General features: G+C 39.6%; 6 protein-coding genes across 6 annotated transcripts; all 6 read left to right on the top strand.

Moving 5' to 3' along the window:
- Positions 1-20,689: 20,689 nt before the first annotated feature.
- LOC136825829 (uncharacterized) lies at positions 20,690-21,472 on the top strand. Its single transcript, XM_067082784.1, has one exon. It carries the CDS (start codon positions 20,690-20,692, stop codon positions 21,470-21,472), a length of 783 nt encoding a protein of 260 aa, XP_066938885.1.
- Positions 21,473-24,095: 2,623 nt separating this feature from the next.
- Positions 24,096-24,683, top strand: LOC136825830 (uncharacterized). Its single transcript, XM_067082785.1, has one exon. The coding sequence runs from the start codon at positions 24,096-24,098 to the stop codon at positions 24,681-24,683; it is 588 nt and encodes a 195-aa protein (XP_066938886.1).
- Positions 24,684-32,633: 7,950 nt separating this feature from the next.
- Positions 32,634-33,518, top strand: LOC136825831 (uncharacterized). Its single transcript, XM_067082786.1, has one exon. The coding sequence runs from the start codon at positions 32,634-32,636 to the stop codon at positions 33,516-33,518; it is 885 nt and encodes a 294-aa protein (XP_066938887.1).
- A 4,314-nt stretch (positions 33,519-37,832) lies between these two features.
- LOC136825832 (uncharacterized) lies at positions 37,833-38,738 on the top strand. The gene has a single exon (XM_067082788.1). It carries the CDS (start codon positions 37,833-37,835, stop codon positions 38,736-38,738), a length of 906 nt encoding a protein of 301 aa, XP_066938889.1.
- Positions 38,739-39,157: 419 nt separating this feature from the next.
- Positions 39,158-39,655, top strand: LOC136825833 (uncharacterized). The gene has a single exon (XM_067082789.1). The coding sequence runs from the start codon at positions 39,158-39,160 to the stop codon at positions 39,653-39,655; it is 498 nt and encodes a 165-aa protein (XP_066938890.1).
- An 859-nt stretch (positions 39,656-40,514) lies between these two features.
- LOC136825834 (uncharacterized) lies at positions 40,515-41,513 on the top strand. Its single transcript, XM_067082790.1, has one exon. It carries the CDS (start codon positions 40,515-40,517, stop codon positions 41,511-41,513), a length of 999 nt encoding a protein of 332 aa, XP_066938891.1.
- Positions 41,514-52,500: the final 10,987 nt, after the last annotated feature.

Here is a 52,500-nt window from a genome sequence, read left to right on the forward strand (position 1 = left end):
TTTGGAACTAAATTTCATTATTTTAATCCCAAGAAAGTGAATACATCCGCCATCTTTTGGCAAAATTTGGAACAAAATGAATTAATTTGGGTAATTTGTCAAAATAGTGAACGCATACGGCAAAATTTGGAACTAAATAATTCGATCAATTTAAGCCGCATTTGGAACTAGAAATTTCATCGATTAATTTCGATCAAAAGTGAAAAAAATAACTAATATCACCTTCACGATGAAATGAAATTATTTTCGCTTTATTTAAAGTGTGCTTTATTCAGCTTTAATCGTTATAGAGTTGTTCCCTAATAGTTTATGCAGGTTCTGGAAGCATATTTCCCTTAATTTGACGTATTTTTTGTTCAAAATACGGCGAAAATTTTGAAAGTCGTAAATCAAAAACAAGTTTACACTATTTTTACTTTATTTAACCTTATAACGGGCTTATTTCAGCTTTAACCACTATATATTTGTTTTATAATGGTTTAATTTGATATCGGAAGCATTTTTTCCTAATTATATGGCCTTTTTAGTTCGAAATACGGCGAAAATACACCTTCAAATACGTAAAGAAAATTATTAAAATTGTTTGCCCTAAATTTTATATAGCATTTATGTCCGTTTTCTTTGATATCTATCCTCTTAAAAACATATACTATACTCAGCCTGTCTGATTAGTACAGTTGGTAACAAGCTGGCCTCAAAATCTTGAAGATCCCAGTTCGATCATTGTTAAGATGACTCCTCTTTCTTAGCTTTATCAAACGTTTTTTCAGGCTTATTCCCGCTTTTAATTGACATAGAATTGTTCCTAATCAACGTACTTTTTAGCTCGAAATAAGGAGAAAATGCGCCGTCATTGGACATAGAAATAATAAGTATACGCTGTTTTCGTTTTATTTAACCTTATATAACGCAATTATTTCGTTACTTGCTATAGAATTGTTCCTTAATAATCTATGCAAATTCTGGAAGCATATTTTCCTTCTTATAATGCATTTCTAGACCGAAATGCTGCGATAATACACCCTGTAAGACGTAAATTGAAATAGTACGTTTACGCTTTTTTTTCGCTTTATCAAACATTATTTCAGACTCGTTTCAGCTTTTAATTGACATAGAATTGTTCCTAATCGATCTACGCTTATTCTGGAAGCGTATTTCCCTTAATTTAGCGTATTTTTTTTTTTAGCTCGAAATAAGGAGAAAATACTCCGTCAAAGACGTAAATGGAAATGGTAAGTTTACGCTATTTTCGCTTTATTTAACATTATAACGTACTTTTATCAGCTTTTAATTGCTATAGAGTTGTTCCTTAATAATTTATGTAGATTCTGGAAGCATATTTTCCTTCATATAATGCTTTTTTAGTCCGAAATACTGCGAAAATGCGCCTTCAAAGACGTAAATTGAAATAATAAGCTAACGCTGTTTTCGCTTTATTTAACCTTATAACGTGCTTTTTTCAGCTTTAATCGTTAAAAATTTGTTATTTAACATTTAATTTTATATTGGAAGCATATTTTCCTAATTATATGACCTTTTTAGTTCGAAATACGGCGAAAATACACCTTCAAATACATAAAGAAAATTATTAAAATGGTTTGCCCTGAATTTTTTACCTTTTATATCCGTTTTCTTTGATATCTATCCTCTTGAAAACGTATACTACTATACCCAACCTGTCTGATTAGTACAGTTGGTAACAAGCTGGACTCAAAATCTGCGTTCGATCATTGTTAAGATAACGCTTTTTTCTTAGCTTTATCAAAACTTTTTTCGGGCTTATTTCCGCTTTTAGTTGACATAGAATTGTTTCTAATTAATCTAAGAAGATTCTGGAAAAGTATTATCCTTAATTTAACGTATTTTTTAGCTCAATATAAGGAGAAAATACTCCGTCAAAGACGTAAACTGAAATAATAAGTTTACGCTATTTTCGCTTTATTTAACCTTATATAACACGCTTATTTCAGCGTTTACTGGCTATAGAGTTGTTACTTAATAATCTACGCAAATTCTGGAAGCATATTATTTTTCCTTCTTATAATGCGTTTCTAGACCGAAATGCTGCGATAATACGCCTTGTAAGACGTAAATTGAAATAGTACATTTACACTATTTTTCTCTTTATCAAACATTATTTCAGGCTTGTTTCAGCTCCTAATTGACATAGAATTGTTCCTAATCATCGATCTGCGCTCATTCTGGAAGCATATTTCCCTTAATTTAACGTATTTTTTTAGCTAGAAATAAGGAGAAAATACGCCGTCAAAGACCTAAATGGAAATTGTAAGTTTACGCTATTTTCACTTTATTTAACATTATAACGTACTTTTATCAGCTTTTAATTGCTATAGAGTTGTTCCTTAATATATTATGCAGATTCTGGAAGAATATTTTCCTTCGTGTAATGCTTTTTTCGTCCGAAATACTGCGAAAATACGCATTCAAATATTATTTTAGACGTTTTTCGGTCATATTTCGAGCAAAAATGATGATCAAACTGAAGAATAATCATATATATGAGAACGTAAGTTAATAGGGAATACTTTCACGCCGATTTGAGACGAATACAGTAGGTAATAAGACGAAATCAAGCGTAAATAAGGTACGGAATTCGTTGGTTTTTAGACCACATTTGAATTTGCAATAAAACGAAGACTGCCTTTTTAAATGCGTAAACTTTAAAATGGCATTTTTTCCTTAAATATTAACGTAATTTAGTCGCAATCTCTTTCAAAATACGTCAAATATGATACAAAATCATACGCAATAGCAGTAAATGATATAAATATCGTAATAAGCGTATTTTAGGCACATTTGGATAACCGGCCTCGAGAAAAATTTAGTTTCTTTTTTCGATAATAGGTGGTTATAACGTTCCCGACCCCGTAAAGTGAATAAAATAATTTATCTTTTTTTTTCATTTGAGAGGCGCGAAATATGAGTTACGTGGGCGTTGAATGCGACGTTTTTAGACGTTGGTTGATATGTAACCTTTAAGAAAAAGTTAGTTAGGTGTAATATAAGTTTTTGAAAAGTTAGTTGGTTGTATAAGTGTTTGATAAGTTAGCCAGGAGCTATAATAAGTGTTTGAGGATTCTAAGTGATCATTAAATTGTTCGTAGAATTTGGTTATGATTGCTGATTTTGTGTCAGGATGAGAAGAGAGAGAGAGAGAGAGAGAGAGAGAGAGAGAAAGAGAGAGAGAGAGAGAGACAGACAGACTGATTGATGACTGCTAAAACTGGCGTCACAACGAAAGAGAGAAGGGAGGGGGATTAGGAGTTATATATGTGTTTGATAAAGGTTTGAAGTTTCTATATAATCTTAAAATTGTTTGTAGAATGTGGTTACGATTGCTCATTTATGTCAGGATGAGAAAGAGAGAGAGACTGGTTGATGGCTACCAAAACTGGCGTCAAACGAGAGAGAGAGAGAGAGAGAGAGAGAGAGAGAGAGAGAGAGAGAGAGAGAGAGAGAGAGAGAGAGGTTGCTGACAGTTCACATGAGTTAAGGTTTTAATGCGTCGGATACGACGTGTTTAGATGTTTGTTGATGCGAAGTATGTAAGAAAAAAGTTAGTTAGGAGTGGTATAATGGTTTGATAAGTGTTTGATAGGACTAGGAGCTTTACGTAGAGTCGAAATTATTGTAAAATTGTTCGTAAAATGTGGTTTTGATTACTGATTTGTATTAGGAAGAGAAAGAGAGCGATTGATTGATTAAGGCTATTAAAACTGGCGTCATCATAACAATATGTGGAAAGGAGAGAGAGAGAGATTGAGAGATTGACACATTTCACATAAGAGATAAGGTTTTAATGCTTCGATTAAGACTTAATTCGATGTTGGTTGATGAAAAGGCCGTAAGAAAAAGTTAGTTACGAGTGATGTGAGGGTTTGATAAGTGTTTGACAAGGCCGGTAGCTTTACATAGGGTCGAAGTAATCGTAGAATTGTTCGTAAAATGTGGTTATGATTACTGATTTGTCGAGATGAGAAAGAGACTACAACGTTCAATAACTACCGAGTTTCATCCTGGACCTGTTAATTGTTATGTTTATCTTCAGCACTTGGAAAAGCACAAGTCCAAGGAGGAATGATGGCTGCTTAACTACCCTCACCCGTAACAGTATTTACATTTTATCACAAAATATCTGGCGAATCCTTTTCCAGAGACGTATTATTGATTATTTTCCTCCTTGTATGCAATGTCAACTTCTTTATCAGTTTGTTTTGGCATCCATATTAACACACAGTTTTAGGGTACCGTCATTTTTATGCAGAACAAAATTCGAGGTCTTTCACTCTCCAGAGTTACTCTAACACTGGATTTTACTATTTAGACTTTTAGAGTTGTATGACGGAGAGAGAGAGAGAGAGAGAGAGAGAGAGAGATGAGAGAGAGAGAGAGAGAGAGAGAGAGGAGGTCTTGTGACAGCGTAAGCACTTGCTCCTTTGAATAACCAACCCAGAGAGAGAGAGAGAGAGAGAGAGAGAGAGAGTGGTTTTGCTCAGCAAGCAAAATTGCACTTTTTATAGCAGAGAGAGAGAAGAGAGAGAGAGAGAGAGAGGTCTTGTGACAGAGTAAGCACTTGCTCCTTCGAATAACCAACGGGGGGAGAGAGAGAGAGAGATTTTGAGAGAGAGAGAATGGTCTTGCACAGCGCAAGCAATAATTGTTCCTTTTATAGCACAAAGAGAGAGAGAGAGAGAGAGAGAGAGAGAGAGACCCTGTACCACTAGTTTCAGAACTGAATTTCCCTCATCTAAAATGATTTTCCATCTACTTACCAAATTAAAATAAAACTGTCCTTTACATTCCAAAATATCGGTGTCCATTATGAGTACTGGTTAGTACAGATTTTCACTTCCTAAATTCGGCCAGTCTAAGCCAGCAGCTAACTACATTACTGTAACCATTTTATGACCGAGACAATCAATTAACCTCTCTAAAATGTCTGTAACAAATAAGGGTTTCAGATTGGGTATAACATTTCTACTGTTTTTGCAAAAGAATTCGTTACACTGTTATTTCAAATGACCACAAAATCATTCGATTACAAAACACAGATAATTCTTCAGTGGAGTTTTTATTTGATATGTGTTGTTCTTGGACACAAAGGGAACCGAAAATTCTCACTAACCTGGTTTCATCAACAAATATTAAAAAAGTTAAAGCTGGCAGGAATAAGATGTATTGATATCCTGATGTTCATGAACATTGCCGAGTTTTTTAGCCTGAGACTGAGATGTTTCATAACACATCCACACATATGGTCTGTTCTGTTTGGTTATCATACTCACTATCACAAAATAATTCACGGGTCCTTTTCCAAATAAGTTTTATCACTTATTTAGTTGCTTGCATCCTCTTTTAAAACATTTTCAAGTTGCTTGTGCAATCACTTGGATGTATTTAAACTTTGCCTTCAATTTCACTTTTTATGGGACACAAAATCTTCACGTTTTTCTTCCCCGGGACCTAAGCTAGCTCTATGGCATGACAGAGAGAGAGAGAGAGAGAGAGAGAGAGAGAGAGAGAGAGAGAGAGAGAGAGAAGAGAGAGAGAGAGAGAGAGAGAGAGAGAGAAAGACCAGAACTATCGCTCCTTGGTGTAACAGAGAGAGAGAGAGAGAGAGAGAGAGAGAGAGAGAGAGAGAGAGAGAGAGAGAGGCCTTGTGCCAATAAAGAAAAATCTATCAAAAAATGGTCGTCCCAATTCTTTCAGTTTGCGAATAGAATTTACTTTTTATCGTAGTAAAATATTGCATTCACTTTCCTCACTCCCAGTAGCGTATATAATTCTGAAAGACATTCAAATATCATTTAGAGATTTCATTTTCCCCAAGTTTTTCTCTTGCAACATAAGATTTCTTTAAGTGGATTGTTGCCATAAGCTGACGAAAGTCCATTATGTTTATTCATTTACAAATTGAAAAAGTGTCTGCAGCAACATTTCCAAGTATCGGTGGTCAAAGTTTTAGATGAGGTTCAGTGTAGAATTCCATTTCCCAAAAACTGTCAATCTTAACGAAAGCTCACCATATTCATTTAGAAATTGATATTTTTTATATTAATTATTTCAAGTATTACCGATGGTTAATATTACTTGATATTGTCAAATAGATAACAGAAAAATAATCTAATTAAGGTATTTATGAAAAGGCTAGACTGTATACACTACGCCTGCGTAATAATTCAAAAATAGAGTACTTGGTAACTTTTTAGTTAATATATATGTTATTAAACTTTTATTAAAGAATAGTCGAACTTTGAATGGTTCTAATGATACTCTATTTTGGTTATTCAATTAATTGGATAATGAAATTGAAACGAAATAGGATAAAATGATTTGGAAGTAAATTGATTGATTTACTACAATTTTCCAGTCAAAGATTTATTTCCAATATGACAAGAAAAAAAAAAACACTCCAATATGCCAAAAAAAAACCCATTAAGCTTTTATTATTATTAAAGGACTATGAAATATGTTCCAACTTTAAACAATAAAAATATGCTCACATTACAACACTAGTTAGGGTAACAAATTAACACTAATGAGCGTAACATGTGGTAACACTGTTATCATAACATATGCCAACATAACGCTGATCTTGGTTATCAGATTCTTGTTAACAACATATGATAAACTTTGTTGGCATAACCAATGCAAATCTAGGCTATTGTAGCCGAGCTTAAACTTGGATAACATGTGTTAACATAGTTTATGATAACTTATGTTATCATAACATCTGATACTAAAACGTATGCCAAGACACTTGCGATGGTTATCATGACCTAGACAACACACAGGTTAGCTGTTAGATATCTTAGGCAAGCCTGGATTAGCACAGGCTATGCTGACCTACATACCTAACGTTTGTTAGCATAACCGAGTCTAATCGAACACTCACTCATTGGTGGATGGGGGCGAAATCTCTCTCTCTTCACCTTCCCTATCTGTCTTTATCGCCTTTCCATATCTGTCTTTACCTCCTCTCTCTTTCTCTTCACCTTCCCTATCTGTCTTTATCGCCTTTCCATATCTGTCTTTACCTCCTCTCTCTCTCTCTTCACCTTCCCTATCTGTCTTTATTGCCTTTCCATATCTGTCTTTACCTCCTCTCTCTTTCTCTTCACCTTCCCTATCTGTCTTTATCGCCTTTCCATATCTGTCGTTACCTCCTCTCTCTTTCTCTTCACCTTTCCCTATCTGTCTTTATCGCCTTTCCATATCTGTCGTTACCTCATCTCTCTTTCTCTTCACCTTCCCTATCTGTCTTTATCGTCTTTCCATATCTGTCGTTACCTCATCTCTCTTTCTCTTCACCTTCCCTATCTGTCTTTATCGCCTTTCCATATCTGTCGTTACCTCCTCTCTCTTTCTCTTCACCTTTCCCTATCTGTCTTTATCGCCTTTCCATATCTGTCGTAACCTCATCTCTCTTTCTCTTCACCTTCCCTATCTGTCTTTATCGTCTTTCCATATCTTCGTTACCTCATCTCTCTTTCTCTTCACCTTCCCTATCTGTCTTTATCGCCTTTCCATATCTGTATTTACCTTTCTCTCTTTCTCTTCACCTTTCCTATCTGTCTTTATAAGCCTTTCCATATCTGTCGTTACCTCATCTCTCTTTCTCACACCTTCCCTATCTGTCTTTATCGTCTTTCCATATCTGTCGTTACCTCAAAGTGTTTTCTCTTCACCTTCCCTATCTGTCTTTATCGCCTTTCCATATCTGTCGTTACCTCATCTCTCTTTCTCTTCACCTTCCCTATCTGTCTTTATCGCCTTTCCATATCTGTCTTTACCTCCTCTCTCTTTCTCTTCACCTTCCTATCTGTGGCCTTTCCATATCTGTCGTTACCTCATCTCTCTTTCTCTTCACCTTTCCCTATCTGCTTTCCAAACCTCCTCTCTCTTTCTCTTCACCTTCCTATCTGTCTTTATCGCCTTTCCATATCTGTCTTTACCTCCTCTCTCTCTCTCTTCACCTTTCCCTATCTGTCTTTATCGCCTTTCCATATCTGTCTTTACCTCCTCTCTCTCTCTTCACCTTTCCCTATCTGTCTTTATCGCCTTTCCATATCTGTCTTTACCTCCTCTCTCTTTCTCTTCACCTTTCCCTATCTGTCTTTATCGCCTTTCCATATCTGTCGTTACCTCCTCTCTCTTTCTCTTCACCTTCCCTATCTGTCTTTATCGCCTTTCCATATCTGTCTTTACCTCCTCTCTCTTTCTCTTCACCTTTCCCTATCTGTCTTTTTTTCCTTTCCATATCTGTCTTTACCTCCTCTCTCTTTCTCTTCACCTTCCCTATCTGTCTTTATCGCCTTTCCATATCTGTCGTTACCTCCTCTCTCTTTCTCTTCACCTTCCCTATCTGTCTTTTTTTCCTTTCCATATCTGTCTTTACCTCCTCTCTCTCTTCACCTTTCCCTATGTCTTTATCTCTGTGTCTGTCTGCCTGTCTCTTCGCCTTTCCATATCTGTCTGTCTCCTCTCTCTCTCTCTCTCTCTGTCCGAGGGAAAGGGGGTTATGGTAGTCAATAAGGTATTCTGTGGGGGGGAAGGTTTATGGGAGGGGGGAATAGCCCCCGGCCTTCTTCTTGGCTGTATGGTGTGTGTGTGCGTGTGCTTGTTTACAAATATCTGAAACATTAAGTGAAATTCCTTTTTTTATGCATAACTCCAATTCAAGCGATATTCACCATTCATTAGCGAGATGCTATCGACACTGGGCGAATAAAAATACAGTTTAACAGATATTTGAACATTAAAAAAGTCAAACCAATTTTTTAAAAATAAAATTTACAGCCAAGTTTCCGCCCCATTCTTTTGCTGAAATTCAATGCCATATTGATTTTATTATTCAATATTTTAAGTTTTGGTTATCTGCCGTAGCTTAAGGAATAACAAGCTATTATAGACTGGAGCACATAAAGTGTTTAAAGTGTTGTGGAGGAAAGTTACAAAGGTCCTACGCACACACACAAGTGTACAATCACTGACCCCCATCAGAAGATTTTAATTTGTCATATCATTCGCCAAACGGCCTTGGTATTCACAAACATAAAAACACGCCTTCCGTCTCGTTGAAATGAGAACAAACAAACAAAATGAGGCACAAACTCTTATTGAAAACAATCGAAACCACTCGGTACATCTCCAGCTGTCATCTGGTGGCCTTGAAATCTCGGAAGTTGGTTGGTCTGTAAGTAAAGTGGGTGGGGGTTCCCCCCCAACCCAGCCCGGAATCCCTTCTTACCACTCCCACCCCGTTCACAGACAGGGAAACCGTAGTCATTGCTGTTATATAGGCACGTAATGCAGTGCTATAATGAAGCTGAATATAATGACATAATACTCTCGACTGTATTGCAGGGTTTTACCTGAACATCCGCCTACCCCAACCCCCTCCCCCCGAAACCTCAGCTCCCCCATGAAAAAGCGATAATGATAATAAAAATTCAAGTAAGGATTACAAATAAACTGTAATAATAATTTTAAAAAGTTCAGGCAAGTTGCTTCGGGAGTGTGTGGGGTAGTATCTCCGGGAAGGCGGAAGGTACCCACACGAGAGGAGGAAGAGAGGGTTGAGGTAGTACTTTAACTCTCCCTCCTCCTCCTGAATCTTCGTAGTGTAAAAGCTACATTTAACTTCATATTTTACCACAAGATACGTTTTATATAATAAAAATGACCTCTACGAAGTAATTCTCAAACAGGACAACCTCATCGAGGTCATCCTCGTTCGCAAGTGCATCAACGAGGTCGTCCTCGACTGGGAAGCCCAGAGAGAGGTAAACCTCGCCGGGGGATGGCCTCTAGGAGGTAATCTTCAACAAGGAAGACCTCCTCGAGGTTATTATTTGAAAGAAGTAACAGAATAAGAAAGTTAAGAAATTTTTAATTTCTTTTCCATTTTTTCTTGACAAGAAAAAAATACTTTCTAAATCATCAAAATCACAGATGTCTACTTTCCCCCTAAAGTAAAAACAATGTTGCGTAAACCTGTCCTCTTAAATTTTGTAAGTGGTCAAACTGAATTGATAGAATTTTGGCCAAAGGCGAAGCACTGGGACCTACGAGGTCATTCAGTGCTGAAACGGAAACTTGCAGTAAAACGTTTGAGTGGTGTAACAGAAGGAAACCCTTTTGCAGATGCACTATGCATCAGTTGCTGGGAGAGGGTGGAAAGTAAGATGGAAGAAAGATAAGAAATAAAGTACTGTAAAAGGAACGAAAGGGGTTGCAGCTAGGGGCTCAAGGCATGCTGCAAATAACCTTAAGTAGGCTACTGCCTACAATGCACTGACGGAACTAACCCCCTACGGGAAAGAGGATTGAGAGAACTCACCAATTTTCCACCACAAACAATCTAATTGATAAATGATTATCAAGTATTTGTTAGTCTCCACACGGGAGTTCTTGAGGTTCTACAGACGAGGCAGTCAAAGCTGTTACTAGACACCCAGTCAGAAAGATACAGGCAGTACCAAAGTGGTTAACTTTCCATGAATCATCCCTCCTATTCGTATAATTGGTCAACAGTTTTACAGCCATGCTCAGACAGGGCTGTTACCAGAAACAGTCCTGATTTTCTGATCGGTGTCAACAGCTTCCTTACCCAGTCATCATCTCAAGTATGCTATGCAATAAAAAGACACTCTACCTTCTGTCTGGCCACAGTCGAGACTGAAGGTGCTTTAATGCATAATATCCACCTGCACTTTGTTCTCAACAATGTAATACATAGAATGACTCATATCAGACGTCAAAACTGATACAGACTCCATAAAGGTTCCCTATGGTTATAGGCCCCTGGCCCGCCAAAAAGCAAGGATGAACGCCTTGACTTACGCAAACGGCATCAAACAAGCCTTCTGGTTGCATTATAATAAAATCGTTCATACTTGGAGTTACAGACCGGATAATTAGGCTTTCTTTAAAAGTTGTCATGTTCTAGATTACCACACACAAGAACGGCCTTCTGCCTGCATAATACACAGACCGTAATGGGGTATTAAAACCTGAACGGGGGGACTTTATAAGATCACTCATTTCCGAATCACAAAATTCATTGCACAGCTGAACGAGGGTTTTAGAAACTACTGTTCCATACCGTGTATCTAAATCTAAGCTACTAACTGATGAGTGGAAAAACTTCTCTTAAACTCGACAGAACACACAAAGTAATTTCAAGAGCTTCATAGTTTGACACAAAGGTAAGAAAATTAGCTCCACTCATACTTGAGAACCTAATCAACCACGGCGTCTAAATTGGACAAAAGGGAAGACGTTAAATGAAAGGTTGTAGGACTGACCAAAGAAAAACATTATCTACGATGAAGGGTAGTGAGAAAAAAACTCGTAAACCTAAAGCTTTGGAAAATTCAGGGTTGCATCTAGGGCTAGATTTATAGATTATAGACATACATGCCAAGCACTTGGGCAACCAAGGCCGTTCAAGCGTTGAAAAGGAACGTGACAGCAAATTAAGCAGCAAGATTCTTCTTGGCAACAATAAATGGAAGTATCACAGCTATAGTTTCAGTCTCAGTAGAGGAAGGGGGTTGGGTTTAATAAAAGTTCACATCTTGGTTATAACACAAAAATGCAGTTACTACAAAGGTTCTTTGTATTCATGCGATATCTAGAAATATAAAAAAGTCTTGATTTTGATCAGGAACAACAGATTTACCTCGAGTCCTTATATCAATTTAGCGAGGTCGTTTTGCTAATTCGTAGACCCACAATACGTTCTTCCAGCGAATTTCCAGAATGTTCCACAAATCAGGACTTTAGACAGAGCACGAGAGCACTTTCCACAACACTGGCATTACCAAAACTGAACAAATATTGATGTTAGCTTTCTAATTCCGTTCTGACCTACTGTAACCTAACTTGAGCCTCTTTACGCAAAGGTGAGGATAGACACCCCACCTCCGTACCAGTTATTACCCAGCAAAGTGTATTCAATTTATGGCGTAGGCCTAATGAATGCTTAGGTAACACAGTAATTTCAACAGGCTACTCAGAATGCTGCCCAAGACAGCAGGGGCTTTGTAGATATTAAGACTACTAGAAGGGATTGTCATTCTTCTTGACTGCCCGCAATCACCTTATCTGTAAGTTCTGTCTGCCCTTATTATATTACCACAGACATCAATGCTCTGCTCTTGACAATGATTTTGATTAACTTCAGATTCTGTCTGACCTTTTTGTTACCAGCCATCAATGCACTACTCTTGACAATGAACGACTGATTATCTTTACGTTCTGTCTGCCATTTTTATATTACCACAACCATTAGTGCTCCACTCTCGGCAAGCTCAAACATAACATGACCAACTAAACACGGCATTTCCAAATAGGGCAAGATTCACCTGTTGCTTCCTGACCACTGTGCTTACTTTCTTTATTTTGGCTCTATTCCAGAGAGCTAGATGAATAGGGACATTAGCAAAACACAACCAAAGTATATTTTTAAAAAATCTAGTAGCTCTCCATTTCAGCAAGAGCTACTTTGACAGTGTACCTGTTATATTCCCCGTCAGATTAGCCCCCTCAATGCATATCTGAGAGAGTCTGCAGGATGTGCAAACGACAGGTGAGACGGGACTGGTACCTGTAGTCTCACCAATAGCTGTTTCTAGCTGGTGGCTTTAATAAGGGATACCAGGCCACAACAACTGAAATTTTTATATTACCACAGCCATTAGTGCTCCACTCTTGACAAGCTCAAACATACCATGACCAACAAAACACGGCATTTCCAAATAGGGCAGGGTTCATCTATTGCTTCCTGACCTCTGTGCTTACCTTCTTTATTTTGGCTCTATTTCAGAGAGCTAGATGAATAGGGACATTAGCAAAACACAACCAAAGTATATTTTTTTAAAATACCTAGTAGCTCTCTATTTCAGCAAGAGCTACTTTACAGTATACCAGTTATATACCCCGTCAGAGTAGCCCCTCAATGCTAAAAAGACAGGGGGCTGGTGGTCCCAAAGTACAGTAGCTGTTTTCTAGCTGGTGGCTTAGTAAGGGATACCAGGGCACACCAATTGAAAGTCCCTTCCAGCCCACAAGAAGACATCTCTTCCTTTTACTCTGCTGACAAGGTCATCTTCATATCTACCTGGAAAACAAAAATCATACTTTAGTATTCCATGCATGTTTGTCCGGTCAATAGTTTGCATAATTTTCTTTCTTACATTTAACTCAGGATATGTCCTCATTTCAAGGTACTGCTAGACCCCTGTCTGTTGAGATGTCAAAATATGTAAATCTCTGGGCCCAATGCTTCTTCAAGATTTGCATGCTGACATTACCTTAGGAATACTGAGAGGAGAGAGACAAGTAACAAAGAAAAATATGTACAAAAATGAACAGTATCTTAATTATCATCGTTGGCAAAAATGGCACAGCCTTTCTGGTTGCAGTGATATTAAAAACCCTGTATTAATGAAACAAACTACTTTTTTTATATATTATTTTTGATTTGTTACTATTTAATGAGTCTTGAATTGTTGTTCTTTGGATCATTGTCTCCCACACTGCACGCATTAATGGTGGACCTTTCTCCTTCCAGTAGGGAGGAACTACTTTCATTCAGCTTGTAGGAGGAATGCGAAGTGCATGCCTCCAGCCACTTAGATGTTACATGACAGATGTTGACTGTCAAGATAATTTGCACAAGGTTTGAAGGGAAAGACTGGTGCATTTGCTGTGTTCATTCTGTGTGGTATATGAATACACATGTAGTGTCTTATTTGAGATCCAAGGCATAAGAACGTTCATGTACACTACACTCATTTATAATTACTGTATACTGATTGTGCCCTACACTGTGGGAAGTTGGCTTTACACCTGCAAAATTGGAAGTGGAAATTCCTGAACCCACACAGATAAAGATGCCCGTTCATTATAAAATGTGACCAGTGGGTCTGTGCTAGATTATTATTTGATACAATGAAAGTTCTCAAGGATTGGAAGAACTATCTGAATTTGACGCAAAAACCTTAAACTTACTGATGTTTGCATTTTGTGTATAAGAGTGCAAAGGACATTTGCTCTCTTGCAGAAGGAGAAAAATCATTTTTGGTCCATTATTCATTAGGAGTGAGTTTAAGCACTTAAGATTCAAGGACTTTTTCTATATATTTTTCTGTGGTTTATGTAAATAAGCACGCTAAGATAAATATTGTTAAAAAAACCAAAACCATATTTAAAATAATACTGCTTATCATTATGATACTTGGGCTGCTTTTCCTCATGATAATTAGGTTAAGGGATTCAGGTTAGGGTGGATCTTTTGGCCAACAAAATTCAAATAAGAAGAGGAGATTGGATTAACATTTTCTATGTACTTGTGTACTCAGATTCAAGTTAACAGACTAGATAGGGAGGGTTGTGCTGTCACACAGAGAATTGAATTAAAATATTAGGATAAGGCTTGAGTTCTTTTTATACACTATTCTCCTACTGCAGACTTCTGATCGCTGTAGCAGCAGCTATCTTGTTACTTACTGGAGCATCATTAGCAGTGTCCCACAAATCTACATCATGGAGATACTGGTGAACACACCTGAGGGATCCTTTCTCAATTATGGAGGGAGCATGTCCTCTTTCTCTGCGTCTTTTGCCACTTCTGTGTGGGGTCGATGTTTCTGACAGCTTTCCTCCTCCACTTGGCTCGGTCAAACCATGACCACCGGTGGCCATGGTCAAACACATCGTCCTCTGACAATTGTTTGTCCCTCAGGTATTCTCTAAACTGCAGTCTTCTTTCCTGGGTCTTCTTTGATAGTTCTACGATTTTAGTAGTTCCTCTTATTATTTTTGATCTCTGGAAGGAAAATACATTGTCAAAATGAAGTTCACCAAACATATGTTAGCAAAGCAGAACAAGTAATGACACCCCTAAAACATATAGTGAAAGGCTATAAGGCTGCCAGAACCAATTCTCGATTTCTGCCTAATGTCCAGTTAGGAAAGTCAGCCCCCAGGCTGTGGGGTAAAGGGACACTGAAGGGAACCTTAAATTGGGCCATCTTAGCCAGGTAAAAATAAAAAAAAATAAAAAAAAAGGGGTGGATCATATATCCCCAGGGGGAAGTTCTTCCCGAGACCAAGAGTGAGAAAGAAAAGATCTTATGGAAATCAAGAGAGGGAGAGAGAAAAGAATATCCATATGGACAGCAAAAGTGAGAGAGAGAGAGAGAGAGAGAGAGAGAGAGAGAGAGAGAGAGAGAGAGAGAGAGAGAGAACAGAACGTACTCTTGTGGAAAGCAAGAGAGAAAAAAGAAAATATTCTTATGGAAAGCAAGAGAGGGAGAGTAAAAAGAAAATATTCTTATGGAAAGCATGAGAGGGAAAGAAAATATTCTTATGGAAAGCAAGAGACTAAAAATTCCTTTAGTGTTGATGCTGGTCGCTACAATCAATTGTTCTTAAAACTTCCTATTTGTAGAAATGGGAACTGGGCTGAGAGGGGTTCAGCTAATAATTTCCATGGGTTTGCCATTATTATTATTAAATATTATTAATTATTATTATTATTATATTCCGAAGATAAACCCCTATTCATATGGAACCAGCACACATGAACCTCTGACTTGAAATTCAAGCTCCCAGAGAATATGGTGTTCATTTGAAAGAAGTTACAGAAGATACGAAATACTGAAAGAAGAGACCAGTTATCAGAACTGATAAAAACATAAAAAAAATATTAAAGTACAAGGAGAATTGTTTCAGGGTAGTGCTGTAATGCATTGCACAACATCCTCAGGGGGACTGTTCCACAGTACAACGGTGTGAGGAATAAAAGACCCCTGGAATATGTCACATTATGAAAAGAAAGATTCAAAAATACTTCGTCTCTAATCATAACTGACACTGGTTGGCATGCTTTACACACAGTGTTGATCTATACTTAAATCTTTCCATTTAGAAATGATACGATTACCAACAAATCCAAAACGTACTTACTTAAAATCTATACTTCCTGAAAAACCACCAGACATCCACACAGTAGGTTTCAATTCCTCAGTAGACTGACGATCAAACAATCAACGTTTCTCCTCCAAAGGACTGGCCATTGAAGATTCTTTCTGAAGTAAACTATAAAAAAAAGAGAAAGTTGACAGACAAGCTGAAAAGTAGTTCTACTGAATATTCTTCTTCTAAATCAGTTATAAGAATGTCTGCACAGCAGAACAAGGAAAGGTATGATAAACAATGACCGTGACTTCTGATATAGAGAGAGATTTATTCAATATTTACTGAAAAGTACATAATTGAAAATCAAACCTAGCAGTGATCACCAGAAAGGATAATAGTCACTTATGAAGGTCCACAAAAAGCTGACATCAGAATGTGGATTTATGGAGACAATAATAATGGTAAACAATAAAGAAAAATATGTATGCAATTGTGGCACATTTTCTCATTTCTGAAAGGAAAATATTACGTCAAAATGAAGTTCAAACACATATGTTAGCATAGTACTAAAACCAATGACACCTAATACATATAAATGGCCCTAAAAAGCTACAAGTACAAGCTCTCTCTTTCTGCCTGAATGTCCAGTTAGGGAACAGTGACCAAGTGTGAACAGATATGGAACTGGCCAAAAGGTTCTTTACAGGTAAAAATTGCATACCTGGAAAAAGAATTAAGCACTTCACAACCATATTGGAAGGAATGAAACTCGAAAATAAAAAAAAGGGACAAAAAGTGATACAGAAAATACTCCTAAAATCGTTAATATGAATGGGCAGCTATTACTACCCACACTGCACAACAAGGAAAGGTATGACATTCAGTGACCTTCACTCTTCTGATGAATGGAAAATTATTTTAATGTTTACTGAAAAGCTTATGAATCAAAATTAAACTTAGCACAAACCGCAAAAAGGCTAATGGTCACGTAAGAAGGTCCACAAAAAGCGAACATCACAATGTGGAACCATGCAGTTGATAACAAGGGTGAACACACCAAAATATGTGCAAAAATAAAATTTTTTAATCAAAATCACCATTGTTAGCAGAAAGGTCATCACTGCCTTATTTAAGGGCCGAGTCACCCTCTGGAAAGCCATTATATCTCAAAAAAATCAAATTCGATTTTTTCATGGATTTGTATTCTATAACTATCCAAAAACAGTGTGCGAACTTCATTGGAACATTTCGCGCTCATTTACCGAGTCTCACGTGGGTTTAAAGGGATACGGGTGTGACCGGGGCGTAACCAGTTAAAGGGCCGAGGGTGATAACAAACCTTATGCGGCTCGAAATACGGTTCATTTCTGCATGTATTTTTCGGTATTTTATTCCTGAACGTCTAGTGATGTCTGGTATCTGTTCTCTAAGTCAAGGCTGATTCACCACCACCAACGACCATTCGAAACAAATCAACAAATGAAAGTCTTCATAGTGTGCTGTGGAATGAACTGCCAAAAACAAAATTCTTTCAACTAAGCAGGATGACATACAGTATTTACAGAGCAGTGGTCAGATTCAACTTAGGGACAGAAGCACTTGAGAGAGCATTAGGTGAAAAAGGGGTCAAAAACATACAAATAAGGAAGAAGATTGATTACAAGAGAAAATATTCATCGATGATGACACAGCAGAAAAAATCAGAAGTGAAATATAGGAAGATAAGAAAAGTGCATGAGGAAGAGGCCAGGGTAGCAGCAGCAGAAGGCACAACTTATGGCCCTGGTGTGGCACCACTTATCTAGTGGCAGTGCCGCACTTTGATGAGCAATGTCAATGAGGATAGGGAAGACGCCCACTGCTGGTAAAACAAAACTCCTTTTCTATGATTTGATAGTGTGATGACATCCCAGCAGTGAGGCTATAAAAGCCGATTAAGGCGCAGAAGAAAAAGAAAAAGAAGAGAGAAGGAGAGAAACACGCTGACGCTATCGACATTCAGCACGATACCAAAGTAAGTAAAGTAAATATTAATAGTTTCTGTTAGATATTTCGATACAAAAATACTATTTCAGTATGATATAGATATGCAGGTGTTTAGAATGTTTGTATGTGAAAATAGTACAATTCATAACGTCAGTAACCAAGGTATGGTGTATGAAAACATTCAAACATCTTCCGAAAACTTTGAAGTGCGATTACTCAAAACAATACTTTTTTGGTTTCAAATACTTGCTGAAGTTCGAAATATTATTGGATTTTCTTGAAACCTCTCATGTTAATGCATATATGTTGTGTCTTTTTCATGTAATTTAGCTTTTTTAAATAAAATGATAAATAATACCGCTAGAAAATTATATTGAAAAATAGGGCGTTATCGGCGTGACGTCACGGTTGTGCATTTTTACCTATATATATCTTGAACTATTTGAAATTTTAGGAAAAACTAATTTACACGCTGTTTGTATGATATTTGAGTATGTACATACAAGAGCAGGCGAGGCTAGGATAAATAATAATACCGCAGTTTTATTTCAAAAGGCGGACAAACGGACGGACTGACGGACGGACAACGGATATACATATTACGTTCTTATGCTAATATAACATTGGCAATGATAATATGATTGTACCTTGAAAGTTTCAACTTGCTACGTAAAGTACTTTTTTTTTTATTAATATTTTTGTGTTTGGCCCGACCCTTAAACTTGGCTGGAGATAGGCTGGACTAGTCCCCTTCTTCTCTCATTTCTGGAAGGAAAATACAGTCAAAATCAAGTTCAACAAACAACTGTCAGCAAACAGATGATTAAGTTAGATTTGTACAGGTCTACTGATATAGGGGGATGGAGTCTATTTCACAGCCTTAAACCTAATTAAGTAAAGTATTTGCAATCTAAATATTGACATTCACACCCAACTGCTACAAAATTACTGCCTCACAGGGATGTGGGTCATCACGAATAAGGTTTGCTGGTAATGATTCAAGAGATCCAACCCTTACCAGCAAAGTTGATGTTATCGGACAGCATAACGACTCAGGCACACCACAGCACGAACTTGCATGAGTCTCCTCCTTGTACTCACTTGCCAATCCCCCATTCACACAACTGGATTTGAAAATCTAAGTGCAGTGCCTCCTCAATAATGGGACTGGCCAGAAGATTCTTTACAGGTAAAAATTGCATACCTGGAAAAAGAATTAAGCACTTCACAACCATGTTGGAAGGAATGAAACTGTCGAAAATAAAAAAAAGGACAAAAAGTGATACAGAAAATACTCCTAATATCATTAATATGAATGGGCAGCTATTACTACCCACACTGCACAACAAGGAAAGGTATGACATTCAGTGACCTTCACTCTTCTGATGAATGGAAAATTATTTTAATGTTTACTGAAAAGCTAATGAATCAAAATTAAACTTAGCAAAATTTGCCAGAAAGGCCAATGGTCACGTAAGAAGGTCCACAAAAAGCAAACATCAGAATGTGGAACCATGCAATTCATAACGAGGGTGAACACACCAAAATATGTGCAAAAATAAAAATTTTTAATCATAATTACCATTGTTAGCAGAAAGGCCATCACTGCCTTATTTAAACTTGGCTGGAGATAGGCTGGAAAGGCCCCGTTTTTCTTCTCTCATTTCTGGAAGGAAAATACACAGTCAAAATCAAGTTCACCAAACAACAGTCAGCAAACAGATGATGATGTTAGATTTGTACAGGTCTACTGATATACCAAAACTGGGATGGAGTCTATTTCACAGCATTAAACCTAACTAAGTAAAGTATTTGCAATCTAAATACTGACATTCACACCCAATTGCTACAAAATTACAGCCTCACAGGGATGTGGGTCATCACGAATACGGTTTGCTGGTAATGATTCAACAGATTCAACCCTTACCATCAAAGTTGATGTCATCGGACAGCATAACGACTCGGGCACACCACAGCCCATCATCAAGGCACTGCAAGCTGCAGGTCACATGACAAAAGACCTGCTGTCCTTGAACAAATGAGCCAAGAACTTGCATTCTAAGTGCAATTTCTCCTCAATAATGGGACTGGCCAGAAGATTCTTCACAGGCAAAAACTGCACACCTGGAAAAATAATTAAGCAGTTCACAACCATGTTGAAAGGAATGAATCTGTCGAAGAAAAAAAAAAAGATAAACAGTGATACAGAAAATACTCTTCAAATCATTAATATTGTAACAATATGTGAATGTTGTGATCTAGATTTTATAAGTAATCAGTGTATGAATATTATTGGGTTCGCTGTCTAAGTTTGAGTTATATCTGTTGTTCATGTTTTGGCAAGTCACGTGACCAGAACAGCATTCGCATCTCGCCCGCTCTCCAAAATGTTGGCTCGTCAACACTTGTATCACAAATTGGTAACTTGTTTAATAAACTAATGTTAACTACCCTCAGCGGTTCTTAGCCACGTAAAATAAGTCTAATCCTTCGGGCCAGCCCTAGGAGAGCTGTTAATCAGCTCGGTGGTCTGGTAAGACTAAGGTATATTTAACTTTTATCATTAAGAACCCGTAACATGGTGTCAGGAGTGGTTCTTATCTACATATAAGCTGGATTAAGGAAGAAGTGAGGGTAAGTGACGACTTACAAGTTACCGGACCAGTTTGTTGACGTACTAGGCTAAGCCGTTAGCCGACATGGGTTAATGTTTTTCTTTTCATCAAAGTTAAGGTAGTTTTGTACCATAAAGATGAATATACAGTTAACCCCACCAAGTCCTATGGACTTTAGTGCAAGTACTGATGTAGCCCTCAAATGGGAGAAATTTAAAGAAGCTTTTGCTAACTATGAAATTGCCATAGGCTTAGACAAGGAAGCTGACAGACGAAGGGTAGCAACTTTCTTGCATGTCATAGGAGAGTTAGGGGTTGAGAAATATAATATATTGTCTTGGGATCAAGATGGAGATAAATATAAGATAGATAAGGTTTTGAAGAAATTTGATGTAGAATGCAGTCCCAGATCAAATATAATTATGGAAAGATATAAATTTCTCAAGCGAAAACAAGAATCTAATGAAAGTTGTGACCAATTCATAACTCAGTTAAGAATTTTATGCAAAACTTGTAATTATGATAATGAAGAAGAAATGATCAGGGATCAATTCATCCTTAATTTACATGATGATAAGGCCAGGGAGAAATTATTGGATCATGTGCAGATGGATACAAAACCAATGACCTTAGAAAGGGCTGTGAATTTTGTAAAAAATTATGAAATGCGAGTTCAGCAAAAGCAACAAATGACTAGTAGCAATACTGAAGAAGAAGAAGTTAATGTCGTTGGGAAGAAGAAAAATAAGTACACAAATCCTCGAAATAAGCCTAAGTCCAGTAATGCCAAAGAAATAAAAGATTGCAGATATTGTGGCAGAACCCATAAAATTAGGATGTGTCCAGCATATGGCCAAGTGTGTGCCAAATGTAAGAGAAGAAATCATTATGCGAAACAGTGTAAAACTAATTGGAACTGAAAAAGTGAAAGCTTGTGAAGAGAATGAAGACAGTGATAGTGATTTTCAGCAAATTAGCACAATAAATGAATCGATAGGAAACATTTCTATGTCTCATGAGAGAAAACAGTATGTAACCATGATGGTAAATCAGAAAGAAATAAATTTTCAAATTGATTCGGGTGCTACATGCAATGTTTTGAGTGTTAAAGAATTGAAGCATTTGATTGGTAGTGATAAGGTAGATACTTATGATAGCATCAAACTGAAAGTGTTTAATAATAAAATGATCAAATCTATTGGAATTAAAACTCTAATGTGTGAAAGAAAAGGAAAACCGTATAAAGTTAAATTTTATGTAGTGAAGGAGAATGTTTCTTCTGTAATAGGTTATGAGGATGGACAGAGACTGAAATTGATAAGAATTCTCGTGAATGATAACCCTAGTGCTAAGCAAGAAATAAATGATGTTTCTTCAAAAGTGTTAGATAAAAAGAAGATTATTTCTGATTTTCCTGATTTATTTGAAGGTTTGGGAGAATTAGGACCTCCATGTAAGATAAATATTGATAATACAGTGTCACCAGTGATCCACGCTCCAAGAAAAGTTCCTTTTGCCTTTAAGAAAAAATTGAAGAAGCAGTTAAGTAGTATGGAAGGTACCATTATTGAAAAGGTCTCGGAACCTACAAATTGGGTTTCTAGCATGGTTTTAGTAACAAAACCTAATTCAGATTTAAGGATTTGTTTAGATCCAACAGATCTGAACAAAGCTGTCAGGAGACCCCATTATCCACTTCCAACAATTGAAGAAATTTTACCGAGATTGGGTAAAGCTAAAATATTTTCAGTTCTTGATGCAAAGAATGGGTTTTGGCAAGTGCAGCTTGACAAAGAGTCAAGTTATTTGACTACATTTAATACGCCTTTCGCTAGATATAAATGGAAGAGAATGCCTTTTGGCATATCATCGGCACCAGAAGAGTACCAGAGACGAATGCATGATGCCTTACGTAATTTAGATGGCATAGAAGTAATTGCAGACGATATCCTAGTTTATGGCCAAGGTGATACTGATCAGGAAGCTTTGGAAAACCATGATAAGAACCTATTAGCTTTATTGCAAAGATGCCGACAAGAAAACATCAAGTTAAATCAAGAGAAGATGAAACTGCATGTGACAGAAGTTAAGTACATCGTACATTTGCTGACAAAGGATGGTGTTCGTCCAGATCCAAAGAAAATTGAAGCTACTATTTGTCTAAAAGCGCCAAGTGATGTTAAATCATTGAAAAGATTTTTAGGGATGGTTAATTATCTTTCAAAGTTTTTACCAAGGTTGTCAGAAATAACTCAGTCATTAAGAAATCTGGAAAAGAAAAATGTTGAATGGCAGTGGAACTCTTCTCATGATGAAGCATTCTCCAAGATTAAGAAACTGATTGTTGAAGCGCCTTGTTTGAAATATTTTGACAGTAATTGTAATGTGTCTTTACAGTGTGATGCTTCAATGTCAGGATTAGGTGCTGTCCTAATGCAAAATGGTCACCCAGTGGCCTATGCTTCTAAATCGTTAACTGAAACAGAACAGCGATATGCACAAATAGAAAAAGAGATGTTAGCCATTGTTTTTGCAGCGTTACATTTTGATCAATATCTTCATGGCAAAGACGTTATTGTAGAAACTGACCACAAATCTTTGGAAAGTATTTTTAAGAAACCATTACTGAAATGTCCTAAGAGGTTACAGAGCATGTTATTGCAGTTGCAGAAGTTTAATTTGAATGTTAAGTATAAACCAAATAGTAAAATGTATATAGCAGATACATTGAGTAGAGATTTTTTGTCGAATACATTTTCGGGTACTGATAAATCTGATGTAATTGCATTATTTGAAGAGGTTAGTAATGTAAATATGACAGAACATGTTGCTGTGACAAATGAAAGACTTGAGGACATTAGACAAAAGACCATAAGTGATGTTGCATTGCAAACGTTAAAAGAAACAATTCTAAAAGGTTGGCCCACTCATTGCAAAGAGGTTCCTGAAATCATAAGATCTTTTTTTAAATTTAGGGATGAACTTACTGTTGATAATGATATCATTTTTAGAGGTAATTGCATTGTTGTCCCATCATGTTTAAGGTCTTACATGCTGAAACAAATTCATTATGCTCACAATGGGATTGATGCTACTGTTAGGTATGGTAGAGATGTGTTGTTCTGGCCTGGCATGGGTGTAGATATTAAGAATTATGTTTCGTCTTGTGTGGTGTGTAATAAGTAATGGTAGTAGACAAACCAAGGAATCCTTAAATTCACATGATTTTCCTTCTAGGCCGTGGTCTAAAATTGGAATGGATATTTTTAGTGTTGGTAATTGTAACTATTTGATTTTGGTAGATTATTATTCATCATATTTTGAAATAAATTCATTGGAAAACATGTTAGCATCAAATGTTGTAAGCAAGGTCAGGAGTCATTTTTCACGTTATGGTATACCAGACATTGTAGTAAGTGACTGTGGCTCACATTTACATTAATCGAATTTCAAAATTTTGTAAAGAAATGGTCATTTAAACATGTAAAATCTTCTCCTTACCACCACCAGTCAAATGGCAAAGCTAAAAATGCAGTAAAAATCATGAAACATTTGTTCAAAAAATCAAAGGAGGATGGCCATGATCCAATATTAGCACTTCTTGAATGGAGAAATACTCCAACTGAAGGGTTTAACTCTTCACCTGCTCAAAGATTTTTTGGTAGAAGAACTCGAAGTCAGTTGTCTATAACAGAAATTTTACTCAAACCCAAGATTGTTGATAGGGTACCAGAAATTCAAACTAAGAAATTGATTAGGCAAGCTAAATATTATAATAGATCATGTAAGAATTTAGTTTCATTAAAACCAGGTGATGTCATCCGTGTACAGCCAGTTCCAGAAAAAAAGAAATGGAAGAAAGGCAAGGTAATAAAAGAGGTTCCAAAAAGGAAATACAAAATAGAAGTAGAAGGCAAAGTATATTTTAGAAATCGCAAATTTCTGAGGAAGACATCAGAGACAGTAACTGATAATTATGTTGATCCTGATATTGAAATTGAAACTGATGTAAATACAAATGAAGTTGCAAATGAATCTTGTGTACATCCTCAGGCTGATAACTTAGAATCACAAAGAACCAGAAGTGGTCGTGTTGTAAGGAAACCTCAATATCTTCAGGGTTATTTGTAATAAGTTTAGAAAGCCAACTAGGTAAGTAGGCTTAGATGTATTTTGCAGGGACCATTTATGTAGAAGAAAAGTTCTTCCAAATTTTGTTGAGATAATGTAAAAGAAGGGAGATATAACAATATGTGAATGTTGTGATCTAGATTTTATAAGTAATCAGTGTATGAATATTATTGGGTACGCTGTCTAAGTTTGAGTCATATCTGTTATTTATGTTTTGGCAAGTCACGTGACCAGAAAAGCAATTGCATTTGCCCGCTCTTCAAAATGTTGGCTCGTCAACACTGTATCACAAATTGGTAACCTGTTTAATAAACTAATGTTAACTACCCTCAGCTTATCATTAAGAACCCATAACAGGTTCATCGGGCCAAGACTTAGTTGCCGTTCGGGTCCGTTAATGGCTTCCAGGAACCACTCCGGGAGTCACCACTGCGAGAGAGGTGCGAAATAATGAGCTGGAAGACAAGTACTGCTAGTTTATTGTTGTTGTTGTTTTAGATTTAGCTGGCCTTGTGCCAGCACGGGCTCTTGCTCCTAGAGCAGCCTGTAAAAGTTTATTGATGAAGCGATCCGCTTATAAAGCGGCCTGCGGACATCTGCGTATAATGCAGAGACCGCGGGTACAAAGATTTACAGGTGACCTGAGGTCAAACTATTTCTCTACAAAAACAGGACAGGTACTGTACATACAGAAAACATAATGATTAACAATGTCTGGTCTCTTACAAAAGTACTCTGTTACATATACATAATGCATGGTCACTTGAACAGACAATAAAATATACTTCTTCATTTTAACATGCTTTTTCCCATTTTTTATATGGGGTAAGCATGATGCCTTCTTTTTGAAGGAATTTGATTTGGCGCTGCGGTAGGCCGTAGCCTTGATCGGCTGCCCTGCCTGACATCGCTTAGACCCCGGTAACGATGTGTACGTGTATCGTACCAATCCTCAGCTCCCTTTCTCCCAGCAGCGAGGAGAGCTGGGCGGTTAGGTCGACAGTTCGAGACGAGTGAGGTGTCTGTTATGTTTTTAGAAGATGTTGGAGTGGCTTTGTTTGTGTGTGTATTAGTCTGTAACACCCATTTGCTTTCAGCAAACCTATCCGTTGATTACATACGTAATCCTGGGGTGTCTACACGGATAGCAAAGTGTCCGCCTTCTCTGACCAGTCGGCTGCGGATATGAACCCGCGCCACGGACCTCTATGAAGAACAGACAATAAAATATACAATTCACAAAAATAATAATAATATGTGTTCGGCCGACCCAGGTCGAATGTGAAGGCACCACAGAAAATGGGATGTTAATTACAGAGAACGCGTTGAGCGGGGACTTTACAAGCCAATCTCACAAACTCTATTTTTTGGACAAGAGATTCCTCACTAAAAGGTCTTTTCTTATATTTCTATCTCTCCCATCATCTCGTCACTTTTTTGTCCGTCACAGTGGTCACCTTCAATAAAATTTCGTAAAAATGGCCACACAGCGTTTTACATAATTCTGCTGACAGAGACAAACAACAAGTCCACCGGAATTGAACTCGCGGTCTCGTTTACACAGACATCACTGTCACCCAACCCAGGCTTTCCTGAGTTCAGCTATTTTTAGGGAATGAATGTCATCAGCTGTATGACTACACTTTGAAACAACAACGGGTTCGTGGCGTGAGCCGCGTGATATGCGTCATTCTGTTTCACGGAGGCCAAAAGCACACGTGGACAGGATATTGTGATGACAATGAAACAAGACCAGGAGCCAGTGTCGCCAGATAATTAAAAAAGAAATCTGAAATCTTTAAAGAATCTTCAGAAATCTGTAGCTATGAAATAAAATCTTTAAAAAATCTACAGGGTGCGCTGTTTAGGGTATTCATAAACAGGGGTTTCGCGTATTTGTACATAATTAGGGTGAAATTTGGACAAATTAAATACCATTCATTCAATACTATTATTATATTCCGAACACAACCAAAATAATATCGGGAAGTTCCCCAAGTCGCTACAAATAGCAAAAATTAAGGCAGTATACGAGTCGTTTTACTCTATTAAACATGTTAAAAACAAAACTGATTACCGGTAATTCCTATGGACTACAAAATATGAGAATTAAAGAGGTTACTTTGCTTACATAAGTATGTCCAACTCAAATCAATGTTTCCCACAAGACAACAAACTTATAATTCCTACATTTCTTGGTTGCCATATTCACTGCTTTTTGGCTTCCTTACATTTTATCGCAAATCGTATGTTACCGGTAACTTAAAACATCATATATTTCTTATCATTTGTTTTGTAATGAACAAACTAGTAAGTGCTTTAGTAGGATAACATATTTCTTTATTTATTTTTCATTCTGTTTAATAGTAGGAAAAATTCTTTCAACTGTAGATTTTTAGTGGGGTAAACTTAAAGTTCGATAAACTTGGAACATTAATGTATTGTCCATTTGCCTGACTGATGCTACTTGACTCCAGAACAGTTATGGTGTCATATCAGGGTTAACATCAAGTTTTAGAAGGAAATTACTAAACAACCCCAACTCTGTGCCAATAACCTGAACATCAGACTTACTTCGTAGCCAAAAGAGGACACCCGATGCATTAAGGGAAGTAATTCTTTTTCCAATTATGTCTGAACCAAAAGGAAGGCTTTTGTAAATCTGAGAGACAGCTTTCATAAAACAATTCCAAACTGTTTAGCTAAAATGTTTTAATTCTTATGTATCATATAGAGCCCATTTCTTAGGCCAATCCTTACTTTGAGTACAAAGTACATTTCCTCCAACGGTTTGAAGTTTTCAGGCTCCATAATCTTTATTTTCTTTAGTGGTGTCTAATCAACAAAAGCCTTACTGAGATGGTATTTTAAAATTGTTTCACGTGCTGAAACAACAGACATTTGTAAAATGTTTACCTGAGGTGATTCTGATTGCATTTGTTTGTTTACGTTACTGAAAGCTGGCGAAACAAAGTCTATAAATAACAGATGTAATTTGGTTATATGGTTGCTTAGTCTCTGCCAAATAGACTCCAGAATTGTAAGCTTGTCAACCAGAACAGCATTCGTAATATAAAGTGTTAATGCACTGCGGCCATAAACAGCGCCGAAGCATAAGCAGTAAAATTGCTTGCTACACCTGACATGTCAACTGTCCTCCAAAGACATTTACGTTTAAGTCTGGAATTATGTACACATAAGGCCCAATACTTTAAAATGTTTTACAATTTCGCAGGTCAGTTTCAGGAATTAGAGAGGAGAGAGGTAAAAAGCTGCAGATTTCACCTATTTTAGGTGAAACCTGCTAAATATTCTGTAGATTTCAGATTTATCTACAGATCTGGCAACAATGCAGGAGCCAGCCTGATTTTCTGCCATCTGCCACGGTTTAATGTAATTGTTTTAGTGTAATTGTTGGAAAACCACAAAATTGCAAAGCATTTCATGTGCAGTTATGCTATTTGAAAAATTGAATTATACTGTTCAAAATGTTGAACAATGTTTTTTATTTTGTAAAGATTTATAGATGTAAATTCATTTCACTTAACATTTTCATCCCCATTTTTTCTCCCTGTTTTATATTCTCATTTATGACTATTACTTTAAATAGATATAAGACAAATTTTGTTGTTGAAGAAACTGAAGAAAGCACTGGTGTTTTTTGTTATTTATTATCAGCACATACAAGCAGACACAAGAGGTCACCTTCCTTCAAATATGTATTTTCTGCTTCACATGGGTTCTCTTTTTGTGCAGCTTTTTCATTTTTTTTTTAAATTTCTTCTCCCTTAGATAACTAGTGGCCTCTCTTCACATTACTGAATCAGTTTTCCCAAAATTTTCACAAATCAGCAACCCCTTCCTTTCCGCACACCTTTCCTTTACCTAAACCTCAGTAAAAACCAATTCACCGGCGTCACCCGGACAGGCAGTGTTGCTTCTTTTAGCTGAATTAATGTCTAGATTTTTTTAGACAACTAAGCTTCTACATCGATCCTCATCTTTTTCTATATCCAAAGAAACGCATCATAAGATACTTGTGGTGAAATATTATGCATTTCACAACCTTGTTGGGCCTCTGGGCTCCAAAAACCACGTTGTCTTTCCCGATTGCACATAAAGCCGGACGAATGTGTAAAGTCACCTACAGAGCCGTCAGCAGAGTCTCCATTGAACGTGTCATTCGCTAAGTCTCCGCTGAGCAAGTTTTCTATGGTGGCGTCCCATTTTCTTCGCATATACAATTGGTCACGCCTAACGTGCCAGGTCACGCGATTTTAATCATTTAAACTATGTATGTATTCGTTCACCTGTTGTCAATTGTGTATCTTGTATTTCTTCGTTCACAGGCATCAAGATTATATCCATATTTGAATTCTGTCTGTTTTTATGTTGTAAAGTGTACTTGCTTGCTGTATATTATTGTTAATTATTATCGACTGCAGGTCACTCTCGATCTCATTGTCTGTCGCGGCACGGCGCCAGTCTGCCGCTATATAAACTGCCTGGATCTTGAATAAAGCAGCAGTCCTTTTTTACCTGCTCGTTTTTTTTGCACCTCTTACAGTGGTGACCCCGGAGTCCTGGAGCCATTAGCGGACCTATACGGTGACTCAGTCTTGGCTCCATTAACTCACTCACGCCCTTAGCGGACTAACAACGGCGCTGTAACCAGCGTTTGGGCGTGCTGACTCTCGTCGGCAAAATCACCAGTGTCATTTACAGACTCACACGGCGCGCTTCCAAGTGCGTTTTGATGCGAGTAGCCCACTCCAGTAAGAGGGCAAAGAGCGAGCATGGACGCGGACATCCCCTCCCTCGTGCAATTAACCATGAACCTCGCGGATTCAGATGTCTACCTTCCTCCCATCTCACCCGCGCCTGCCCCCGCGCCGAGGCTCTCACGCTCCTCCACACCCATGCCCGCGCCCCACACACTCCCCGGCCCGGTAACACAGTCATGGGCTGCCCTATCCGTAAAGCTGCCGCCGTTCACACAGGGGAACCCAAAGACGTGGCTGTACAGGGTTGACAGCCAATTCAGGATAGCGGACCTTACCAACGAAGTGCTGCAGGCTGACACAGTCCTTAACGCCCTGCCGGAGGAAGTATATAGGAAACTCGTCCCGCGAGTGTCTGCTGCATGCCCCCCTCACATACCACATCCTGAAGAAGGCCCTCCTCGAGATGTGCTCCCTACCAATCGGCGAGTGGGCAGCCCACGCCATCGACCTTGCCGTCAACCCGCGGCAGGATCTGAACACGGTGGAGTCATGGGGCATGATCGAGGACCTGCTCTCACTCCCAGACTTCGACAGCAGCAAAAAGCAGCAGGAAATAAGCCTGTCGCGGGAGATCTACCTTCGCCAGCTCCTCCCGGAGGTCTGCACCCAGATTCCTCAACCCTACACCATGCCCCTCGACGTCCTCATCCAAACGGTACAGCACCTGACGGACTGCATGACGGCAATGAAGCTGTTAACAGCACCCACACCACCAGTGAACTCCATCCAGCAGGAAGAAGGCGCGGAGCAGGAAGTCAACGTCGTCACCAGGAGGCGCCCACCGCCCCACAACAAGTGGAGTTCCCCGGGCCTGTGCCACTACCACAAGCGGTTTGGCAAAGATGCCCGGAACTCCTTGCTGCCCTGTTCATTTGCCCGTTCAAAAAAACGGGGGAGGCAGCGGCCAGCAGGACAGACCGCCATGGCAGCCGAAAAACCCAGGGGCCCAGAATCACTAGGCTTCAATGTCTGCGACACCGTCTCCGGCAGGATGATGCTGGTCGACACGGGGGCCATTAGATTGATCTTCCCAGCATCCAAGGAGGACCTCAAGCAGGAACCGGATCCGGCTACCTTCCTGACGGCTGCCAACGGATCCCCCATCCTCTCCTATGGCACCAGGCCCCTGTCAATCTCCATCCTTGGCCGGAGTTATTCCTGGGACTTCGTCATCGCGGACATAGGGACCCTGCTCCTGGGTGCTGACTTCCTTGTGCACTTCGGGCTGGCAGTTAACGTTGGGCGGAAGCGCCTCCTTGACACTGACTCCTGCTGGTCCCTCTCGTTGGCAACGGGACCCAAGGCACCCACCATCTGCTCCGTTGCCCCCCACCAGCATGCACAGCTGCTGACGGAGTTTCCGGACGTGTTCAGGCCCGAGCTCCGCCAAGTCCCCGGGGCACCAGCCAAACATGGCATATACCATCATATAATAACTAAGGGCCCCCTACACATGCGAAGTTCCGGAGGCTTCCCCCACGGCGCCTTCAAGAGGCCAAAAATGCATTCGCAGAAATGGAGCGAATGGGAATCTGCAAAAAGGCCTCCAGTCCATGGGCCTCCCCGCTCCACATGGTGTAGAAACCGGACGGCTCCTGGAGACCCTGCGGCGACTACAGGCGTCTTAACATCGCAACGGAGCCTGATCACTATCCCCTGCCGAACATGCAGGACCTCACGGCCTCCTTTCACGGGGCCAAAATATTCACTAAATTAGACCTTCTAAAATCATATTTTCAGGTACCTGTCGCACCAGAGGATATACCAAAGACCGCCATCATCACGCCTTTCGGGTCCTACGGTTTGCCTTCTCCACCTTTCGCCTGAGGAATGCCGGGGTGACCTTCCAGCGGCTCATGGACAGCATCCTCGGGGACCTGAAGTTCTGCGTCTGCTACGTAGATGATATCCTCATATTTTCCAGGTCCCACAGTGAGCACCAGAAACACATCCGGGCAGCTGCAGGAGAACGGCCTTGTCGTGCGTTTCCACAAGTGCACCTTCGGCATCCAGAAAGCTGACTTCCTAGGTCACGAGATATCCCCGGCAGGTGTCCGCCCGCTCACATCCAAGGTCGCAGCCGTCACCAGGTTCCCCACCCCCACCTCTGTCAAGGTCGTCCAGGAGTTCATCGGGATGGTGAACTACTACAGGCGGTTCATCTCCGGGATCGCGCACACCACGGCCCCCCTGACGGAAGTTTTCAAAGGCCAAGCAAAGTCCCTGTCGTGGGGACCCAGCCAGCAGCAGGCCTTCTTCCTGACGAAGGCCGCCCTCGCCGAGGCAACCGCCTTGGCACACCAGGATCCCAGCGCCCCCCTCCAGCTGACGACAGACGCCAGCAACGTCGCCTGTGGTGCTGTCCTTGAGCAGGTCATCAACGGCGTTCCCCAGCCCATCGCCTTCTTCAGCAAGAAGTTCAGCCCCGCAGAGGCCCGCTACAGCATCTTCGACAGGGAACTCTGCGCAGTGTACCGTACAGTCTGGCACTTCAAGTTCCTCCTGGAAAGGACATCCTTCACAATCTTCATGGACCACCAGCCATTGGTTCACGCCTTCACTAAGCAGGGGGACGCATGGTCTTCCAGGCAGCAGCAACACCTCTCAGCCATCGCTGAATTCACCTGCTCCGTCAGGTACCTCCCCGGCAAGAAAAATCCTGTGGCAGATGCCCTCTCCAGAGTCGAAATGAACGCGGTGCAGCTCGGGGTAAACTATGAAGACCTCGCCAGGGAACAGATCGCGAACCCAGAAACCCCAGCCTACCACACTGCCGTCACGTCCCTTAAGTGGAGGGACTTGCCCCTCACCCCCGTGGGCCCAAGTCTCCTCTGCAACATCAGTACTGGCCAGCCCCGCTCCTTGGTTACAGCCTCCCGCCGCCGCCAGGTATTCGACATCATTCACGGCCTCTCACATCCCTCTGGCAGGACAACGGCCAAGCTGCTATCAAAGAAGTTCGCCTGGCACGGAGTGCAGAAAGATGCCAGGTCCTGGGTGAAACAGTGCCTGCAGTGCCAAACCAGCAAGGTGGGACGTCACACAGTCCGGGGTAGGCGGGTTCCCGCAGCCACAGCGGCACTTCGGCCACATCCACATCGACGTCGTCGGGCCCCTTCCCCCATCAGGTGGGTCCAGACATCTCCTGACGGTGGTAGATCGCTCAATGAGGTGGCCTGAAGCCACACCACTGATGCAAAAAGCCACCGCCAGCGCCTGTGCCGAGGCCCTGCTTTCCAGTTGGGTCAGCCGCTTCAGCGTCCCGGACCACATCACAAATGACAGGGGCCCCGCTTTCCTGTCCAAGTTATGGTCTGCCCTGGCTTGGCTGCTAGGGACAATGCATCACACCACCACGGCTTACTATCCGGTGGCCAATGGCCTGGTCGAGCGGTTTCACAGGTCCCTGAAGGCTTCTCTCATGGCCCACTGCACCGCCGAGGATTGGAAATATCAGCTGGCGTGGGTCCTCCTCGGTTTGAGAACCACCCCCAGGGCCGACAGCACCCCGTCCGCAGTTGAGAAAACCTACGGCGAGTCCCTCGTGGTCCCGGGCGAACTTGTGACAGAAGGTCGCCACAACCCGTCAGTGCAGAGGCTCCGCGATGTGGTCGGCAAGTTCGCCCCCTGCAAGCGTACATACACCGACAGGTTGGCCACTTTCACACCGCTGGGGCTGGCATCCACCACTCATGTTTTCGTCAGGGATGACGCTGTCCGCCAGCCACTGACCAGGACCTACAGGGGCCCCTTCCGCATGCTGCAGAGGAATAACAAGGCGTTCCTGCTTGCACTTTCCGGGAGGAACGATTGGGTTTCAATAGACTGGGTAAAGCCCGCCCTCCTGGAGGAAGACACAGACATCACTGCAGCACACCCCCTGCCCGGCCACCCTTCGCCGCAACCGGGCCCCCGCAAGCAGCGGGCGTGCGGCCGCCCCAGAAAGAGGCCGCCCTCACCCGCAGTCAGGCAGCCTCACGCACAGAGTGCTCCCCCATTGTCCTCATGCAGCTGCGGCACCCTTCAGCGCCCCAGCAGATATGCAGACTGATCAGACATGTCCCACGTCTTGGGGGGGGGGAGTATTTGTAAAGTCACCTACAGAGCCGTCAGCGGAGTCTCCATTGAATGTGTCATTCGCCAAGTCTCTGCTGAGCAAGTTTTCTATGGTGGCATCCCATTTTCTTCGCCTATACAATTGGTCACGCCTAACATGCCAGGTCACGTGATTTCAATCATTTAAACTACGTATGTATTCGTTCACCTGTTGTCAATTGTGTATCTTGTATTTCTTCGTTCACAGGCATCAAGATTATATCCATATTTGAATTCTGTCTGTTTTTATGTTGTAAAGTGTACTTGCTCGCTGTATATTATTGTTAATTATTATCGACCGCAGGTCACTATCGATCTCATTGTCTATCACGGCACGGCGCCAGTCTGCTGCTATATAAACTGCCTGGATCTTGAATAAAGCAGCAGTTCTCTTTTACCTGCTCGTTTTTTTTGCACCTCTTACAAATGTACCTCGATCCCGACTGGTCAGCGCTGGTGCGTGACAGGACGTGTTCAGTTGGCAGGAAAGTAGCAATTACGCATCACTGAATGCTAATTAATGAAGCAGCTGTGAGGGTGAATCTCATTTTTACTAAGTAACGTCATCAGTAATAAGTATGTGAAATTTGAGCTTTGTTGGATAAGGCACTCTAACACACAAATTGGCACAGCTGGAGAACTTTCCCGCCCTCAATAAGCTGTAGGTCCCGTTGTTAGGTAACCAATTGGTTCTTAGCCACGTAAAATAAGTCTAATCCTTCGGGCCAGCCCTAGGAGAGCTGTTAATCAGCTCAGTGGTCTGGTTAAACTAAGGTATACTTAACTTTTCTGTGAGCGTCTATGTAAAAGGGCAGCCGGCTCAGATAGCTGTCTTATGGGCTGCTCTAGGAGTAGGAGCCCGTGCTGGCACAAGGCCAGCTAAATCTAAAACAAAAACAACAGGGCATCATAGAGATAACTTGCAAAAAGTGTCAGCACTACGAGGTTCTTTGTTATATCACCCATCCTATGATACAGCAAGTAAGGTAGGATAAGTAATTGAATTCTGTAAATGTGTCCACCAAGGTTTAATTGTAAGTTATTTCAAACCGGAAGTAAATATTTAAAGTGAATTTCTTTTCTATTCAAGCGTAGTAATTGACATTCTGAATAACTTAATGAAGTCTGTGTAGGCTTCACGTATGCTGTGTAATTCGTTTTACTATTTGTGATATTATTTAGCCAAGAGAATTCCATTGTGATTATGCATCCATTAGTGATGAGTATTTATATGTAAATAATTGTGTAAATAAAGTAGCTTATAAGTCAACATTTTAGAAACTTGTCTCATCGAACCTTCCCTAGATTGTAGACGTTCTCATCATCCTTTGCAATCCTATAGCTAATAACATCAGCAAGAAACAGTGCGTTGTGATTAGATTGCACAACATTTTTGGTCCTTCAAACCGAATTGCCAGGATGAGAGCGATCTTCAATGGTTGTGCTAGTGAGACTATAGTACAGGGTGGGACAAATCAAATGCCCGAGTTTTGATAGGCTATTAGGAAAAGTAAAACAATATTTACAGAATTATTTGTTGTTTTATTTGAATCAGTATACAATGCCGTTTGTGTGATCACTTTTTGAAGATGCCATCAGGAAGATGGTGGCCATCTGTAGCGATGCACTGTTGAAGGTGATGTCTGAAGTTTTCATCTGCTCTTCGGCACATCTCAAGGGGTATTGCAGCAATTTCCTCCCGAATTCGCATCTTCAATTCTTCCAAATTGTGTGGCCGACATCTTCCTGTGGGGATATCTGAAGGAGAAAGTGTTCAGAAGTCGGCCACACAATTTGGAAGAATTGAAGATGCGAATTCGGGAGGAAATTGCTGCAATACCCCTTGAGATGTGCCAAAGAGCAGCCGAAAACTTCAGACATCGCCTTCAACAGTGCATCGCTACAGATGGCCACCATCTTCCTGATGCCATCTTCAAAAAGTGATCACACAAACGGCATTGTATACTGATTCAAATAAAACAACAAATAATTCTGTAAGTATTGTTTTACTTTTCCTAATAGCCTATCAAAACTCGGGCATTTGATTTGCCCCACCCTGTATTTTAATGTGTTAGGCTGAAATCGAGTTAATTAGAGAACCTGGTGGACTAGTGAGTCACTTTGAGTCTGATATCCTACCCTTTTGGAGACACAGATATAATTTAGTAATTTGTACATAGGCAGTAATGATTTAACAAATAATCCAGTGCTTGATGTTTGGAAATGTTATTGTACCTTGGTAGGGCCCTTAAGACAGATTGCAATTACTGTTGCCCTATGCAATGCAGTAATTAGAACATACGAAGAAACGAACCGTTTCAACATTAATCCTGAACAATACGGTGCTGATGTGAAAGACTTTAATGCTTGTTTGAGAATGTATTGTGCTAGACGTAGCAGATATTAGGTTAGGCATTTACCGATGAATGCATGGGTGTACTGACGTAACCAGACAGCTGATAAATGTTCATTTCATCTATAGTGTAAGAAGTGAGTTTGCCAATTACTTCGCAAAACTCATGCGTGATGAACAAGCCCGTCAAACAGTAGAGTAAAAAGCTGAAATTCTAGCCTTGGTCTGTCATTTTGTTTTGTTTGAAAACATAGTTTTATTGCAATATACATTTCTATTCCTATACAGATTAAAGTAGTCACACCCTCCTCTTTACACATTGGTAACGTAACTCAGTCACCCTTCTTCCACCAAAATGACGAACCACACAGAACCTAAGTTCTTTACTGCTGTAACTAACCTGCTATGAGACACTTTAGACTAAGCACACCGAGACCTCGTCGAGTCTCATAGCCTGCCTGTATATGAAGAAACACTTAATAGAGTAAAAGCGGATGAGAAAGTACTTAAAGATGCGTTAAGTCCAGTCATTAGTAACTAATGACCCCAATGTTGAAAGTGAAGTTAAGAAAGTCTTAGACTGTGCTTGTAAGGCTATAACCTTGATCATTGACAGAATAAGTTCCCTATCGAACTCTGTTCGACCCAAGAAAGAACTGCCACAACTTAAGGAGATTCCCTTGCCCACCTTCAGTGGGGAGAGAAGCGAGTATAACAATTTCATAGATTTGTGTGATGTGCTAGTTCATGACCAACCTGATCTAGGCGACGTGACTAGATTCACTTATCTAACTGGATCGTTGAAAGGAGAGCCCCTCAGGCTGATTAGCAGCCTGAGTATAACTGCACATAACTATGCCATAGCAAGAAAGCTGTTGAAAGAGAGCTATGGTGACACGCACCAAGCGTTGGTCATGTTGCACCGTAAGTTAGCTGATTTACCCGTGCCTAAATGTAATCATCAGGATTTGTGGAAGTTCAGAGTTGAAGTTGCTGCCCTTACCGAACAAATTCAGCGGCTTAGCGGGACAGCATTGGATCATGGTATGTTACTTAGCCTATTGTGTCAGAAACTATCAAAAGGTGACGTGTACTGTCGCATTACTGATCATCTGAGAAAGTGTGACTTTAATCTTGATAAAATGTATTCTGCTATCGATTACATAATTCGCTCATGTGAGAATGATGCCCTCCAGAAGGGAAAGGATCTTTCAGCTGATGTTCAAACTGAAACTGTACGCTTGAGCACCTCATGCTCCGAGAATTGCCCATTCTGTAACTGTAATCACACAGCGTATTAATGTACCAAAATTTCCAGTGCTGCTGCCAAAAGGCGCCAACTCGTACTCAGTCGCAGATATTTTAATTGCTTAGCTCCAGGACATGCGAGTCATCAATGCCCCAGTAGACAAACTTGTAAACTCTGTAATGAAAGGCATCACCACTCATTTGTGAAGGGAGTGGCAGCAATAGATTGTCTCACAATGTGTTCTCGGGGAATTGTTCTAACCATACACACCTGAGTCCGTCCCACCAAACAATCGTCCAACCAGTAGTCCAACACCGAAAAACTGTCACAGTCACCCCTGGATCCTCCCAAGGAAAATGTGTGAATCGAACTCGATCAACTGTTGTAGCCAGTTCCGATCGTAGTGATCAAAGTAAAGGTAAAGTAAATGAAAAACCTTCCACCAGTATGAAGACTGTAAAAAACGAACCAACTGCTGAATTACCCACCACCTTGTTACCCACCGCTACAGTAGTTATGTATAATCAGAAACAACCAGTTACTACCAGGATGTTTTTGGATACTAGTAGCCAGAAGAGCTTTATTTCAACATCATTGGCTCGTAAATTGAATTGAAAGTAATAAGAAAGGTAAATTTAAATTTAGCACCCTTTGCTTCTCAATCAGTCATGGGAGAATACGAGGTAGTTGGTGGTAGAATCCATCTGGGAAAATGCTTGGCTAGAGTAAAGTTAGTTGTTCATGATCATGTTGATACCCCCATTCATAATTTGGGATTAGTAAACGTTAAAAAACAACTGGAGGGTAAGGGATACACATTAGCTGATAGTAAAGTGAAAAGTGATTTGTTGAAAGACATCAATCTTCTCATTGGAGCAGATTATTTTGGTTATTTTGTGACTGGAATGGAAAGGATAGATGGCATGAATTTGTTCTTTACTCATAATGGCGTAGGCCTCTACAGGAAAACACCGCAATGGGCACTGCAGGGTGTCGTGAAATCAAATGTGTGCACATTGAGAGTCCAGAGAATCATAGAAAATGAATGTGATGTAGATTGTTGGTGGAGACTGGACACCCTTGGTATTTCCCCTGACGAACAATTCACCGAGTCAGAGAAAACTGCGATGATACAGGTGCAACAGAGCGTAGTGAAGACGCGATTGGGTTATAAGGTTAGCTTACCTTTCAAAGGGATGCAACGTCTGACTAACAATTACTGTAATGCTGCCGCACAGCTTAGTGCTTTGGAAAAGCAGTTTCAGAAGGATCCTGGGTATAGAGAGTCGTACCAGCTAGTCCTTGATACTTATTTGAGCTCAGGCTTCATTGAAGAAGTTTCTGACCCCCAAAACTATGGATATTTTATGCCTCACTTTGGCGTGAAGAAAGAGAGTAGCACAACTCCGTTGCGCATTGTTTTTAATGCATCTTCTAAGCGTAAGGGCAAATTGTCCCTGAATGACTGCCTGTATGCTGGCCTGAATTTGGTCGAGCTTCTGTATGACCTATTGTTGAGGTTCCGATCGAATCCCTATGCTGTCATTAGTGATATCAGTAAGGCCTTCCTCTGAGTCCTACTACACCCCGCAGATCGTAAGTACGTAAGATTCCTTTGGCAACAGGAGCCTGGTAAAACGGCAACTTATGCCTTCTGAGTGGTGGTTCTTGGTGTCACCACCAGTTCGTACCTTCTGCAACAGGTGTTACACATATCTAAGGGACAATGGGAGAGGAGAGCTGATGAAGTCATTTTATGTGGACAACTTTTTGAAAGTTTATGATTCAGTGCCTGAGATGAAAGCCAAGTGCAAGCAGGTGAAAGAGTTGTTGACAGACGCAGGTATGCCCTTAACAGGTTGGGCAAGTAATGTGGTGGAGTTTGATGAGGAAGTGAAAGCTGGTGAACCAAATGTGGTGACTGTTAGGTAAGAAGTGGGATAGAAGTAAGGATGTGCTAAGTCAGAAGGGCGGAAAGAAGACGGATGAGTCTATGAGGGATGGAAAACTCATGAAACGTAAGTTACTTTCATTGCTTGTGTCGAGTTTTGACCCGTTAGGATTGGTTAGTCCAGTGTTTGTGAAAGGAAAGCTGTTGTTGCAGGATTTGTGGGAAGAAGGTGTTGAATGGGATGAGGTGCTGTCGCTGGAGAGGCAACGTCAAGCTCAGGAGATACTCGAGCAGTTTGAGTTAGTGGAAGTTTTGGAGTTTGAGAGAGGAGTGATCGTGAGACTGAGAGAGCTCCATGTCTTTGCAGAAGCCTCCAGTAAGGCTTATGGAGCAGTAGTGTATGTTAGAGATGCATTAGGAAATAGTCAGCTACTTACTTCTAGGATGCAAGTTACGCTGCATAAGCAAATTAAGTTGTCGATTACCAAATTGGAATTGTTAGCTTTAATGGTAGCTTTCAGGTTAGCTGGTCACCTGTTTGGATTGTGGAATTTTGCTTGTGTGGCCGTGTGGACCGATAGTTTGGTTGCCAAAACTTGAGTAGAGACGAAAGAATCCAACCGTAATTGTTTCATTCCTAATCGAGTAGGTGAGATCCTATTCCTACAGAGATGGCATGAGATCCAGTTGAAGTATGTCCCCACCAAGTTAAATCCAGCTGACATCCTCACGCAAGGCATGAACACCAAAGATCTGATGCAGCGCGAACTGTGGCGAAATGGCCCCCACTTTTTACGTGCAACATGTCCTGTAGACACGCCCCCTCAACCCTGTAAGACAACGATAGAAGATGAGTCGTGCCTGACAGCTGCAGTCAGGGAACTGAAAGATGAAGGCGAACTTGCAGAGCCGGGAGAACTATGGCACGAGAGGGGAGTAAGGTTTTGTTTACTTATATGTTAAATGTAATGCGAAATGTATTGAAATATGTTCATTCAGAAGCTGACCCCTTTCTCAAACTTGTCTTTTTAGAATCGGGAATGAAAGTTCCCAGTTACTTAAGTAACTTTGTAAAGCAGTTGAACTTAACTATCTGTAATCACATCATTTACACCTGGTCCAGGATTGCTGGTGCCAGCTAAGAGTCAATTAGTTAAATTATATCTTAATCATTTGCATGCAACACACGCCCATTGTTGTGTCAATGTATTAATTGTACTTTTCTGCCAGGAATGCTGGACACCTGGATTGAGAACTTTAGCTAAGGGTGTGATCCAAGATGCAGTGTGTGTAAAATGACCTTCCAACCTCCGCTATGACTCCCACCGCCTCTGCAACTTCCTGCTGCAAGAACCACCTTGAACAGACCCTTCGAACGTGTGGGATTGGACCACACTGGACCTATCAAGACTGACACCAGAGTGGTTTACTTACTGCTGTTTATTTGGACATCTGCGACATGTTGAAAGCAGACATGTTTATACTTATGCTAAGAAGATTCGCAGCATTACATGGTGTGCCCTTGAGAATATATAGCGACAATGCCACCACCTTCAGGGCAGCAGACACCTTCCTCAGGGAAATCTATCATCAAGAGGAGACCCAGCAATACCTGCGGAATACAGGTATTAGATGGCACTTCCAAACCCCCCGTTCTCCTTGGAAGGGAGGCTTCTTCGAGAGAATGATTGGTGTGGTAAAACGCACCTTAGAGACGACACTCCGCAGGAACATCTTTCACCCAGAGCAGGTTCGAAAGTTGGTAAAGGGAGCAGAGGCTGTTATCAGCAACCGCCCCCTGATGTACTTGGGTGATGAGAGAGACGACGGAGTCATTACACCTTCTCACCTTATACGAGGGGATTTGCTTCGACCTCTGCCACCCGTTACACCCCACGAAGGGATGTGGGACACCCTAACAACAAAACAACTTCGTCATCGTTATTTTTGTCTGACAGCTGCCCTCAGCGGATTCAAGGATTATTGGAGAGATGGCTACTTACGGGTGCTACTGGAGCGCCATGATTCAAGGGAAGCAGCAGTTATGCCTCTTAAGGAAGGCAATATCGTCCTGATCAAGATTGAATACAGAAAATGCAGAGATTGGCCACTTGGGAGGGTCCTTATGGTGTATACTGACCCCCAGGGTGTGGAGCGATCAGCCAAGGTCCTTTATGAAGGAGAGGAGCACCTGTGCGCAATTAATCACACTGTTCCCCTAGAAATGTCCGAAGAAGAAGAAGACGACCCGATCGATTTAAGTGTGTGTGATAGTCGAGAGACAGAGGGACTTGTTGGGAATGTGTTTGATGTCGCAAGTGATGACAATAGCGAGCTTGCCGAAGAGCAAGCACAGGGATGTGAAGGGGAAGGTACTGAGCGAGCCAGGCTGCACAGAAAAGCAGCCCTCGCACAGCGAGAAAGAATGGCTCAGTGGATGCAGGAAGGGAAAGTGTAGAACAGAAAAAAATTGTGAGTGAGGTGAACTATACACAAGTGTGAGTCGTAAGGGAGCCTTGAAGGAGCATATAGTAAGTAGTGAGTACTAAGCGAGTTCCTGATGAATCGGTACTCTGAGTGCAGGGCTACAGTGAAGAATGTACAGTGTTCATGGATGATGTAAACTCATCACTAATGATTATATTTGTTACTTTTTTTGCAATTGAAATGATGACCATGTCAGGTGTTGAGTGTTTTAGTAAGGCAAGGTAGTGCTTTATTGAAGAATGCCTCAACAGGATTGAGGCAGTTGAGTTAATATTTGTCATTACGTAGATCAAGAGTGGCCACTCAAACTTTTTTTTATTGCTGTTTGTTGTCACATTTGACCCAGATACAACAGGGCCTTGTTGGAGTTGGGCCAAACATGAAAACCCCCCTTTTTTTCTTTTCTTCTTTGAGAGTTGGTAGTTAAGTATATAGATTTAATGCCTGTCATATGAGCCCTCCACTTTGTAGGTGGGAGGATATGGTGAAAAATTATGCATTTCACCACCTTGTTGGGCCCCTGGGCGCCAAAAACCACGTTGTCTTTCCCAATTGCACATAAAGCCAGACGAACGTACCTCGATCCCGTCTGGTCAGCGCTGGTGCATGACGGGACGTGTCCAGTTGGCGGGAAAGTAGCAATTATGCATCATTGAATGCTAATTAACGAAGCACCTGTGAGGGTGAATCTCATATTTTCTAAGTAATGTCATCAGTAATAAGTAAGTATGTGAAATTTGGGCCTTGTTGGATAAGGCATTCTGATACACAAATTGGCACAGCTGGAGAACTTTCCCGCCCTCTGTGAGCGTCTATATAAAGGGCAGCCGGCTCAGATGGCTGGCTCTCCAATCCAGGATATCATAGAGATAACTTGCAAAGAGTGTAAGCACTATGAAGTTCTTTGTTATATCACCCATCCTATGGTACAGCAAGTAAGGTAGGATAAGTAATTGAATTCTGTAAATGTGTCCACCGAGGTTTAATTGTAAGTTATTTCAAATCGGTAGTAAATATTTAAAGTGAATTTCTTTTCTATTCAAGCGTGGTAATTGACATTCTGAATAACGTAATGAAATCTGTGTAGGCTTCATGTGTGCTGTGTAATTCGTTTTACTATTTGTGGTATTATTTAGCTAAGAGAATTCCATTGTGATTATGCATCCATTAGTGATGAGTATTTATATGTAAATAATTGTGTAAATAAAGTAGTTTATAAGTCAACATTTTAGAAACTGTTGTCTCATCGAACCTTCCCCAGATTGTAGACGTTCTCATCATCCTTTGCAATCCTATAGCTAATAACATCAAGAAGAAACAGTGAGTTTGGATTAGATTTCACAACAATACTGGTCACGTTATGCTCACATAACTTCAACCCTCAAAGAGCTCTCTTTTTGTTTCCGCCCAAGACTACAGAAGAATTTAATGCAACTACTTGATGTTGCAAGAGGCTTCATTTTAATTTTCAGTTCCTACTAATGTATCCGGGATCTTTATTGCATTATAATATATCCAACTTACCCTGGTAGGCATGAAAAATCGCCTCATCCAAAATCCTCTACAATATCAACGAAAATCTTGAACATTCTCCTAGTCCCACCATGACCAACCCCGAAGTTGAGGTTCTGGCTCTGGGCCTGGGCCAGGACAGGAATTTACCAATGCAAGTGATTACAAATGACTGCACAGTATCATTCAAGGTTAAAACAAAACTTGATAACAGGACTGTTACTTGTCACGAAGCAAATCACACATAAAGTGCGGCGTAATTCAACCCTATAGGTGCTTAACTGACTGGAGAAAACTAATTTAGACAACCTAGGGACGATTTTCACTAGACATTTCTGACAAGTGTGCTTGAAAATGTGCACTCGAGTTGGAATTCTATAACTACATGAAAACAATTATGAGGTGTTGGTAAATTTTGTACTTGTTCTCAGCATATTCTGGGGAGCAAACTTTTGCTATTGGATTTTCGTTAACATTAACAATAATGATATCTACAACCATATACAAACATGTAAGTAATGGAAATAAAAGATAAAATGACAGTTTATGAAAAACATCTGCCCCACTCCTGTCTACTGGTTAAGTGATTTTGAAAGGCCAAGATGGCCGAACCACACCGTCATTGGAAGCCAATCAGTCCACCTAATGGCTTCTCCATTAACAAGAACTGATTATATATATATATATATATATATATATATATATATATATATATATATATATATATATATATATATACTTACTGTCTTTCAACGTATACTGCAAGAAAGAATATAACACCGAGATGTGTGAAAGACTTAAACAATGGCACTATACGCCCACAAGCATGTTAACTGGTTGGAACGAGGATGAATAAACACTGATGGAGCCAAGATACAAAAAAGATATTAGAGAACAGACTAGAGTTCACGGCTCCCACAATGTTTATTGAGTTGGGCGGAGCGCTAAAATATGTGAATTGTCTGTTTGAACATAAATTCTCGTAAGGCTATTTCTCTGCAATGAACTAATAACTGCCCACACGAATAAGCAGAGAACAGTACAGTAGATTCTTTTCTCGGATAGTGCGCAAAATTTCTTGAAACACTTAAGCTACGCAAGGAATCCCTTAGATATGCATCTTGTGTGTATCTAACTTTCTTGCAGCGAACAGAGAGAGAGAGAGAGAGAGAGAGAGAGAGAGAGAGAGAGAGAGAGAGAGAGAGAGAGAGAGAGAGAGTCAGAAATTTAGTTCTCTGTCCAACCTGGTATTCTTTTCGACCCACCCAACGGAGGAGCTGGAGTGCGGTCGATGGCCAGGGATGTATTCACAGTAGGTTCAGAACGTGAAAAATGCAAATTCAATCAAACCACTCGACTGGGTCGAAAACAAATCTGTCGAAGCCATTAAACTCTTTTTTGCCAGATGTCACGTGAGGGTACTGAGCAGTGGCACCTTCTTTTATTTATTTATTTTTTTACCAACCCGTTTATTAACGGTCAAGTGAATGAGACGGGCCTAGGGCTTAGAGCTACTCTGGCCCATATATATATATATATATATATATATATATATATATATATATATATATATATATATATAGATATATGTATATATATGTAAATATATATATGTATATGTATCTGTAAATGTATATATATATACATAAACATATACATATACAGTATATTATATGTATATTATATATATATATATATAATATATATATATATATATATATATATATATATATATATATATATATATATATATATATATATATATATATATATATATATATATATATATATATATATATATATATATATGCCAACACATATTTGTATATATATAATCAGTAAGTTACAAACGTCCTTTAATATCCAATTCGCTCTAACTCGGAAATAACGTATTTTCATATATGTTACCGAAGGGGAATTTTTTTAGTTGATAATAAGTTCGTCGTCCCGTGCGCTCGAACCAGCGAAGGACAAGAACTCAGGACTACAGTGGACGCATATATTACTAAAAGGACCTCATTCAAACTGGATGGTATCTAATGGAGTATTTATTCAGAAAAAGTTACAAGATTTCTTGGAGAAACAGTCCACATTATCAATATGCGCACGCATACTTGATAATGTGGACTGTTTGTCCAAGAAAGTTTGTAACTTTTCTGAATAAATACTCCATTAGATACCATCCAGTTTGAATGAGGTCCCTTTAGTAATTCTACTATTGCACAGAACAATTGTGTATGTGATAAGTTAATATATATATATATTTTATATATATATTTTATATATATATATATATATATATATATATATATATATATATATATATATATATATATATATATAATACATTCATGTATCTGGTCACACATCGCACATACGCACACACATACACAATTTTATATATATATATAAATATATACAGTATGTATATATATATATATATATATATATATATATATATATATATATATATATATATATATATATATATATATATATATATATATATATATATATATATATATATATATATATATATATATATATATATATATATATATATATATATATACATACATACATACATACATACATACATACATATATATATATATATATATATATATATATATGTATAATATGTATGTATGTATGTATGTATGTATGTATGTATGTATGTATTTATTTATGTATGTATGTATATATATATATATATATATATATATATATATATATATATATATAAACTGTAGTCAAGGGCAGGAATACTCTGGAGATTCACACTTCTTTTATTGCTTCCTAGGTTTCGTGATTCATAATCACACCATCAGGGAATTCTATGGAAAATGAAATAAATTAATAAAAGTACTGAACAGCTAAAACTGAATTACGTTAAAACATTAGTCATTAAAAATCTATAAAGGCTGTTCAAAATTACACACACAAGAGCACACTTAAATACATACACACAAAGCTTAAAATCACGTTACACACGGACACATATGGTTACACAAGAGCACATTAAAAATAGCAAAATCACAAAACCCTCCAAATAAATTACAAAAAAAGAATAAAAAATTGTCTAATTTTAAGAAAAATTATTTCTAAGAATGGAGAAAAAAAGACAGTAATATACTTATAAAACAAAAGCAGAAGACGCTCACCTCTTACAATGCAAACGACGAAACCACACTAACAGTAAAAGAAAAATATATACAGAAAAAACAAAACAAAAAGATCAGAGGTACAAATAGTAATGACCTATGGCAAAAACAATGGAATTGAGGCAGTTTGCGTGTTTAATGAGGGAACCCGCAGTTTAATACTTAAAGACTCGAGTATCTGCAGTTTCTGTTGGTTCTGTGCTTGGCCAATAACTTTAAAATCATCATAATTTATCTGTGTTTTGCACTTGGTGGCATGATTTCTTATGCAGGATAGCTCTGGATTGGAGAGTCGGACACACACAGATTTGCAGGTGGGTGGCTCCCCTACCCTCCCATTCCTTGACATACCCCAGACCCACCTGTGGAGGACAAACAGGTTTGCAGGGGGAGGGTGGCTGTGTCATGTCTCCCCTCTTGTCACCCAGGGGAGGAGAAACAAGATCCACTCGGATTATAGCATTTTAGATAGATAGCTAGTACGGTTTATAAAGCGTAAATCCCTTTAATCTTTGGAGAATTGGTTCATCTATCAGGAATTACTGAATTTATGACAATGACTACCAAGCCTTCAAACTAACGAATAATTAATTTTGTAAAATGCCAGAACCTGATGCTATATACGAATTCTCTCTCTCTCTCTCTCTCTCTCTCTCTCTCTCTCTCTCTCTCTCTCTCTCTCTCTGTTCCGGGAGCAAAAGCTTTGGAAATAATTAGGTTATTACAGAACGTTTTCCCAACTTTCAGAAATTTGAAAACAAAGTTTTCTGGGTAAATTTTTCCGTTTGTCCCTCCCGAATACCGTGAGAGAGAGACTCGAGCGGTTCTGAAGCATTCTGGGTCTCTTAAAATTTAAAATGTTTAGGAAGTATTAGCTGAAACATTCACGAAACATCAGTCAATCTGGAAACGTCATTTTTAGTTTTCTGCAAAAGAAAACTTGTGCCGGCTTTGTCTGTAGGTCCGCACTTTTTCTGTCCGCCCTCGGATTTTAAAAACTACTGAGGCTAGAGGGCTGCAAACTGGTATGTTGATCATTCACCCTCCAATCATCAAACATACCAAATTGCAGCCCTGTAGTCTCGGTAGTTTTTATTTTATTTAAGGTTACTGTTAGCTATAATCGTACTTCTGGCAGCGCCATAGGTACCAACAACATAGGCCACCACCGGACCGTGGGTGAGTTTTATGGGCCGTGGCTGAGGCCACCACCGGACAAAAACTCGATTGCGCCAAAGGAACTTGGCGCATTTTTTAACTTGTTTTCTCTCTATATTAACTTTCGCTGGTGAACTGAGGCAGAGAATTGCATTGCTGTTTGCGGGTTTTTCTTCTGACTTTCCAGTTTTCTTGAAGGAAACATTTGGATTTTGGGTGTGCGCACCCCCGTGCGCAAGACCTGTTGCTATAAGGACCATTTTGCTCCTACTTCGGCGTCCGGACAAAACAATATTGTCAGTGTTACGGTCATTCTTTTCATGTTTTAGTTTTATGGTTGTGATGTTATCAGAGTACTGTACACCTTCTACCTACCTGCACCTTTGGTCTCTTGGGTGAGAAACAAGGGCCGGGGTTCTCAGCAAATAAGAGAATGATGCGGTCGGCGTTGAGATGTTGAAATGAACAGATAATCACGTTATATATCATAATAAAAGGCCTCAGTGAATAGGTGACGAGGAAAAAGTAGTCTGGCCTCATGTTGTGTCGGAGGAGTTGGGTGACTGGGCTAAAAGTACTTGTTTAGAAACAGTACTTTATTTATGAAAACAGTCTTTTAAACTCCGTTTCTCCACGTTGGAAGGAGGCCAATAAAGTTAACATGGTAATCCTAAGAATTATGATCGATGGTATATAAAAGGGCCCTGTGTGGTTGTACTGCCACACAACATTTGTTTATTAGCAAATACTTTAGGTTCAGGTGATCATGGGGAGGCGACTTTGGTGCCTCGGGCTCAAATGAAAGCATGCAACTGGTGAATGACAGCGTCTCTCAGTACCAGCATATTCGTGCACCTCAAACTGAAATAACTTCTTAGATCATTTCTTATGAAACTATATATAAATAAATGCTGTATAACTTGATGCCACATTGACTGCTGTACTTGGTATCCTCGTTGTCGACGTATGTCAAAAGCAGTATCTGGAACTTCGAGGAAATGGGTATGATTCACGAAAAGCTGCGGGCCATTTCGTCTCTTCTTCATCAGAAGAAATACGAACTGAAGAGGAGGGGAGGACGTGATGTCTCGAAAATGTTAGAGAATTATGCTCAATACACTTACGGGTGGTTCTCGCTCATTGCTGACTGACACTGAGCTTCTGGTAGAATGGAGTGGTCATATAGGATACAGAAGTCATGTTCTCTATTCGAACCGATTCTTCTTTCATATTCTTGGAGGAATTTGCCTCAAAGCGCTCGAGACATACCGAAGAAAACATACGAAAGAGTAGGTTTGCTACATAGCGCTGCTTTTCCCTGGGTATAGTGGCTCTACAAGATCACCAAGCGACCTTTGTCAGTACAGTCAAGAAATCTGTCATATTCTCTTAGGGACCCCATACACGCTCACTCCAAACTGTCAGTTGGAGTGAACTGAAAGACTGAAGAACTGCAGTCCTATCCACACACTATTCACTTCGGCTTGCAGGTATAGTCTCAGCTCTTCTTGCGACTGTGTGGTGAGAGGACAGCCATGGCCACTCCTCTTACGCCAGAAGATATGGAGACACTTTGTCTGAGCACAGCTGGTGTGTTGATAATGATGTTAACTAAAAAGAAACGCAAACGAGAAAAACTTAAGTATACCCTAGTTTAGCCAGACCACTGAGCTGATTAACAGCTCTTTTAGAGAGGGCTGGCCCGAAGGATTAGACTTATTTTACGTGGCTAAGAACCGGTTGGTTACCTAGCAACCAGACCTGCAGCTCACTGTGGAATCCGAACCACATTATACCGAGAAATGAATTTCTGTCACCAGAAATAAATTCCTCTAATTCTTCAGTGGCCGATAAAAATGGACAAAAGACTAGTTGTTGAAAAGACACAAACTATCTCACATGAACATTTTGTCGGAATTATTATTTGAGAAAGGCGACTGGTTTAACTATCTTAGAATGGACCATGAGACTTTTTTGGAATTGCTCTCCATAATAAAACCCTTCATAAAAAACAAGATGCCTGTATGAGGAAATCCATATCAGCCCATGAAAGGTTGATAGCCACAACGAGATTCGTCGCAACTGGACGAAGTTACGAGGATTTAAAGTTCACCACCATCATTTCTGCCCAATCACTAGGGAAAATTATACCTGAAACTTCCAAAGCAATATGGACTTCACTGCGGAAGGAATATTTGAAGGTAAGCAAGTTTCAAACCAAAAACAAATATTTATTTTCAATTGAAGAACTACATTTAAAACATATATAATAATAGCTGACGAAAAATTTGTATCATTAAGCTTCACATAATCATATGTGTATACATCCATTTATATATATACATACATACATATATACATATATATATATATATATATATATATATATATATATATATATATATATATATATATATAGCTCCACTCATTCTTTATACAACACTGCTTTGATCTATGTACGTTTTATAAACATTTCTTTATGGTACTAATTGTATTTACCTTTTTTTGTGCAACATTACAAATATTCTTTGTAATATTGAAAATATGGAAATGGTTTATTACTGTAATAAACATGACTGTATGGAACGGGAAATTTTCCTTACCTCATCAATGTTATTTACGGATTCTCTTGGAGTTTCCTGGTCCTTGAGGAACATCAGCGATTGAAAGTACCATAATGTTGGGTGGTACAAAACCTCGCTGCTGGCACCTGATCTCTGCGAGTTGATTACTTTTTTCTACTCTTTACGAAAAGCAGAACGCATGCTGTTAATTTTCTTGGCTACTGTATCTTTAGCAGCTGAACTATCTTTCTGTTGTAATTTTGAAACTAAAATATCTAGATGCTGCCTTTTTACGACTGTCAGAATAGTCAGCACTTTTTATTTTCCATCATGAAGGTTGTCCTCTGTAGAGTTCAATAAACTCTTCCCGTGAAGTCGACATCACTAGCCAGTTCACAGACACAACCTCACTCTCGAAATGTTAGGCCAAACTGACAATATACTTCACGCTTCCCCTCACACGATGAAAAAGGTTGCCAATGCTACAGTACTGAAGGCTAGTTTTTCAGTAATCACGTAAGTCCGTCATTTCACACCACAGGCCAGTCTTTCAGTGCAAACTACCCCCATACACGCTCAAAAACTGGCTTGCAAACCTCTAGTACGACAGTCTAACTGACGTTTGGAGTGAGCGTGTATGGGACCCCTTTTAGCGGTCTTCAGTTCGAAGGCCACTCATAACGGGGGACAACTGAGTGCTTAATGCTTCACTCAGCAGTTTAGGAAGAAAATGTCGGTATTGTTTTGTTTTGCTCTTGAGCCATTCTCTGTTTTATATATATATATATATATATATATATATATATATATATATATATATATATATATATGAGAGGTAAAGGAAAATGATTTACCCCCTAATTGCCCTACAACATTACCCAGGCATTATTAACACCACGAGGAAAACGACTGGAAACTGAAAGGATGTGTAAAAACAGAACTCGTATTAGCCTCATTATGACCATCTGCCATAAACACTATTCTACGAACTTAGGAGCAATATGGCTGACGTCACACCGATGCCATCGCCATTAATTTCCATTTTCCGTAAGAGGCTTCTGTTGTCGGCGTTGCCACGGCAACTACCCTCTTGTTTTTGTTTTTGAAAGGCAGCTTCTGTTGTAAGTAGCAGCATTTTGAACATTCAGAGGAACACACTGCTTTGTCCTTATCATCTCTCTCCTCCTGATGGAACGCAATTTGCATTGCGAAGAAACACCGATGCTGGAAGCGAACTTGTGAAGAAGTCTCAGCCAACGGATAGATGGACGTAGAACCTTTGTTTACGGAATGAAATACTTATGATTATCTCCTTGTTCCTGTTCATAAAGATCCAAGATAACAAGCACGTCTAAAACGAGTTCTTGGATCTTTGATTTATTTTACATTATTTGAGGAATAAATTCCAGTAACCGGCTTGAGAAAGCCTGTGAAGAATTACCAATATTCTTCCGTTAAGAAAAAGATTTAAGCGAACGACCAATCAATAATATCGGAAACAAGAAGCAAAGTCACTCATCCGCCTAAACCTCTTTCCAAAAAGCTGTTTATAGATGGAGGTTCTGAAATGATTAAAACTTGCAAAAGTTTTCAGTATTACATTTTAATTAGATTAATTAAAAAAGGATTTTGGGTAAGTCCAAAACTAATGAAACCTAAGAGGATTTCTTCTTCTGTTAAAAATAGGACTCCTGGTTGTCATTCCTTTTATCATTTTTTTAACCTGAACTCTTTCGTGATTATTTCTGGGGTCTTCTTGTAGACCCTTATTTGGTCTATTGGTGGGCTGTTAAAGCTTTTAGTTATCTTGAAGATTTTAAAGTCTTGTTTTCCTGCATTCGTGTAAATCTATATGACCTCCTACACTGAAAAGATATACTTTATTAGACATGTAATTACAAGCATATCCTATTAGTTAATCCAACATTCTTGATTTGAATTCCATTTGCAGGACAGCATTTTGCGTTTCAATACGCATGCTGCCTTTTTAAAAAAAACTAACGATCTCGATCAGATGATGCTGCTGCCTTTCATATTACACTAATGTACCATACCGTCAACAATGACGGTAGTTTAGGAGAGGGCTAGACGGCAAGTCCTGACTTTTGGAGGTTAGAAGATTCCACAACTGTACTAGGTAAACCATTCAACATTTCAATTGTAACCAAGATATAACTCCTGGCAAACTGAATACTATTGAACCTGATATGGTGTTCGCCCCAGCAGCATGGCTAGTGCTGTGAACAAATATAACGAAGTCAGGTAAAGGAGAATGCAGAGGATATTTGTCGTTGTATTACGTTTTATGCAACAAACATGGCAAAATAAACTTGACTGATGACATAACTTGATCCAAGAGTTTGAAATGAGAGTCAGCACCTAAAGACCACACTGGAGAACAGCACTCCAAACAAGGAAGAAGAAAACAGCTAAAACTGTTAGATATAAAATGTCAACATTACGAAACATTCGATAGAACTTTCGCAAGATAACAGCATTTTGAGAAACAGAGGAAGCAATAATACATATATATTTCTCGAAACTCATTTCTCACCAAAAG

The sequence above is a fragment of the Macrobrachium rosenbergii genome, chromosome 39 (assembly GCF_040412425.1).
Source record: "Macrobrachium rosenbergii isolate ZJJX-2024 chromosome 39, ASM4041242v1, whole genome shotgun sequence".
NCBI classification, from domain to species: Eukaryota; Metazoa; Arthropoda; class Malacostraca; order Decapoda; family Palaemonidae; genus Macrobrachium; species Macrobrachium rosenbergii.

Excerpts from the sequence above, each read along its gene's own strand:
- LOC136825830 (XM_067082785.1), top strand. The coding sequence starts at position 24,096 with ATGAAACATTTGTTCAAAAAATCAAAGGAGGATGGCCATGATCCAATA.
- LOC136825833 (XM_067082789.1), top strand. The coding sequence starts at position 39,158 with ATGAGGGATGGAAAACTCATGAAACGTAAGTTACTTTCATTGCTTGTG.
- LOC136825829 (XM_067082784.1), top strand. The coding sequence starts at position 20,690 with ATGAATATACAGTTAACCCCACCAAGTCCTATGGACTTTAGTGCAAGT.
- LOC136825832 (XM_067082788.1), top strand. The coding sequence starts at position 37,833 with ATGGGAGAATACGAGGTAGTTGGTGGTAGAATCCATCTGGGAAAATGC.
- LOC136825831 (XM_067082786.1), top strand. The coding sequence starts at position 32,634 with ATGAGGTGGCCTGAAGCCACACCACTGATGCAAAAAGCCACCGCCAGC.
- LOC136825834 (XM_067082790.1), top strand. The coding sequence starts at position 40,515 with ATGTTGAAAGCAGACATGTTTATACTTATGCTAAGAAGATTCGCAGCA.